The following is a 69,647-nucleotide window of genomic DNA, read 5'->3' as shown; positions in this document are numbered from 1 at the left end:
ATGTAGTAAAAACCTAGGTATCATTTTCGATCAACACCTTACTATGGACAAATATGTATCCTGAATCGTCAAGTCGTGTCATTTTCGGATATGCAACACTGGGCACGACGCTCCACACAAAAAACCTGCAAATTTTGTTAACGCGATAATCACTATCAGACTGGACTATGGAAATTGCCTCCTATATGGAATGGCAAAACATACAGTCGATTCCACAACACTGCAGCACGCATTGTTACGAGAAACGTATCACTCCTATCCTAGCAGATCTCCATTGGCTACCTGTGTACTTTCGCCCGCAGTTCAAAATACTGACGTATGTAAACCTATCGCTCCACGGGCTAGCTCCATCTTATATCAAGGATTTTATACATGAATTGAAGCCGACCCCATGACTGCGATCTAAGGCTTCATCACGCTTAGTGTCGCCAAAAATCCTGACAAAGACATATGGAGAACGCCAGCTTAGCTTGGTTTCAGCGCACTTGTGAAATGCTCTTCCTGACGACATTAAACAGACACAGCCCCTGAACATGTTTAAAAGACACTTAAAAATACAGTTTTATAAAATCTTTTTTAGCTTTTTAATTACATTTCATTCTTGTTTTACAGGAGCACATATTCTTTATTTTTTTAAATATAAATTTGACTTCTTTTAACAATTACAGTATTATTTTCATAATGTTATTCATGCATGTATGTCGATTTTTTATTGTTTAACTCCTGTTTTTAAAGTATATTTTGATTTATGCCAATTCATATTATTGTACAGTGCTTTAGAGAAATCTTTTCGATAATTAATGAGAAAAGACAATCAAGCAAACATAAATGTGAATATTGTTATTCCCCGTCCTTGCGCGGAATATTATCTAGTAGTATATAAAAAAATTAATCGTTGGAAAAATTCAATACATACCTTACTGTGCTATTTTCTGTGCTTAATGTAATTTATGTTGAATTAACCATTCACCGTTGATATTATTAATCGATTTCTTTAAAAATTAGTTTTTGTAAACTTCATGCTTTATTAAAAATTTATTTCTTGTCGCTATACTGTTTGTTTTTGCGAAAATTTTGTTAATATGGTTCAGTAATTGCGTATTTTGAAAAAAAATTAATTAAATTTCATTTTTAAATGCCTTATTTAAGGTGCCTTGCAATTTTATTCAATTCAGTGGAAAAGTAATTATTAGCAAAAGACAACATGATAAATATTAATATGTAATTTTCGACAAATTATTCACAAAAATGATCAAAAGCCTCAGGAATTTGTGAATTAAGCGGTTCACTAGTCCGATTCTTTATCCGTTGAGCTATGACGTTATTCAATCAGTTTGATTGTTACAAAAAACCTAAACAAAATAGTTTAAATCAACATATTGTGAAATAATGTCTTAAATATGTATAATCCTTGTGTCCATACTTTAAGTAGTCATGTTGTATATTTGATTTGATAAAATGAAATATATCAGAAAGGACACTTGGTGTAATGAGCTACGTTGAATAAACCCAATTAACCATTTAACCCCTCACCTTCACAGACAATGTTGTATTTCCATTGTCCGTTTGACTGACAGATCAGCCGCCCTGAACCAGACTGAGAGTATCCGTCAGAACACGAGGCGTGTATCCTCCTGTGTATACCAATGGCGTCCTCACGTCGTGTTGTATTCAGGTCTATTCCTTTTAGATCGGGTATTCCACAGTCTTATGATAAAGACACGTTTAAAAGCCAGTAAGTGTTAACTTTAGATAATTCAAATCAATATCCTTGGTAAAAACGTATACCTAACGAAGATCAAAAGTATAATCGTATTCCATATGCTGCTTGATTACATATCGACGCTAGGACTATTAAAGGATAGATTATAAGAGGACTTAAAAGAATTTACGACAATGTTATCCATAAGTCCAGTTTGCTGTGTTTAATATACATGTACCCATTTATATTGAAGAAATCTTGTTTATTCATGTTAATCAAGTATTCAGCTAAATATAAACTACGCTTTAAAAAAAATGACATATATTAAGCTTTTATGCTATTCATATAAATATTAATGTGTACGTTAAATAGAGAAAATTGGTGATATTACCGGACAAAACACATTCAAAGAATTTATCCTCAGAATATCTCTTGTGTTTACATGTCTCGTTGAGTTGACAGTTCGAGTTTGAACAAGCTCCAGCAAGACCCTACAATAAATGATATTCATTAACGTAATATATAATATGTAATAATTAGCTTATTGTAATATTATATAAATAGTGCCTGTTTGGGAGGGTAACAGTTGAAATTGACACCCCGAGAAAACCATTGTCAACCGACGCGAAGCGGAGGTTGACAATGGTTTTCGAGGGGTGTCAATTTCAACTGTTATCCTCCCAAACAGGCACTATTTATTTTGTTATACTGAATGTCTTTTTTAAAATTTTTAAGAAAATTTTACTGCTTTTATATAGGAATAACGTGAATTCTACAGCGAACCGTACGCGCATAATTTTCGCGCATGTAACATTTTTTAATGTTACCCGTTGCCAAGTGCGTTGCTAACGCTGAGGGTAATAGTAAATATTATTAACTGCGTCTTAACCAATCAGATTTCAGTATTTAACATGAAAGTATAACAATTAAACATATTAAAGGTCTGATTGCAATCTCAAGGTGCCAAACTACTTGCTTTTGTTTTAGAATGTGTATGTTACAGTGTTTCATAGGTTTTAGAGTGATTGTACTTGATAAATGTTTTTCTAACACGTGTCATTTCTTGTAGGATCGTCGATGTCAGTAGATGCGCCCTCGGTCTGAATTTCCCTATCACTATTGATAACATTTATAAAAATTGCTCAGCCCTCAAAGTTTAAGTCCACGTAATCATAACGTAAAAAAGTGATCCTTGTGAAATAAGAACAATTTTTTGAAATATATCTCTTTTCTGGAAAAAAGTTTTTTGACGGCTGTTCTCATTCTGTTAAGCCCATTTAGACTAGCAGCCACTATGACCGTTACAGGAGCACGTTAAATAACAGTATCAGTTTTATAACGAGTAAGTGAATGCTGTTTACGGCCTGGAAAAAAAATTTATGTGTAACACCGATGTAATGAAACAGCCACCTTGTATAAGTATTATGGTATGTGACCTGTACACAATAAATAATTCTATTTTTATATTTTAACGCTTATATTATAAAATATCTCTTGTCTATGTGACATTTACTGCCCCCAAAGTCTGAAATTCTCAAACAATTTAGTTTATGCATTTGTTACATTAAAAGTTTAAAATTTATTAATTTAAACTTAACTATAAGGGGAGTAAACTGTTAAAATTAAGCTTAAATTGATAAATTTTAAATTTTTAATGTAACAGTTAAAAATAACATGATTCAGCAATTCATTAATGTAATATATAAAGTTTATTGTAATATTTAAAAGTATTAAAGGTCTGATTCCTATCTAAAGGTGCCAAACTACTTGCTTTTGTTTTAGAATGTGTATGTTACAGTGTTTTATAGGTTTTAGAGTGATTGTACTTAATAAATGTTTTTCTAACACGTGTCATTTCTTGTAGGATCGTCGATGTCAGTAGATGCGCCCTCGGTTTGAATTTTCATAACACTTTTGATAATATTTATAAAAAAATTTCAGCCCTCAAAGTTTATGTCCACGTAATCATAACGTAAAAACGTGATCCTTGTGAAATAAAAACAATTTTTTAAAATGTATCTCTTTTCTGAATTTGGAAAAAAAAGTTTTTTGACGGCTGTTCTCATTCTGTTAAGCCCATTTAGACTAGCAGCCCCTAAGACCGTTACAGGAGCACGTTAAATAAATAGTTTATGCATTTGTTACATTAAAAGTTTAAAATTTTTCAATTTAAACTTAACTATAAGGGGGGTAAACTGTTATAGTAAAGTTTAAATTGATAAATTTTAAATTTTTAATGTAACAGTTATAAGTCACATAATCAGCAATTCATGATATTTCACTGTTCGATTAATTGAAAAATGTTGTTATTTGAAATAGAAATTTGTGCGTTTATGACCTATAATTACGTATCAATATTTTATAATTGAAATTAGTTAAATTAATTTATTTCGTTTAGTGCGATGAAATATCTCATACATTCTTTTAACTAAAAATGGTATTCTTACATAAATCTTATTTAGACTAATTTTCACTCCCAAGGTTTTCTCGCACATCTTATGTCACATATAACGTGTCATTTTACATCAAAGAATTTTTTCGGTTTCTTTGGAAATAAATTCTTTGGCCCATTAGCTTAACACTTCGAAATTCCACGTAGATAAACTTATTTATTTTGTTTCGGCTTCAAGTTAATCCTGTGTTTGTTACAGGTCTGCTTTGCGGAAATGGAGTAATTGTTGTAACACCTGTTTGGCTTAGCTTACAGTGTCAAGCATCAAAGAAATTTTGCCGAAATTGGGCGTCAACCTGATTGGTCAATTTTAAGTCCGTAGAGTGACCGCGTTGGTAAGTGATTTTTACGAAATCACTTTCCAGCTTGCAGCTCGTCGAAATAAACATATTAATTTCTACGGATTTTGATTCCTCAGGTAAGCTTGTAATTACTGTTTTATTCTTTTTATTATTTAAGCTAAATTTCATATAAGGTTTTTATTACTTATTTTTGAATATAGGATATTTTTAAAATAGTTTTTTAAATACCTTAATCCAATTAATTAGATAGTTTTTAAATTTCTTTCATTACTTCAATGTTAAATTGTTATTCGTTAAAAAAAACTGTCCGCCTTAATTAAATAACTTTGTAATCTTTTTAATCTACACTTTAAATTATGCTTATTGCGTATTAATTTCTATTCTAAAATTTATTCCTTAAAGATTTAACTTTTCGTCTATTTAAACGTTACCGCGCCTTGCTAAATAGAACTCTTCTGCGCGAGGAGATAAATAAGTTATCATAAACAAAAACGAAAATAGAAACTTTTCCCGCTAAATTTACAAGACAAGTTTAAGTCATTATTTAATCATATTTTTCGATACTTTATTATTAATCGACAATGTTCACACTTAGGGATCATGTTTTAGGTAAGCGCTATGCTCGATATTGTTTTGATTTCTTTTTATGTCTATTGTTTATATAATTATCTGTTTTAATTGTGTTCCGGAACTATTGTTATCTCTTTGATTTTTATAACATGCTATTATTATTTGTGTATTTCATTCATAATCTTGGACTTTCCAACTTGCGACTCGTCGAAATAAACATCTTTTAATTAATTTCTAAGGATTTTGATTCCTCAGGTATTGTGAACGTGAGTACATCACATAGCCACAACTCTGCTGAGCTATTCCCTAAACATCACGACGGTGAAAACCAGAGTGTGATACATTTATCAATTTTTAAAATGATTGAATATTTTTTCTGCTTGAGTAAAATCAGTATAAAGAAATTGTTCTACAACTTATTTTTATCATATCAAGCATTTTTTTTTTCGATTTAAAATGGTTTTAAACAATATTTTTTTTTACTGAATAATGTTTTTCATGGCAGAGATAATCATTATGTGAAAACTCTTGGACATAGCAGAAAAAACTTTTCTTTATCTTTGGTAATTACATTAAACAATATAAATGGAAAAAGTCATTTATTTCGAAAGGTAATATCGGCTTGGTTGTCAATTATTTTTAGTTAATTAACTGGTTAAGGTTTAATGATTTTGATGTAGAATCTTCACAAATCGCTACAACTATGACTTCTAAATATGTGGAACGAATGTTCACTAGGTACAAGGAAGTTATCATGTTGGGGAAGAATATATTTAATAAACTAAATTTGATGAGACCATTTATCCAGACTGGCTGGTAATTAATAAATAAAATAGTCTAACTGATGGTAAATCACAACTCTAAAATGTTTACCTTAGGCCAGTGCTCCTTTTCACTGTACACCCATCCAGCACTGTCCATGTAGTTGGTCTCTGCTGTCGTCTTATTTTCGTAATTGGTCTCACAGAAATTAGCCCCTTTGAAATAATTGACAGATTTACACCGTGGTGTTACTAGACATTCTATCACACAGTCCAGGAAACTGAGATCTGTGAAGGATTGGATTAGTTTCCTGTCCAGTCTGTGTCCTCGCTGAAGTTGAGAGAAGCCCGGCTTTAGGCTTCCATAACACGGCACAAGAAAACTGTATATAAACCACGGATATCTGAAGATTAGCATTGTACTGTAGGAGAAAATTTCAGGAGAAATAAAACTCCTTTAAAATCGGGACCCGTTAGAATTTAAATGGAGTATATATTTAACAGTCAGGATGTTTTGACTAATGAGCAATAAAAAGCATTATAACCATAAAAAATATTTGATAATTAATTTGAAAACATAAAAGAACTACGTTACATGTACTTGCAATAGTTATAGTCGGTCAACCATATCGGTGAGTTAAAGGCAATTAAAGAAATGCGTCAATAAAGCATACATAATACATAGAGATCACTGATGCAGCAATACAGTTTCTTTTAGATCAGTAATACAGCTACATTAAAAGGTATAGAGCATCAGTTTCTCAAATGGATTTAACATTGTATTTAACTGAGGTTTACCGTTATGTATTTAGTGAATTGCATGTGTCACATTCATATTTATGTTCAGAAAACTAAGTAAGTAGCTAACATTTATTACTTATTAGGTTAGTTACTGACCGACTGCAGAAATATATCTGGTTGATCAATATCATAGACGGTGACGCTTCACCTAGTATGTGTTTTTTTCCCCAGTATTCAAGTGAGACACTTATTCACAAAAAGCGATGACCTACGCAAATCCGAAAAATTAGGTGGCCTTACATCTCGTCGAGATATTACCGAATGAGACTGTTAAGTTGGTGAGAAAATATTTGACATTAAAATGTGGCTGGATTTTACGATTTCTTTTTTATCACCGGGGCCAAGCCCGTTTTAACATTAATTTCAATGTAATCAGAAATAAAGAAAGGAGTCGAACTCTGACCCAGATAAAAAAAACCTACCAGATCGCTTCAAAAGCCTAATAAATCAATTATTTTTTAACACCGTAATTACAGTTGAAACCCAAGTAAATTAGTGCGCCCAGTAAACAAATAAGATAATTCAGTGCGCCCAGTAAAACAAATAAGATAATTCAGTGCGCCCAGACTTACAGATTTATATAAAGATGATGATTTCTAGTTAAAAAACTGAATTAAAGTAATAACTGAAATCCATCATTTTTTGGATAATGATGAAAAACTGTCATAACTTTTTTAAAGTTTATTTTAACATATAAATTGACCTCTGATAAATGAATATCACTGTACTTCATCTTTTTTTTTAATCAAAATTGTAAGTCTGAAGTTAGCAGAAATGACAATAATCAGTTACTTTTTAATATGATGGATTTCAATCACACACTGATTGGTAAAATCGCCGTCCCTGGCACTTCCCTATAAGCGTGTTTTACTGTATACTGATGAGTTCTTTTTACTTTGGATTTTTTTCCTTATATATACATTTTAACTTGATTTTGTCTTGGTTTAAATGCAATGTACAAACCTTTGGATTTTAGAGTTGTTTATCTGTTATATTGGACATGGATCTAATTGGAATTGATTATTGTTTTGGCGGGGACCATCACCACTGACGGTGTTTGTTCTTGAAGAATTGTTGGTGCGAAGATATGCCAATGGTGGGATCTTGTTTTGCCCTGATTCTTCATTCAAGACGACTATGTCAGTAAATGAGAAGCACTTGCAGACTATTAGACAAGAAATGAATTCATTTTGTTGAAGTTTGCGACTTTGCAGGATGGAACTGTGAAAATAGGACAGAACGCTGGTGAGTAGATTTTTCATTCACTGAGATTCAATTAGTATGAACCGTATTTGAATTTTTATATTTTTATGTTGGTCTATTCTTTTTGGTAATCAAAGGTGTATTGTTAATTTTAAGTTGTTTGGTTTTGTGATTATGTTTTATTCAATTACATTGTTTTGTTGGTTTAAGATTTCAAATCTCACATTAAGACTGTCATATCATGGTTTTGAAAAGCACTTTTGTGGTTCGCTGAAATTCAATACAGGTTTACAAAATTTACAAAACAGAAGTGTTTGGTATGAAATATGTTCTGTAAATTTGTTTGGGAGGAAACAAATAGCCATTTTTACAGGAATAACCCTAAGATCGTAACGGTTGGTTCGCCAGCTTTGTTCCAGATCGAATCGATAATTTTGTGGATTATAGATCGGTTCGGTGTGGAGTTTCCTCTCAATTATACTTTGAACACTGTACATCTCAATTTGTCCTTTTTCCAAAATCTTCGGAACAATACGAATTATGTTGTCATGTGATACTTTTAATAAGGCTTTAGCTAGCACAGCATTCTATTTTGATAAGTGCATCCATCACTGTACACGGTGACTTCTTCGATTCTCTCATCAAGATTATCTACATGTACATAACCAGTTACACATGAGGCAAATGCATTTGCTGTTAAATCTCCCTCCGCTTCATGCCAAAGGTAACATGCCACATCTTTTGACAAATCAAATACTGTAAAATAAGGACAACCCAATTTCGTCTTGTACTACTCAGAGCTTGCTTTCAACGCTGTTGCAGCCGGGAAGATGACAAAAACAACATGTGGATAACCATCTCACGTGTTCTGAAAAAACATTGATATGAGCATTGGAACAAGACCAAGGTAGATATTAAAGACTTTCTACCGGTTTCAAAAAATGACGATTCAGTTCAGGAATTCTAGAAATGATCCTAGCAAGTGTCCGTTTCAAAGATAAGCGAGCAGGCAGAGATTATGAGAGGAAAGTGATCTTGTGACCCAATAAGAACCTGTAGTGTCAGCAATATTGATAAACAGTTAGGATGTCTATTGGAAAAGAATTGAAAAGAGCTGTATCCAGAGAACGAAAAGGAACACTGCCAGCGCAGATTTTTTTCGATTGCCTTTTTCTCGCACTGATGTTCCAAAAGATCATTATATTTTCTGATAAAACATAACTAGCATATCTTTTCCTCATCATGTTTGTTTATAAGCATAACAAATGCAGCCGGTTAAAATATGTTATACTACACTTACATATTCACAGGTAACTAACAAATCGCGCTTCACCAAAAGTCAACTAAGTTTGGAAAGAAAACATAAAATCATTCTATAAAGTTAATTTCGATGGGAAGAAAATGTTGAAAACCAACACAATTTACGTCATTATTACGTGATAAAAAGTCGTTATTACGAGATAAAAAGTTGTTATTACGACTTTTCAAAGTCGTTATTAAGAGATAAAACGTCGATATTACGCGATATTGCTTTTTATATATCGTTATATACGGAAGCCCATTTAAGACCTACTCAACAAATAAACACAGTAAATGATGCATGTAAATACAAACAGAAATATCAGATTTTCCAATCCATTAAACACCAATTGAAAACAATCGAACAAAGAAAAACCATGAAATATTATTGCCAAATAATATGTTTTATGTCATGACTCTAGTTCTATTTTTAGAAATTCTAATTTAAGTTCCGTTTTTTATGGTTATTTTAGCTAATTTGTCCATCCTGTACCTATTAATAAATGCCTGTACTGAAATGAGAGTATTTCGATCACTTTTGTTTTTACTGAAGTGTGAGAAGGACGTGTTTTCGTAACCTAAGATATTGATCGCTTTGTAAAGTTAAATTCCCGGCCATGTGCTTTCCGATAGTTTGAGAAGTATTGGACGCGGGAGAATTTGCTTTGGAACGTTGTTATTTAGTTAAAGTAAGTGTTAAAATAGGTGTGCAGTGTAAGTTTTTACCATCAGCGCCCGGGGTATGTACTGATAATTTGTAAACAGTCAAAATGGCGGATCGAACGCCAGTGTGCAAAACAATTGGAACGATTTATTTTACAAAACCCTGTGTATGAAAACTTGGGTCTCGATGAAAAAAAAAATGAGTGTGTGTTTTCGGGGCCAAGCGGTTTGTCTATTTACGGACTTGCTAACTCGTCCAGATTGTGCGCGTTTTCGACAGTTCCTACTTTATTTGTTCTTGTTGTTGTAGGGGGTAACGATGCGACAACTTGACCAGCACAGGTCATTGTACAAGACATTTTTTCATTTGCGAACTATTTGATACATGGATATGGTGCAAAATCCGTGATCATCATTTGTTAACTGTTGCGCCGCGACCCTCGGAAATCACCGGTTGGATATAACGAGGAGGCCATCAGTATAAACAAACACTTAGAATATTTGACAAGTTTGGAGGAGCATGTCCATTTCTGGAAATATAAAGGATTTTGGACTAATTTTGCATACCTTTGACGCAATGGAGTTCACCTTGGTGTAGATTAGGATGGATGTTATCCAGCACCCATGGTCAAATACTTGATATAGATAGCTAGAAGTAATCAACATGATCAGTTTGATGTAAAATAATTAAAGAAGTACTGTATTTTTACAAAATATAGAATATTTTGAATCTGTACACCATAATTTCTTCATTATAAACCGTCAACAAATTTAAATTTGAAATAAATTTGGGGAAAGCCGTTCGTAAACTCCTTGTCTAGTTTTATATTGTTAAGGTAATGATTAAATGTTAATGTATCTTCTTCTTCTTCTTCTTCTTCAGAATACTGTGTAGGGCTCTTCAAAGAGCATTAACACTTAAACAAAGAAAGAGTGGTAAAAAAAATAATTTAATGCGACTGAAAAAATTTGAATGTCATTATAACTTGCTATTGAGGTTGCATTATAACGTAACCTTGTTTATAAATCAAGCCGTCTTCCTAGCTACTATTATGCAACATCAGTAGATCGAGGTCAGTTAATGGAGCATCTTCTTATGATCGAAGTCAGTTCATCAAGGTCAACTGCATAACTGAATGAATCTTTCGATCGATATTCTTACGCGTGAGACAAAATGTGCATTCTTGAATTAACAGGTCGAACTGTATTTAATGTATGTTTGCATTTCATATGGTAAATGAATTGAAATAAAACTGAGTAAAATGTTATATAAATATTAAACCAAATCTTCAAGTTTTTATAAAAACTACTTATGCAAGCGGAATGTGTGCGCACGTGGAAGCATTTGCTGGATGCCTCTTATAGACACAACAGTGTTCGGCCGAAGCCGATCAGAAAAACTCAAGGCCAGTAAATTAAAATTAGTCTGTGAAAGAAAAATTTAAAAAGATTGTTGAGAAAATTTTTAATGAGTATAACTTGAGTGATTTCTAAGCAAATGAGTATGCATACCTAACATGGTAAATTTTTGTTTACATAAGCATAAGGAAAACATTTTGGAAATATTCTATGAAGAAATTTTAAGAATATTCGATTCAATCTGTACAGTTAATGTACAGTGATTTTATAATGCACACTTTCATTTTTCCGCTAGTATATTTCTGCTGAATTGAAATTCTAGTTACAGAGTTCCGGGACACAGTGCTGGTCAGTGCCCTGTACAGTGGGGTACAGTGGAAGTCAGTAGGACTGTACAGTGGGATACAGTGCTGTTCAGTAGAAATGTACAGTGGGGTACAGTGGAAGTCAGTGAAATGTACAATGTCAGTCAATATTTGGGAATATCAGTGGATTTTGAATTCAGTGGTGAATGCAGTTGTCCTCGATGAACTGACCTCAATCATAAGAAGATGCTCCATGAATTGACCTCGATCTATTGATGTTGCATAATAGTAGCTAGGAAGACTGCTTGAGTTATAAACAAGGTTACGTTATAATGCGACCTCAATAGCAAGTTACGATGACATTCAAAGCTTTTCAGTCGCATTAAATTATTTTAATACAACTCTTTCTTTGTATACGTGTTGAAGATACATTAACATTTAATAATTACGTTAAAAATATAAAACTAGACAAGGAGTTTACGAACGGCTTTCTCCAAATTTATTTCAAAATTAATTTTTTTGTTAAAATACAGTCCTTTTTTAATTATTTTATATCAAACTGACCTTGTTGATTGCTTCTAGCTAGCAATATATTATTATTGCCTATCATTCCTTTAAAAGGAAAACTAGTTATACTATTCTCTCTTTCGACGTAAAATACATTTAGCAAGTATTTCAACATGTAATTCAATCCTTCGGTCAAGTTAGTTTTGCATACGTTTGTAATCAGTCTTTATCAAACACCTATTGTATCTTGACACATAATTTCAATCATATTAGCAGGAGAGACGCATTAAATGGTTCCCCGTTCAAAAGTACACAGTTATCCCCGAAGTTTTCATTTAAATGAGAATACGATACACATTCACATCTGGTACATTGTATACACGTTCCGAAGGAATTCAATTTATTTAGACGCCTTAAAATTTCTAATACATTCAATTAAATCAATTATGTACCGTAATTAAGAAAATATGGAATGTGTTAAATCGAAACTCCTTTGAACAAGGTAACAAAAATATCTGTGTCTCGCATATATAAATCGTACATAGAAGAATTGGATTACATAAATATCAACTTGTATGTTAAATAACTTTGTTTAGTATTTTGTTATGTATTATCTTCATTTCTTTCACTTAATTTTCTTTAACTTATGATATAAGAATATTCGTTATTTAGACAAATTAAATGTGTTTGAACCCTTTAAGATATTGTTTACTCGTTAAAAATAGAACAGCGCATGGCTACTGTACATGTCGCCTTTCGATAAAACACAAGCATATTGTGGTACAAATTACAGCAATACGTTTCCTTAAAGACCGGTGTTGACCTAGTTGAATATCCACACGGACGGCAATTAAGCATATAAGGAAGCAGGCCCCTCCTCCAAACCACAGGGGCTTGTGTAGAAAAATAAAACATCGTTAAAAAAGTGGGTACCTCGGAGGAAAAATAACAAGGAAGGACGCCATATTGGATACCACCTCACTTCATCAGCTAAGTTCTCATTTAAATTGTTTAACTAGACATATGCGCCCATTTGTATTCCTTCGTAAGTAATATTTCTTTGAGATATAATCTTCGCTTTAGTTCTTTTTTACACCAACATTGACAAACTTGTTGATTTCTCGCGTAAACATTCAAAATCGACAACTCCCTGGCTTCTGCAAAAGCGAAAGTGTGGCACGTGAGATCTCTGTCATACGACTGGTTATGGAAAAAGCCAGGGAGTTGTCGATTTCGGATGTTTACGCGAGAAAAAGATAAAATTTGTTGATGTAGACGTAAATAGAATTAAACTGGAGTTGAGATCTTAAAGAAGAATCATTTATGAAGGAATACGAATCGGCGCATGTGTTTAGTTTTACAATTTAAATGAGAAATTAGCTGATGAAGCGAAGCGGTATCCAAGATGGCGTCCTCCCCTTTTTTTTTTTTTCCTCCGAGGTACCCACTTTTTAAACGATGTTTATTTTCTACACAAGCCCGTGTGTTCAAACTGATAACACTGCAGAGTGAATCTATTAATAGATAGCTGCATACCAGAAGCACGTGTTGATCAGAGAACTACATAATTTTAATGGTCATTTAGAAATGAAACGGTGTGCATAGTTCCTTTCCATGATTTTCATCTTTAGGTAATAAGTATCTACACATGCATGTACTTCTAAATTGATCACTGCCAATACAAGCATCCCATTTGTTGTTTTGTTTTTTGTATCTAGAGCTTTGTAAAATATCTATCATAGTAAGCATCATTTCTTCACATACATATAATTATTTAGAAAATACTTTAAAGTTAAAAAAAAAACACCAAGAAATTCACTGGTCAGAATAACTCTTATCAACAACAGTGTGGGTTAGGTGCTTATTTAGAAATACTTTAAACTTAAAAAAAAAACCAAGAAATTCACTGGTCAGAATAACTCTTATCAACAACAGTGTGGGTTAGGTGCAAGAGGCTAATGCACAACTAGTCCTGACTCAGTGGGGAATCCCTCCCGCCAAATGTCAATAAATCAGCCTCCAAATCTGCAAATGTGAAAGAGGTTCCAGGGAGGAAAAACTATATTTACCTGATGCTTTTGCATGTGGGCCTGAACTTTAATTATCAGAAATATTTGAAAAAAATATTCACATACAATTTATTAAATCAGATGTTAAGGTTACAAACTGTAGTTCACTGTAGTAGATTACAAGCTCAAGTTTCCTTTTGGTTTACCTCTGCCCTAATAAAATTCCCTCCAAAACATTCTTGTAATCCAAATTATGGCGGAAAAGATCAAACAGGGTGAATTGGAAGGAAGAGAAATTGTAAAGTTTTTCAACTCATAAATTGGGATGTAGAAGAATTATCGACTAGTGATCTAAGATAGTGCAAAATGAGACAGATGAAGACTGATGATTTACAGGGGAGTTTGTGGAACGTTAATTCTGCACGATTCTGTCAGAACAGCAATAACATAGGAATGTCCCCATTGTTTATGCAGACCCATTAGAAGCTGTCCGATATGGTGGAAATCAAATTTTGGGAAGAAATAAGACTTTACTGAAGGTACAAACTTTTTACAATATGGTTTTACAGAGCTGTATTCTAGACCCAAAAAACATCTGTCGGAAAGTTGGATTTTTCACTAGAATAATAATATCAGCATGATCAGTGCATAGGATTGCTTTTAAAATTTCTCAACTAATGTGATGACCTATATGTTTATAATTTAAAACTGCTAGAACCTGTGACCTGGGAGGCCCCATGCGTAAACAGATATGGGAACTTGATACTGTCATTGTTAAGCTGCAGGACTGACTCTCCAGCTCTACACAAGTGTGTGTTCTTTCTCTTTGTTTATGATTACCAGTGATGATAGAGTAATAAATCAATTAAGAAGGATTACTTAGTGTTATTCAGTTTTGAGGTAAGATCTAGACAAGCTTTCCCGCCATTTACTGTGCGTCTCTAGCAATAGGTATTTCCGGTAGGAATGTAAACAAAAAGCCGATTTCTCATCTGTCAATCAAATCTGAGGAATTTTGAATTTCTGGATCACTTCAAAATTTTGAATATGAATTTCTAAAGTAGTAATGCATCAATAATAATTATTTTACTATCTAGAGATGCCTTTCAGTTTACTTTAGTTGCATGACAAAATTTAAAATATTGTTTTTTCTGATTAAAGTGTAAATTCAGAAAATTATCCTCTGAAGTGAAAGGTGGCAAGAAAATTTGAAATTTCCTTTATTTTCCTCATTGGCTGCTATTTATACCCCAGACCCGGTCTTTGAAAAATAAGTTTGCTTTTGAGTGTTTAATGGTTTAAAATCGTTCGTTTTATCGTTATCTTTGGGTATCGTGAAAATTTAGTACGTTAGTGACCGTCCGTGTATCGTGCGTGATCGTTCGTGTATCAGAATCGTGCGTGTCGTTAGTCAACAATAACGTTGCTACCACTGTATATACAAATGTTCCCATAGCATTCAACTTGGTTGATTCTTCTCTGTATAAACTTCTGAGATTGAAACTGGACGTACTGCGAAATTTGCATGTGTTTTTATAAACAAGCTTTTTACTCTTCCAAAAAATGCATCAAAATGATTACTAGTATACGTATATATATATATATGGTTGTGTATGTGCATACATATGTGTGTAACTATAAAAATTATCACATGTATATGGGAGGGAGAGAAAGACTTCCTTAAAAAAACTGATCTTTATATCTGCATGCAGTTGTTTTCTTTCGTGGTTTCGGAGCATCTTTTAAGTTCCCTTACACTTCTTTTTAGTTCTTTAAATTCTTGTACTGCAGTATTACATATGACAAAAATAAACAGTAACGGTTGTGAAATTTACGACTTTATAGCTGATAACTTTACAGCTTTGAATTAAAAATAATTAAAAGAAATATTTTAATCCAAAGAAGACACGGAACAGTTCATAATTTATTAATTAATTGGCATTTTTTGCTTAAGAATGTCTTGGGGGATTAGCGCATCACTCCTCTAGACTACAAGAGTGGTTAGCAGATGCCTCATCCCGTAACTGACCGTGCTTTGAGCATATATTTTTTTTCTTAACCAATTTGAAAATTTGATGTTTTGCAGATGTAGATGTAGACAGTTTGTTGCCGGCTGGAATGGCGTCTCACCGACCCCAGAGTACAAGGAGTTGTACATGCCGTCGCACTGCACGTCTATAGACTACGGTGACTCTAGTCCAAATCTTTGTTTCTGGTATTTTGGAGGGACTTACAGGTTGGGGCAGGAGTGTTAGTGAAAAGCAGTATTTTCGTCATCCCATCATTACCAAGGCGTGTTTGGCTCAGCCCGACCTGAAGGGATTAATTTAGAGAAGCTGGTTTAGAGGTGCACTGGTCTCTACTTCTGTAAGGAAGTTGTGTCTCTTAGACGTGAATGGACACACGCCGTACTTGATCCCCATCCTTGTGGCAAGCCCTCGCCTTTCCTCGGTGGCTAGGTTCTAGGTCAGGAATCCATTGCAGCCTGTATTCTGCTCTTGATGGCTCCGAAAGGCTTGGTTTCACAATGCACCGGTCTTCCCCAAGTGCAGTAATCTATAAGAATCTGCTTTGCAATATTTATAACCCCGCAAACGAAGTTTAGGGGGGTATATTGGTTTCACCTTGTCCGTCTGTCTGTCCGTCCGTCTGTCTGTAGACGCAACTTTGTCCCCCCTATAGAATTTTTTATTACTGCATGGAACAGTTTGAAAATTTGTACATATGTTGAACACTATCTGAAGATGTGCACCTGCAATTTTTTTTAGGGTCAGACAAGATTTAATGATTTTATGACAATTTTCATTTTCCTTATTCTATATATTGTACACTAATGTTGAAAAGTAAGGGAGGTAATCCTTACAGATTTTATTAATTAATTAATAGTATTAAAACACTCTAAAATATATTTATATAAAACATCCAGATTGAGGTTTTTTGTCTTTATGTCTTAATTAATAAAAAAAAAAATTTTATAAGTAGTCCATCAACTGACATTACAAAGTTTTTGTTTGTCAATGATAAATTCTTTGGAGCTAATGAGAACATCAAAGACAAGTGTGGCTGAATTAATTTGTCCCAAGGGAGCCATTATCTGAGCCATGGTTCAGATGGAGCATGTGTTTAGGGGAAATTGATAATCTGAAAAATGGGTGATGGTTTTGGGACTTTTTAAAAACTGTTTTATGTAAACCAAAAGGTTCTATTATTATAAGGAAATAAATATCATTATTAATAAAGAAGTTAAACTATTTTAAGAAGTTGTTTAAATTTATTAGTCAAGTAAATTGATGAAGTGACCCTACTGAGCATTAATTTAAATGAAATTCAAAATTACAGATATGATTGTAGTGTTTTGGCAATTTTAAAATTGTTTGTAATATTAAATTATTTTTTTTTTTACATATTTTTACATAGTATGGTAATAATGGTAATGTTTTGGGAGTTTATTAAATTTAACAAGCTTATCAAAGAAAATCATAGTCCTATGGGATCAATTTTCTGATATGGAGTTCCATTTTGCCATAAGAGAAAGTGAGGAAAATTTGAAACAACTAATTGCATCTGTCAAGACTGTTATTAGAAAGATATTGAAAGTTTTATCAACAGAAGAGCATTGCTTGGCTACTGGTATTTCCATTTACTGCAAAGGGAGGGGTTATTGTCATTTTGTTGGTATTTCTTTAAATCAATTAAAATTTACAAAAAAAAATATCATCAGATACATAAAACTGTAAATGTATTACTGTTATAGATATGTATTTACCGTAAAATTCTGACAATTTTGATTTTAATTTTTCTTTAACTAATTTTTTTTACAATTCTAGAATTTTTTTTTTGTATGTGTTCCAAACCTTTATTATTCAATTTAATTATTTGTCTTATTCGAAATTAGCCTTGCGGGGGTATTAGTCCCATTAGGGCAGTTCTAGTTAGAGGTTGTTTAAATTTATCTGTCAAGTAAATTGATGAGGTGACCCTATTAGGCATTAATTTAAATGAAATTCAAAATTACTGATATGATTGTAGTGTTTTGGCAATTTTAAAATTGTTTGTAATATTAAATTTTTTTTTTTACATATTTTTACATAGTATGGTAATTATGGTAATGTTTTGGGAGTTTATTAAATTTAACAAGTTCATCAAAGAAAATCATAGTTCTATGGGATCAATTTTCTGATATGGAGTTCCATTGTGCCATAGGAGAAAGTGAGGAAAATTTGAAACAACTAATTGCATCTGTCAAGACTCTTATTAGAAAGATATTGAAAGTTTTATCAACAGAAGAGCATTGCTTGGCTACCGGTATTTCTATCCACTGCAAAGGGAGGGGTTATTGTCATTTTGTTGGTTTTTCTTTAAATCAATGAAATTTAAAAAATATATCATCAAATACATACATTTGTAAATGTATTACTGTTATAGATATGTATTTACAGTGAAATTCTGACAATTTTGATTTTAATTTTTCTTTGTTAACTAATTTTTTTTTTTTTTTACAATTCTAGAAAAAAAAATTTGTATGTGTTCCAAACCTTTATTATTAAATTCAATTATTTGTCCCATTTGAAATTAGCCTAGCGGGGGTATTAGTCCCATTAGGACAGTTCTAATTGTAACTGATGTCTACATAGTGTGTAACTGTATGTGTTGTGAAGATGGCGAAAATTTTTTTTAGAGTAACCCCCCAAAATTAGATTTAAATTTTGTAAATTCTTGAAAAAAATATTATTTTACATAAACTGCTTTGAAACAAATTTTTCTGATACATATGAGGTGAATGATTTTTAAATAATGTTTAATCACTCTAGATTACATGTAGTGACCGGTAGCCACTTGTAAAAAAAAATTGGACATGATTTATGTAGCAAAAGATGGGGCTCAGAGATAAGGGATGATTTGTTCATCAGCTTTCCAAATAGTAAATAATTCATAAGAATACAAATTTTTAGTACAAACCAACACATTCATTTAAATGCATAATGTATTTTTATATCTATATACCAATATTTATAATAATAGTATAATGATCAGAACTAATCTATATTATATTAATTTATAATAGGTACTAGAACACATGTTATATGTGTTGGCTTTATATATTTAAACCTGTGGTCATTGGCTACTATTTATAGCGGATAACCTGTAAAACAGGTATTCAAGCACGATTGTCACTCATTCGGAGCCTTTTCTTTGACACATTTACACAATCCCCACCCACCAAATTATTAAGTGACATTTAAAATCGAAGGACTGTGCACTATAAAATGTAAATTGTTTTATTTCAGAAAGAAGTTTGAAGAATCTTTATATGTATTTGTACGTGTAAATAAATGCAGCAAATAAGCGCTTCCTTCACTAATCATGTGTTTGTTATTATTGTAAATAATTTATGTTCGGTTGAGTGGAACGAAGAAGAACATAAGTGTACTACCTTGGTTATGAATTGTGCAAAATTTATTTTAAAACATTTTTTATTACCAGCTGTTAATTACCTTTTGAAGGTTGGTATAGAATTTTCAATTCTAAAACGTTACATAATTATGGAAATTTTTGGCATAGATTTAAATTTTTTTAAATAATTTTCTTTAGAATGAACTTTAAATTTTTGGTTATTTTTTTCTGAATGAACTGATTACCCTTGAATTGGTCATTTTTTTGTAAAAAAAATCAATAATCATGCAGCGTTTTAAAAACAGAACTACAAAGAAATGACAAATTTCAATATAGTGAAGGGGGGGGGGATGATCTGATATATCATGGAAGAGTTTACTTGAGAAGCAGATTTGATTGGATAAAAGAAGGAAAGAGTGTGAAGTTAAAAACCGTCGTAAGCAAAGACAAAGATGCATTTTAGGTGAGTTCATTGTCACGACAGCCGTCGTTTGTCCAATTAGTCAAACAACTAGAGCAGAGCTCGTGGCAAAGCCACGAGTAGGTCTTCCGTTGTTGCTGCGGGTTAAAAATATATGTGATATGGTGTCAAAAATTATATTTACATTTTCCAGTGTCTTTGCCTGTGATAACACTACGTATCAATTTTGTACTATAAAACCCATAATACAAGTGACGTCAAATTGAGGCGCCAGCGGGGTTTGCTTATTTATATTTAAATATTTAATCGCACAATGGCTAAAAATTATATAAATATAAGTAATAAGGAATCATTCTTTGAATATTATGAGGTGATAATTTCGGTCGGGGCTTGATCAATTCTATCATAAAGCCCTTCGGGCTTTATTGGATGTGATTTTGGCCCGACCAAAATATCACCTCATAATACTCAAAGAATGATTCCTTATTCCTTATATAATGACTAAACTTTCAATTCCGCTTTTGATATATATATAAACGTGTCGTGATTGAAAACCTGTATATAAAATGTGTTTTGAACAAGACAGGAAGATGTTTTTGGAAAACTATTTGTCGAACACAATCTGTGTAATCGTTTCAAAAATTATATAAAAAGTGAGATGTTTAATGGCGAGTTAAATTTTCAAAAGGTAGCAAGCATTGTTATAAACAGTATGTACTCATGATTCATGTCAGGAATTGCAGTTTTTTTAAAAACCTAACCCGCCTACAAAACACGTAACCTTTTCTCTAAGATAACTTGTTTATTTAAATCTTTTTTTGAAGACTATTTGCAAGTTTAAAATTGTTACGTGCTGACAAAATTTAGTAATTTGTCAAAATTGATGGCATCATTGAGATTTTCTACAGGGAAATGTGTGTCGTGTCGTCTGATATTATTTAATGATACGAATAGATTTGGACATTCAAAATAATATATAATCAGCTAAAAAAAGATGAGCGGGAGAATTTATGCAAAAGCGAGCATCTAAATTTTACACCAGATGGTGCTGTTTCATAGAGACACCGCTATGTAATGTGAATTAAATAACCTTATTTACAGAAATGAATGTTACTTCTCTTGACGATGTAATAATATGCAAAATCCTTATTTTTATGTCAGTGGGTTGACTAATTAAATTTAAAAAAAAACTTCAATTGCGCTTGCGTAAATTGGAATTCTGGGAAGGAATTAGACAGTCCGTGTTAGAGAAATTCGAAGAGGTTATGAAACTGGTCAGTTTTTATATCAAACTGTGCATTGATGTATTAAAAGACTATCATTGGTATCGTCTGTAGCCATGGTCCGGAATCCGTATGTGCAGTCATACATTGTATGTACATCGATACACCTATACCTCCTCACCTACAGCCATACAAATGAGGATGCAACCTTCATATACACAAGCATATTAGTATTATAGATCTGGAAACTATTTATCTTGTATTTTAATATATTGGGTATTCGTTGTTCACATAAAAGCCACCTATATTCCACTGGCTGTAACTAACCTTGTAAGTAAATTAAGTTGCATTACAACCTCATTGTAAACAACTTCAATTAAAATTTGTTTTTTTTAATCAATTTCCATACAGATAACAATAAATAAAATTCCCAATAACGCACATCTATCTCACTTAAGTGTAACTTTGAGAAGTGCATATATTTTTGGGAGGCAGATATGTCGCTATATTATAGTCTGAAAGTCAAGTGAATTATCATAGTCTTTCAAAGAAATAAGAAATCCGTCGACAGTTGCAGTACTTTGATGATTTCTATGGTGATCGACTGCATTGCTTAATGTAGTCGTATTTCCCAAGAACAAAATTTTCTTTGTCTTCAAACTTTTAATTATAATATATTATGAATTATTATGTTCATAACCATAAAAGTTTAGCGTGTTCAACAGGTTAATTTATTAGCCACATTTTTAGGTTACTATTTCACATATTTAATGTGAAGATGATTGACTTCGAATAATAGTCTTATTGTTTATAAAAGCACCCTTCCAACTGTTAGTCAATTACATATGTTCTGAGTTGTGTGCGCTGAAGCGACACAAGATCGTCGGTCGCACGTGGCGATTGAATTAACACAGACTGACCGAATAAACACACGGGTGGGAAAATTAAACACGTTGAGGAGAAAATGTTACACATAAGAAGAAGTCACCAAAAATGATTTTCGACAGAACTGGATATTTTTTCGCCAATTTAAAAAAATCCAGCGCGAGCACTTGTCAGAGGGGCGGGAGGAGGGTGGAACGCAGCACTGAGTTCGCTTCCACACTGAAACGAACAACCATGTAGAAAAACTACAGAGTGATTAATATGTGACCGATATAATCTAATCTTAAGTTGTTTAAAACTCATGTGAATATTCTTTTAAATAATCATCAAATGCCTCAATTCAGGACATTCTTTTATCGTGCTAGCACCTACCGCAAACATGTAACATGGAACTTTGATTATAATTTGATTTGATTTTTTGAACTAACTTGTACGCTATCGTATAATTAAATCAATGCTTAATCAACTGTATAAGTAAAATAAATTCATTTAATTTTGTCATAAATCTATATAATAGTTGAAAACATAATAAAATATAGTTATGTCCGTGCAAGATATGAAACATGAACGCGTGATAAGGTACATGTAGAAGAACACGAGCCGACCACAGATCACTTGTCCACTCGCGCTGGATCTCCTCGGCCTTGTGCGAGGGATGATCATCATTTAATTTGGGGGGGGGGGGGGGGGGGGGGGGTTAAATTTTTTTAGATATACAAACCAACCATTAATTTATGTCTGACTATGTTTCCAATTTGGAGTAATATCTTTCATTAATATTCATTTACACTCAAATGTTTAATTAAATAAATACAAGATGGACAAATTTTTATAATATAAAATTAAAACAGTTCTTGTATTTACGGCTATATAAACTCAAAGTTCATCTTCATCTAAGTGTGCGTCGCGGTGTGCGAATCTTGTGTATTAGATAACCGCTTACCGCTAGTAGTGCAGCCGTGGCCGTGGACGAAGTATAGATTACGTAAAGGTACAACGCACAGACACGCACAGCTCAGAACCCAGGGATATTTGAAAAGTTTGCAGTATAATGACCATATTCTATCAAGTAGAAGTTCGTTATTTTAAATTTAAAACCCACAATTGATCTATGTCTTATATTGCTTTAGATTGAGAATGACATTGCTTTTATTAATTAACTGAACGATTTCTTAATTGATACCCAATCTTTTAGTCCATAAACTTTTATGTGTAATCAAAACTAAAACAATTTTTGAGTTCGCGACTAAATAAACTCATTTATGAGAGACGCAACTCTCGTGTATTAGATAACCGCTGACCGCTAGGTAGCCCAGCCGCGACCATGGTGACCGATTTTCTCGGCCGCGGTTTCGTTAACTTGGCCAAATTGCCGCGAGTACTGGTCAACACGTACTACTTTTTACCCTCATATTATGCAATACCCGAACACAAAAACAGTTTTATGAGATTAATAAAGTCACAAACAACATTTTTTGCAGCGACGCCCATATCGAAAAATTTACCGTTTAAGAGTTATGAAGCAAAGACTTTTAAGGGATCTAGACCCCTCATTTTAGGGGCTAGCCCCTTTTTTATGGTATCAAATGAAAGCTCTTAATATTCTGCACAACTTTTATTCTATATGTGTCTAGAAAACATTTACAACTAAAAAGTTATTGAGCAAAGATATAAGCAAAATTTAACATTTTTTGAAACATAAATTTCGATGTAATTTTTTAAGCAGTATACGTGTGTTAATCAAACATGTAAAACTAGGAGGACAACGTTCAAGATGTCTACATTAAAGATTTGTAAATTAAAACTACTTGCTACGGATCTACTCTGAGCCTTTGCAGGTACACGAAACCCACTAAAAAAATATTCAAAGGGGAATAACTCAAAACCGGAAGTAGCGATTTCACCACATTTTTTGCTATAGTAAGCTATTATCATTTACAATAAACCCTGCAAATTTGAATAAAATCTAATGATAAACAAGCGAGATATAACAGTTTAAAGAAACGTCTAGAAGAAAAAGAAGAAGAAAAATAATAATGAAGAATTTCCAACAGAATCAGTACAAGGTCTTCCGTTGGAAACGGAAGACCTTAATAAAAAACACCAATAAGTAGTTACAATATTTATTTAGATACATTAAATCAATAACAATCGTTCCTCCGCTAAATCTTGACATGGTTTGTCAAGTTTGGGGTTTGCAGCGTAAGGCTTGATTCGTTGTTTTGATTTAGATTTTTTTCCGTCTATTAAAACGTCTTGCCATTTTAATAGGGGAGTTCACTGACGAGTTCGTAATAATATTAAAGCTGTAGCATAAGTTCCGTCTATCACACGTTTTAACGTTGTAATAGAGGACTGTCGGTGATTAAGTGAAACAACCCGTCTAAGTACCAGAGTGTTATAAGTTAGAGGGTTTTGAAAGTTTTACCAATACACGAATCTACACAAATTTTATATTATAAAATGGAGTGTCACGTGATCAATGACACTCCTTCCAAGTGTGACATTAAATGAATTATTCAACAAAAAAAGGATATACAAAAAAAGTTACGTTGCAATATATTTAATAAAATAAACTATACAGAACAATTCTCAATCTCACTTTATGCACTGTAAATATCCAATAGTTAATACGGTTTGTTGCGCTGTGTCTGGTAACGATGGCCTTTGTAATTCACCGAGTAATGGCGGCACTGATAGTTTTGTCTGCGGTCATGTCCGGGTTTTCCTTGGGATGACCGGTAACTGTCCTGTTCCCGTGGTTTGTCAGTTGTAGTTGGAATGGAGTGTAATCTGTCTGCAAATCTTTCAGATGCTTAGTGTTTGTATTCAAAATAATCTCGTCAAAGTTTTTTTGTTCACAGTTGAAGTTAAAGGACGTATTCCTAATCCGTTTTAGAGCTGATACTCTTAGATTGTGAATAACTCCCTCCTTCTCTCTAATTTCGTTATCAATGAATTTCACTACTGCCTGGGCAGTTTTCCTTGTTTTATTTTCAGCTATTTGTTTGAAGAGGACTTCAAACTTTTCATTGTCTTCTTTTCCAAGGTTTAATGTACATGTTAACCTTGCCAAAAACCACGAGGGGTATTGTCCAGTGCGTAAACAATGGTTTACGCATTCTTTTCGTTTTGAGAGAATTAAACGCTTCTTCAACGCTTCCTGGATTTCGTTAAACTCCTGTGGAGGATTGCAATGCGAATTAACGCTTGTATCCTCCGGCAAACTATCGTAAACAATGAAATTCTGATAAAATATCTCAGCTGTAGTTTTCGCTGTCATATTTTTAACCGGGTTTTCCAACGTAAAAATCCGGCTATTAAAATAGTGAAAATGGCGGTCGGGCGGGCTGGCGGCTGCCAAAAGGGTACCCTCATTGTACGGATAACTCCTCCTACAGTTCTCAAGATAGGAAGTTGTTCTTTTGCAGATCAATTGTACATATATCAGAGGTGTGCATATTGCTAGGATTTTGATTTCCGATAATTTATCGAAAAAATACCAGCTTTTGAACTTAGTCATTTTTTGGCAAAATATTGCATATAGGGTACCCTCATCGTACGGATAACTCCTCCTACAGGTCTCAAGATAGGAAGTTGTTCTTTTGCAGATGAATTGTACATATATCAGAGGTGTGCATATTGCTAGGATTTTGATTTCCGATAATTTATCGAAAAAATACCAGCTTTTGAACTTAGTCATTTTTTGGCAAAATATTGCATATAGGGTACCCTCATCGTACGGATAACTCCTCCTACAGGTCTCAAGATAGGAAGTTGTTCTTTTGCAGATCAATTGTACATATATCAGAGGTGTGCATATTGCTAGGATTTTGATTTCCGATAATTTATCGAAAAAATACCAGCTTTTGAACTTAGTCATTTTTTGGCAAAATATTGCATATAGGGTACCCTCATTGTACGGATAACTCCTCCTACAGTTCTCAAGATAGGAAGTCGTTCTTTTGCAGATCAATTGTACATATATCAGAGGTGTGCATATTGCTAGGATTTTGATTTCCGATAATTTATGAAAAAAATACCAGCTTTTGAACTTAGTCATTTTTAGGCAAAATATTGCATATAGGGTACCCTCATTGTACGGATAACTCCTCCTACAGTTCTCAAGGTAGGAAGTTGTTCTTTTGCAGATCAATTGTACATATATCAGAGGTGTGCATATTGCTAGGATTTTGATTTCCGATAATTTATCGAAAAAAATGCTAGCTTTTGAACTAAGTCATTTTTTGGCAAAATGTTGCATATACATGTAGGGTACTCCATTTCACTGGATAAGGGTTGACATGGATTATGGATACAGTTTACATAAAAGAAAACCCGGTTTGCTGTCACATTAACAGCTTTTCACTTGTTTGTAGGTATTGCAATCGAAAACCTAGAAAAATGATCAGTTATGACCAATACATATTCGTAACCACCCTTTGAGCGTTCAAGAGTTGAAAAATCAAGACATACATGTTCTAATGGTTGCGACGTATTGATATTAACAAGAGGAGCATTTATTTTGGTTGGAGTTTTCCTCCTGATACATCTACCACAATGACAAATATGGTTTTCAATGTCACGGTTCATTCCATACCAATTAAGTCTATCTTTGGCAAGTGAAAGAGTTCTATCTCTACCTTGATGACCCATTTTATCATGAATATGATGTAAGACTAGACCTATAAGAGATGATGGTAAAACAAGTTGATGTACAATACCTGTTTCTGTTCCTATGTCTCTCAATAATTTGTCATCAATAATTCTGAGTTTGTCAAAACACTGAAACAATGCTCTACTGTAAGGAGTTGGTGGTATTTCATTCTTGGTGGTATTTCATCCTTATGTGGTTTGTATTTGTTATAAACTTGATCAAACCAATATGATATGTCTGGATCTTTAATTTGTTTTTGAATAAGATCAATACTTTGAAAGCTTTCATTATGTAATGCACTGATGTTCATTTTGATAGCATCTTCAGTGACAGGTAAAGTTCCAATAAATGGACATATGTTTGATGCATTACATATTGCAGTGACAGAATTTCTCCAGTCTGTGTAATTTCACTAATCTTGTTACATAGTTGCAAATTCTTCTCCTTTGATGATACAGTAGTCACATCTTGTTTCGGTAGTATATATATACCTGGTAAACGAGACAGTGCATCTGCATCTGCATTTGTTTTACCTGGTCTATACCTAAGATCAAAATTGTAAGCTGACAAAGCTGCAAGCCATCTATGGCCAGTTGCATCTTATTGTGCAGTTGTAAGTACATAAGTGTTACTACTATCTTAATTTAATCATAATGATTTACTTTTTATACATTTCTAAGCACATTTGATAACATAGAAAAATATTAAATTTAGAGATGATTGGTGAAAATGTTTGGGACACTGATAACATATAACAAGAATGCTTAATTTAGAGACAATTAAATGTTTGAGACATTAATAATTATTTACCAGTACATTGAATATTACTGATAATGTTCTGTTTTTTTTAAAGCAATATGAGTTGCATGATAGCCTTATTTTAGTGGGAGAAGCCTTAATTGAAGCAAAATTGAATTATTGTTGTCCTGTACGAAAATTGAACAGCTATATATTCCTTAGAAGAGAAATCTTCTTTCTGACAAAATATTTTTTTTTTCAAATCTTATTTATCATAAAAGTTTAAGTTACATGCAGACTAGCAGGTTTTTGCAGCAAAATAAAATTCTAAAAAATACAGCTCTTATTGCTTTAAATAAAATAAGTCAGTGCTGTTTCTGGAATATACAACATGTAGATTAAAATAAATTATTGACTGATTGAAAAATATTATGGTAATATACAAATAAGCCACTTTTTTACATTTGTCTTTCAAGACCTTATAAAAGTCTGAAAATTTTAAAGAATTGAAAAATAAAATTGTAACTAGATGCAGGTGAATGAATTAAGCAAAAATATATTTGCAGTATACATTAGTCTATAAAAGCATTCAAACAGATTTTTTTAAAAAGAAAAAGAATTTCCAGATGATATATATATATATATATATATATATATATATATATATATATATATATATATATATTTTGGTGTGGAATAAGAGTTGGTGTATGGTGTTAGTACTATTTAAAGTATATACATTTGAATGAATTTAAAAAAACATTATATTGTATTACTGACCCGACCTTTTTTGGTTAAAAAACTATTAAAAACAACTAGTAAAAAATGATATAACATTAAATAAATTGATTGCTAAATTTTAATTGTAAATGAAATCATTTTTTTTATTTTAATTAATAACCAAATTTTTTGGTTGTAGATTCTAAAGAAATGGCGTCCAATATTTCTAAAGACCTTCCTTTATACAAGAAATCATTTCGGAGATCGATGTTGAGTTGAAGGCTGCTTGTTATGACATATAAATCGGACAGATGAAGAACGCTCTGAGTATTATTGAAAAAGTGAGAAGAAAACGCATGGTGTTGCAGAAAAAATCTGATATTTTTCACAAAGAAATAACAAAGGAAAAAGTGAAAATTACAAGACATGGTGGCCAGCCTAAGAAAAGAAAAATATAAACTTCAGGAAGAGCTTTCTACTGTGAGCAACGAACTGCAAGATTTGCAAGAGTTTGAGTCAATGGTATCAGTACTTGATACAAGCCAGCCAGCATCTAACGACGAGGATGAAGTTATGGTCAGCCAACCAAGTGAAAGTGTATAGAACATGACAACAGATATAACAAAAAGCTATTTTGGACGTATTTGGTGTATTTTACTTGTGCTATACATGTATGTAATTCAGTCATTCTTCCTTTAACGGGACATGTGTCTGCTTTGACTGCATCTTTTCATGTTTTATAAGGGAAACAAACTAGATTAAATTGGAAAGTTGTGCTGTAATTGTTTTACGAATCATTAAAGGGGCATGGTCACGATTTTGGTCAAGAATTATTTTTTCAATATTTTTGTTTAAAATGCTTTAGGAAGGCATTTTAAGAGTAAAAATCAACAAGCATCAAGCATTCCATGGAAAGTGGAAAAATTATTTTTTGAAAAGCTGCTTGTATATTATTGAATTTAATCTACTTCACACAAAATCCCTGATAAACAATGATTTTTGTCATACTATGGGACTGGTATCCAAGGAAATTTATTTCCTTAGTTACGGGTGCACAAATCTTTGAAAATAAAACAATGATTTTAGCTAAACATCTACGTAAATTATTCCTTTACATGATATTATATAGTATTTTGCTTTTTGTATTTATTATAAGATTGAGTTTTCCCATTTTTAGGAAAAAACAAAATTTTAAAATATTTCATTGTAATTGTTGCCATGACAACAGGAGGAGAACATGCATTTAGACGCTTATCAATTTTCAAAAATTGCACATCTTTATCACTTTATATGCAAAATCTACAACCACTGCTGGAAAAATGAATTATGTATTTCTCTTAGTGATCATCTGTACTATAAATATGCAAAATAAAATCCATAGGCAACTTTGAGGGGGGAAAGTTGTACAAGGTTTAAAAGTATATCAAATTTGCATTTTAAGCTTTTACAAAGGGGTAAAGGTAACATAAAAACCAAGTATTATTAAATTGAATAGATCTTATTGTACCTTATTTTTAAAATATTCCCTGGTTCAAGAATCACAAAAAGTCAAATTTTCTATTTTATAAAGTTTTTTTTTAAAATGACATTTTAAAGATCAATCATTTTCATCTAAAATTAGAAAACATGGACACACGGATGTAAGGGCAAATATAAGGTAAAATACTTATTTCATTTATAAATGAGGTATTTTACTCCTCAATGTGGTTGAATCATAAATTTAGTGAAAATCTGCATACAAAACAATCATTTAAAATATTTAATGATGTACCAAGAAAAAACAAGGGAAGGAGGTCAGGTTTTACCCTCTGAGTTCATTTTATTTGACCTTTTTGTACTTAAAGTGCAATTCTCAACATAATGAAAAATGACTTAGATATTCTTGACAAAAAATGTGAACAATAACATCATATACCAATATTGTTTTTCATTATATAAGTACTATAATGATGGTCAGAATGAATATATAAAATAAATATATATATAATATATATTTTGTTTAAGTTGCATCTTTCCTGACCTTTTTGTACTTAAAATTAGCCAACTTTTAATAATAAGTGTGATTTGAAATAAAAGCTTTCTAAATGTTTAGATTTCTTATGATTTCAATGCAGTTTTCTGTATATTTTTGTTTCCCACTTCATAAATAAGATATGATATATAAATGTTTAGAAAGAGGGCTTTAAATGTAAAATTCTTACAAAAATATTCGAGGTTTTTTCTTTTTATTTGAAACAGTTTACACTAAAAGTCTATCACCTATAAAGCTCTCTGAAGGGCGCGTAATTATTTAAAATGACCTCAGCTTAGAAGAAAGATATGCTCTTCATCTCTATATGTAATACTGAATCTCCAGTCTACTCTAACATGTCTAAGAGATTTCAAGTTGTTCTGATAAAATCAAACACAAATAAGATTATTGGGGGGGGGGGGGGGGTGGAAGTCCATCATAATTCATTTTTCAATATGTATATTTAAGAAAAAACATTGCTGCATGAAAAAGTATGTGCAGAGATGTTATTTAAAAAGTGAAGGTCAGAAAAAGAAATCAAGGAGGTAACTTATTCCTCAGAAGGCGAAATATCCAATTTAGATGTTCATCTGATTATCATATTATTTTATAGTTGAACACAGTCACCAATAGTTTCTTTCTTTCACTGATATCAGCCCGAATCATATTTGGATGTAACTATAACAAATAAATGACAATAATTATTTCAGTTAAATTGGTCATATCCGCCCCCTCCCAGCACCCATGCATGCAGGAATTTCACATAAGAAAAATTGTCTCAACAATATATGTATATGCTTACTTTGAGAATTGATCTTCTAAGCCACTTTTAAAATGTGTTCTGTCTATCTCCCTACTCGATCAGTAATTAAACTTTTTGTCATTAAGATGGGGAAATATTTTTTCTTCAAAATCTAATAATCAATTATTTTACATAAAATTGAATTGGTCTGCAAAAATTCAGAGAAATATTTTGACAGTCAGCTGATATAGATAGTACAGTAGCCTTAATATCAATATGTGAATTGTTGGTTTATATTCTTATGCATGAATTTATTTCCTATTTAGTCTTGGTTTTGTCAATGTCATCAGGTCAGTTCAAATAGCTTGACATAAACCTGTATTACTGCTTTTACTGCAGAACTTGCTGAATGCTCTATCTAACATGGATTTTATTCTTTATTTAACAGTGTAAAGTAAACACAAATAAAACAATCTTATGAATATCAACTTTAATTTTTACCATCATTAATTGTAATAATTTTCACTGAAAATAATTCAACAACTCAAATGATCAAGTGGTAATAAATCATTATGCATCAGCATTGACATATGAACACATCTTATTTTCAAAAATAGACAGAGTATAAGTCAGGCACACATTTACTTTGAAATAGTTCAGAAAATACTTGTTTGTACCATTGTATTTAACCCAAATATCCCTATATATAATTATATATAATTTTGAATTCTATTTGATAAGATTTTCAGTTTTAGTTGAAAGCCAGCTCTTCTTTTCTGTGGAACAAAGTGGTTAACATAGCTGTTTATCTTCAAGGATGAAAGAAATTCTGCTAAAGAAAATCATCCCTTGTCAACTATAGTATTTGTTGGTCTGGGTTTTTTTTCAATTGCACTTTCACCCTCTTCTTTTGCGAAATTTAAATATTTCAAGCATTGTCTCTGTCATCTGTCTGGTATGAATATTTTAATTTTTGTGTAGACATGGTAGATTTTAGTGTCCATCCTCATTTAAGTTGATTCATTTGGCTTGCATGTGACACATTTCTGTTTACAACTCACTAAGTTATCTGTAATAAAACAAAGAACCTGTTATAACTCATACACCTTTCCATCCCCTATTTAATTAAACTGTCTTGAAAACTCATACAGTAAAATATTTTACTGTTATAAGTCATTTAATATATGTGTTAAATCTTGACTTTTTCTAGCAATATGGTACAAATAGTTGATTTTATGTGAATACAACATTAATTACCAACATATAGAATAATAAGAAGACTGATCAATTATTCACACAAGATACATTTAAACATGGATTTGTATACATGTAGCTACCATATAGTCTATACATGTATGTTAATACATTTTTCATTAAAAGTTTATTGTCCTTGATGCACAAACACTATGTACAATTAGCAATCACGTATACATTTTCTTTGTCATGTTTAAACTTTTATTTATAATGTTGTGTGCATTGACATGTTAATCCGAATTTTCACGAAGATCTACAGCATCCACTATTTCTCCCGTTAAAGAAATGTTTGCCAGTAGAAAATAAGAAACTAGTAAAAGTTGTCACTTACCATGATAATGAACTAAATAAACACTTCTATAATCCAGAAACTAAAATCCATAGTCGTCTCACTTCAGCTCCGTAGAAATATTGGATGTAAACAATGTAAACAAAATACCGTTTTTACCTCCTTTCTTAAGAGAGTCATATCAAAGGGAGGTAATTAGAGTAAAACTTGCACGTTTCCAGGTGTATAAAATCAGTATTTATTTATAAACGGGTGACTTGCCTAAAGATTTTTTAATTGATTCTTCTAGAACAAATGTCATAATATAAATATGTAGTGTTAGTTAACCTTGACATGGTTGTAGAATTTTATAAAAGTGCACTGAATTGACTGGTGTTTGCATGCAAAATTAACAAGATAAAACGGGTATAAATATCAAAGGATGAAGTAAATGTAAATTCTTAATGATGTTTAAATTACAGCAAAGTGTTTTGTAGTATAAAAAATTATTGATAGAGTTTTAAGATGATTTAACATAATATTGTATTTGTATATACAAACATTTTCATGTTAAAATGAAGTACAAATCAGTCAGTCTAAAAGCACGTGGTTTCCATAGAAACAGCACGAATAAAAAAAAATTACCCAAATATTTTTAATACAATCTTCATTCTGATTATCTTTATATGTGTTTTAATCATTATTGTTTTTATGTCACTTTCCATATTTTTCACAAAATACTCGATGCTTGCTGATTTTTACTCTTAAATAGGCAACCAAATTTGAGTGTCATATAATGAGTTATAAGCGAATTACAAAACTTACAATTCTTCGCTATGTAAACAAAGCGTTTGTTTACATTTCGAATGTTGAAGTGAAAATTCCAGTTTAGACCTAAAATAAATGTGTTTATCGTTAGGAACTGTTTCTTTATGCTTAAAATGAATAATAAGATACACAAACTGGCATTAAAAGATTTTTTACTGGTATATTGAACCTATGAAAACAAAAACTGGGCACGAGCCTTGTTTTCATGACGAAGAATTGTGAACTCAACGACTGGCACCCAAATTTCATTTCATCATTAGAAATGCATTCTTAAAGCATTGCAAATAATAACAACAGAAAAATAAAATTTGATTAAAATCGTGACCATGCCCTTTTAAGATGTGAAACATATTTCTTATTTTTGTTTTATTTCATGAAATATAGCAAAAAGTATTGCCCTGTCCACATTTTATCATTTATTCTATGGAGTCATTAATAAACTTGTGCTTGTTTAAGCCATTATATGTGAAGTATAATGGACGATACTAATTTTTACATGTGTTTCATTCATGATTGTTAATACTTGAGGGAGATATGTATTATTCTTTGTTACATGTACAGGTACCAATCATTGGATTTGAATAAAATAGATAATACTATTTTGTACATTATCTTCTCTCTCTCTCTATTACGCTATTCGATGAATTCTCCGATAATACCGGACGCTGAACTCTATACAGACTTTTCTGTGTAAAGAGACTGTTTTGTGTAAAGAGACTCTTTTGTGTATAGAGACTGTTTTGTGTAAAGAGACTCTTTTGTGTATCAAGACTGTGCTTAAAAAGTTGCAGTGTATTGAGCAACTTTTTCCCGATGTGGTGGAGGTGTGTAACAAAATAGCCCTTGTTACATGTAATTATATAATCGAACACTGGTGATTGGACTTTATATTTTACGTATCCTATAGCTTTGACTATACTGATTGGACGTTACATATTATTCTTTGAACTATTGTGAATTGACTTACCATTTTATTTCAGAATCAGTATAGAATGCTTTCGTAAAGTAAATACCTTTATTTAATGTATATTCCATGTAAATTAAATCACGATAATGCTGTGTCCATCAAAGATATTGCTTTAAAGGAAGGTCAGAGAGAGAGCCACTAGCTACCATGTTTACATATTTATGGGGTGTATTGTTTTGAGGTGATGATCCTTTAATGACCGTAATTAAATCCTTGCTGGTCAGTATGTCTCCATTTTGGACATTATGTTCCCGATTTATACACAAATATCCTGAGGGGGTAAAGTTTGATATAAACTAAATAATAACATATATCATTCGGCTAATCGAAGTCAATTAGCCCTTTGATCGGCTCAGGTAGATGACAGTAATTGGTCACGATACAGTGACCCTCCCACTAGTAAATATCTGTCGTAACCTTGATTGACCCTAAGTACACTGATTAAGGGCGGGTTCTTGACTGACCAGCCTTACGCCATCTTGGAGCATCATAGTAACAAGGTGGTGGCGCCCTCTTAAGGGGCTTTTCAACACCCAATGAACACTTGTATTACTTTGATAGTTGTTTTCCCCAAATAGTATAAAACTACTAACTTCTCGCAAGTTAGATGAATTCCGACGCTCTTTCGAACTCTTAACATCTCTCTCTGACTTCCCCGAATTGGGACTGTGTATTTAGTTTGCTTTTTGTCGAATAAAACCACTATACGATCACTTAAGACTTTTACTTAACGTGTACACTACTTACGTAAGATACGCGTGGTAGTGTTATATTTCGCATCTAAAGTGTCATTTGTCAATGGCATAGACATAAGCCCCTTTATCGACAAAATATTAGAAATAATTATTCTAGGAATTTTTAACCCTCAAATAACCACCCAAACCTCATGTTTACCCCTTTTTATAAAATTTGACCGGGTCTTTCCTGCGAAACCATCCCATGCCAACACCCAAAATAAACAAAACAAGAAAGCGTATTAGTTTGTTGATATGAAAGTCAAGATCTCTTTCAATATTTAAAGAAAAAACGCGCAAGACACAAAATTGATTAATCTTGTGTTTCCTTTGTCAACACTAAGCATGGGATCCAAATTGATTTTAAGCAGCAATGACTTCCTTGAAATCGCGAGAATATACACTTCCGGGCAGTCAAAGTCGTCATGGCGTTGTCCATAGCGTACATGGCAACTTATGTCAACGGTCAAAACACGTTAACAAAGCAGAGTGAGGCAGCAGTAGAGAGTGGCCGGGTGTTAAAATTTGTGTTTGATAGAGAATATCGTGTAATCAAGTCATCGGTGCAGGCCTCCATGAGAGATACATCATACAAAGTTCAAGTGAGTGCACTTCACATGTACCCTCCCCGATCATGCCATTTTGCAGTTCAGATGTTTATTAGTTCGTTGAATTTTATTAAGTGTGTAATTAATATGAACCTTATCAGAGACGTATGATACGGCACTTTTATTTACTGTAGTAAAAGACGAAATTCAGGTAAACTCTAACCTAAACAGCTTAAGTGCAGCAAACACACATTTACATGTAGCCATTTTGCCATTTTAGCCCATTTAGGCCTAGTATAAATATATAGATCAATAATGAACAAATAGAAAGAACATTATTATAGATAGTATCCTTATGCTTAATTTCTAGTGAACTTCAGCATGGTAAACAATACATTCTCAGTAAAAGGCACTTAATATGTATTCAGCAGGAAAAGTAAAATATTCCTGGAGCACTATATAATAATTTTATAAATACAAATATTGTCACTATGAGCAGAATTTTCTTGAGGAGAGTGAAAATGGGAATGTGAAAGACAGTACTTGTCAGAGTCCAATTGGAGAATTTAAATGTCACCATGTTGCAGCAACACTTCTGTTTGGGTAAGTTTAGATAAAAATACTTTACAGTCAAAACTGTGTAAAAAAATGAAAAAAAATAAGGAATCATTATGCAGCTGTCTTTAATGTTTATCCAAAACATGTTTAGTATTCAAGTATAAAGATAATAGCATTTTATATTGCATGTAATTATTAATTTCACTAAAAAAAAAATTTAAGTCTTACCAAAGACACTAAATAAAAAATATCTTTAGGTATAAGAAAGCAAGAAAAACAGACATCAAATGTAGCTGGATAAAACAACCTAAATCAGCACCACCCAAGAGAACAGTGACACTGCATCCATCAAATCAGCCTAACTACAGGTACCTGCATTCAATTTATATTGTTGATCGTAGAATAGATATTTGCCAAAGCTACTTGAGTTTGATTTATGTACACAATATTCGATGCAAGTTACTATTTTAAGTTATGAAAATGTTTTTAAAAAATAACAACAAAAAATTCATGTCTGTTTGCATCATAATCACTGATTAAAGAAACAGAAAATTGTTTAAGTTTGCATAATTTCCCCATAAAACAGAGCACGCAAAAGAGTTGTAGCAGATGAGGATAGATTATTTTTACGAAAACTACTTGGGCAGTTGGGGCGGTTGACAGGTTGTTTCCATCATTCTGAAATGTAGTTCATGGTTGATCATGAGCTTTCTTGTTGGTGTTTTTTTTTTTATTGTTTTTGATTTACCCTGTTGTTTTGTCTACATTGATAATTTGGAACATTAATATAAGATACACAATCAAGAACTTATATTTGAAGGACGAGAAAATGTGAAAGGTTTTTACAGATGACAGAAAGATCCCTTTTAATCAGAAAAAGCTTGTTTGAGCTTTCGGATCAGACTAGCTAAAAATATTTACAGGGGAAGGGGGCCGGGGTACCACTGCTTTAAAAATGAAAAAAAAATCCTAGTTACCTCTTAATGTATCATTGCATACTATAAAATCACTAATTTTGTAGGGTCATTTTTTTTTTAAATTAGGAGGGAATATAAGGGTAAAAGAGGCTTAATTGAAGATTAAATGTTGAAAAAAGTGCAGAATTGTTAAAGCTTATGTTTTAGTAAGGACATAATTTCATAGTTTCTTCATGCCATGAATCAAATGAAAATTAATTCTCATTAAAATAAGGTGATTTCAAAGAAGTTCATTAATAGAATTTTTCAGTTTATTTTGTCATTATTTCATATATGTAGTATTATTGATTATTCTAATTTCTAATTTTTAAGATGACTTGTTTTTTCCAATAGAATAATATATTAATATATTCATTGTTATATTTCAATCATCAATTGCTTAAATTGTGAGCAAGATTTACAATTACTATTGTGGTATTAATATATACCTATTAACTTAGAAAAACAAGTTCTGTTCATATGGAACTGAAGTGCAATGCTGCATGATTTAAAATTGTATTCATCTTAAATTCTTATTACATTTGTACATTATAAAATACATCTTTAAATGTCATATTTGTAAAGCTCTGCACTGGATTCTAAGTAAGGAACCTGAGGTTGGGGCACTACCAGTACCCGTGGTAGAGGACCTTCTCATGTGTCAGGAGTATCTTCAAGCAACAGAGCCACTAACATGGCTGAAGCAACAACTTATTGTATCACTTGAAAAAGTGATACAGACAGCCTTCCAGACAACTGGACAGAGGGAAAATGCAGTTTGGGCAGCAATAAGGAAACTAAGGTTTACCGCATCTAATTTTGGAAAAATTATAGCAGCTGCAAATCGAAATAGGTACATACATTTATATTTAAGGAACAAAGTTATTTTGCACATTTACAGAGGAGGAAGGCATGGTTAAAAGCAATACTTTGATGAATTATAGGAAACAATTAGTTATCCAACAGGTGCATGGCCTAATATTAACTAACCTTGAATCATATTAGCTTACCTGAGCTGAAAGCCCCATGGGCCTCTTGTTGTATATATTGTGTCATTTTATTATAAAAATTTTAGAGTAATGGCACACAAGGGTCAATAAAAAAATACGAAGACTTTTGTCATAGCTATGTTACTTAACGTCATATCATTACTAAATTTGGTAGACATATTTTAGCAGTATTTTCAGACAATTTGCACGAAAAAAAGTTAATAAATTTCTTTATTTCTAAGAATTATTTAGAATTTAATCCTGCAAAAATGAGGACACGGCGCACGGTCAAAATGTGTGTTATGTCAACAATAAACCATATAATGTTGAAAGTATTATCTCTATAAATTTGGCTTAAAACCAAATTATATTGAAACTTCAAATTTAGTATAGTCATGATATTCTATGTACCAAATAATGATGGAATATATTGTTTTGTCGAACAGATATTAGCAACTAAAGTCAGATAGTCCTCTTTAGAATTGACTAAAAACATCGACGTCGCCAGACGTCACGACGCAACGAAAAGTACAAATAAAATGGATTTAACTCAGGAAAAAGCCGATACAAGCTGTGAAATTGCTCAATGGTGCAAAAAATAAGTCAACAATTATTTGCAAGTTTGTGTTTAACTGTAATAAATGTTGTGGGGGTGGTGGTCATTGTATTTTGAATATAAAACAGTCCGAAAGAGAGTAGAATATCTGTAAATATTTGGTCATAAAAGAAGTAACGTCAACCGACGTTCAGGGTTATCCTTTATGTAAACTAAGATATACACGGTTAAAAAATGAAAATATTGAAGAACTAACTAATGATTCTCGAGCAAATGTGTGCAAATAATATGTTAAGTGGTTCAGTGCCATTTTAAATTGTAAGAAGAAAGGCACAAGAGACAAAGCAAGACATAAAGATGGGGTATATCTATAAATTGTGCGTGTTTAATTTTGACGTCATGTTTTGAACGTTACCGTGCGCTGTGGTGACAAAACATGTTGTTTTTAAAAAGGGGTAGCAAAAATACCCTTTCATCAAATGGACTAAAACTTCGCATATCAATAACATAAGTGTTCGTGCACAAATTAATCTGTTAAGTATGACTTTCGTGAAAAATATATGATAGACAGCCGAATTGTCTTCGAATTTTTTGATTGACCCTCGTACAATGATATAATTGAAATAAAGAGTAAAACACATAAAATCAAATGAACTATATTTAATGGCTTTTTTCATCAGGTTGACGGCATCTCTGAGGAAAAGGCTACTGAGTGCCTACAACTTACAGAAGAGGGACCGCTTCAGTGGGGTATAACACATGAGAGTGTTGCATTGACAGAGTATTGCTAAGAAGGAGATGTCTCAGTACTACCAACAGGTAACTTAATATTAAGAAATTACAGGTTTTGTGTTTCACTGATCCAAGGCCAATGCTTTTTACAAGTTACTTGTAGTTTTATATACAGTACAGTTTAAAATTTAACCTCCAAAAATGTGCACTCAATTTTATTCTACTGAATGTTTCATTATGCCCCTCCCCTGCCAACCGAGTTTAAAGGGGGATATTATTTTCAATATGTCTGTATATGTATTTGTTGTCATGATTTTGTTTGGACATATATTTTGAGGCGATTGCAATGGATGGATTTCTACTCTTATTATTCAGTCTTATAAATTTTTTGACATGCATTTGAACAATGTTTTTTAAAGAGTTTTAAATAATTGGCCTATATTTACATTCTTCCACCATAATCAGATAATCTCAATGTGTTTTTTTTTTAATTTTAAAAAAGGCAGACAAAAATAGTTCTTCATTTAAAGATTGTATGATTTCTTAGGTATATGGCTTCATGAGACGGGAATTTTAGGGGCTTTACCTGATGGTTTTGTACAAGGAACTTTCAAAGACAGTTTGAATGTGTACCATCAACAAGCTCAGTCAAAGGATATGACAGTTGCCGCTGCATGTACTACAATCACGGATTTCTACATAGGTAAGTCTGAGATTCATGGTCATGTATACTGATGAACTCTTGTTGGTTTAACATGTAACATATTTTGAATATATATTATGAGTGTGTGTATGAAGTTTACTCTGCAATTTTTGATTTAATACCTTTATTTTACCAGAGATAGTTTGCACATTTTGAAAGAATATCAAATGAATAATACATGTTCTATCAAATTATAATTTTGTGGCATCTTATCAATTTATAATTCACTGTTTCAGTCACTGATAAAGATGTGAGTTTCTGAAGAAAACGCATGACTACTGGCATCAGATTCAAGGACAACTTAATTTGTCAGGAACTCAATGCTGTGACCTTGTCATATGGACTCTAGTAGATTTGAAAATTGTCAGGATATTGAAAGATGACACATGGGCTCAAAACATTTCAACAATGTTAGATTTTTATTTTTCAAAATTCCTGCCATCTTTGTCGGAATGATCAATTGATGACATACATGTGATACATATATATTATATTGATTCACCTGTATTTATAAGTTACAGTAGTTTGTTTACAGTAAAACATATCATCATATGATCACAGTCAACACATTTTGCAGTATTGTAATACATGTATAATTTATTTTTACCATATAATGATTCTTTACTATAAAAAAAAAACCCAACCCTAACTACATGTAATTGCACAAACATCTGATAATGAAGTGAAAAGGGCTGAAAATCACAACATTAATCTTCTTTTTGTATATTTTCTTATACATCATAAACTATTTTGAAAGCTTTGGCATATAAAAACACAGACTAGTAGATCAAAATCTCTTTACAATTCTTATTGATAGTCATCAAGTTATCAAGAAAAGAAAGAAATATTATTGTCATAATACAGCTATATAATTAACATACATGAAATGGTTGAAATTGCATAAAATAATGAATTCTTGATATGTACATTATATGTATTTTACTGTATCACTCATGTTAATTAAAACATTTCTGACTCATTCTCTTCTATCTCATATTTGCCTGCTATCTCTTTAAGGAGAGGCGCCTGAAGGTTAACTAAACAGCAGCACAATTGAAATATTTTTGTTGTCAAATGTCTGTACTGAGAAGGAACATGTCTGAGAATGTCATAGTTTTTAATTCTTTCGTTCGCTCTCTCTATGTGTATTCTACTACGTCCAATTTTATAACACAGTTTTGACTCTTCTCTGGTAAAATGAGATTTACTTGACAGGAAAGGAGGGATCTTCAATGATACCCCTGTAGGAAGTTTGTCATAAATATTTAATCCTTTATCCGCTAGAACAAGATCTGCCAACAGAGTTTAAAGGGGGATATTATTTTCAATATGTCTGTACGTGTATTTGTTGTCATGATTTTGTTTGGACATATATTTTGAGGCGATTGCAATGGATGGATTTCTACTCTTATTATTCAGTCTTATAAATTTATTGACATGCATTTGAACAATGTTTTTCAAAGAGTTTTAAATAATTGGCCTATATTTACATTCTTCCACCCTAATCAGATAATCTCGATGTGTTTTTTTTTAATTTCAAAAAAGGCAGTCAAAAATAGTTCTTCATTTAAAGATTGTATGATTTCTTAGGTATATGGCTTCATGAGACAGGAATTTTAGGGGCTTCACCTGATGGTTTTGTACAATGAACTTTCAAAGACAGTTTGAATGTGTACCATCAACAAGCTCAGTGTAGGATTTCACCTGATATAGTAGAAATCAATTGCCCTTTCTCAGCAAAGGATATGACAGTTGCCGCTGCATGTACTACATGTACAATCAAGGATTTCTACATAGGTAAGTCTAAAATTTATGGTCATGTATACTGATGAACTCTTGTTGGTTTAACATGTAACATATTTTGAATATATATTATGAGTGTGTGTATGAAGTTTATTCTGCAATCTTTGATTTAATACCTTTATTTTACCAGAGATAGTTTGCACATTTTGAAAGAATATCAAATAAATAATACATGTTCTATCAAATTATAATTTTGTGGCATCTTATCAATTTATAATTCACTGTTTCAGTCACTGATAAAGATGGGTGTTTGACTCTGAAGAAAACGCATGACTACTTGCATCAGATTCAAGGACAGCTTCATTTGTCAGGAACTCATTGCTGTGACCTTGTCATATGGACTGTAGTAGATTTGAAAATTGTCAGGATATTGAAAGATGACACATGGGCTCAAAACATTTCAACAATGTTAGATTTTTATTTTTCAAAATTCCTGCCATCTTTGTCGGAATGATCAATTGATGACATATACATGATATATGTACAAGTGATACATATATATTATATTGATTCACCTGTATTTATAAGTTACAGTAGTTTGTTTACAGTAAAACATATCATCATATGATCACAGTCAACACATTTTGCAGTATTGTAATACATGTATAATTTATTTTTACCATATAATGATCCTTTACTATAAAAAAAAAACTCAACCCTAACTACATGTAATTGCACAAACATCTGATAATGAAGTGAAATGGGCTGAAAATCACAACATTAATCTTCTTTTTGTATATTTTCTTATACATCATAAACTATTTTGAAAGCTTTGGCATATAAAAACACAGACTAGTAGATCAAAATCTTTTTTACAATTCTTATTGATAGTCATCAAGTTATCAAGAAAAGAAAGAAATATTATTGTCATAATACATCTATATAATTAGCATACCGGTACATGAAATGGTTGAAAGTGCATAAAATAATGAATTCTTGATATGTACATTATATGTATTTTACTGTATCACTCATGTTAATTGAAACATTTCTGACTCATTCTCTTCTATCTCATATTTGTCTGCTATCTCTTTAAGGAGAGGCGCCTGAAGGTTAACTAAACAGCAGCACAATTGAAATATTTTTGTTGTCAAATGTCTGTACTGAGAAGGAACATGTCTGAGAATTTCATAGTTTTTAATTCTTTCGTTCGCTCTCTGTACGTGTATTCTACTACGTCCAATTTTATAACACAGTGTTGCCTCTTCTCTGGTAAAATGAGATTTACTTGACAGGAAAGGAGGGATGTTCAATGATACCCCTGTAGGAAGTTTGTCATAAATATTAAATCATTATTAAAGTATTTTTGTATATCTTACTCAATTTACCCCTACTTTTCAAGCAAAACTTCAACCGAGTTTTAAATCATTTTCATTTCCTTAAAGTTACACAGACAATTTTGTAAATTTAATTAACAATATTGCGATATATGGTAATAGTTCGACAAGCAAGAACAAAGTACTTTTGTAATAACATCAATTCATTGTTAATAACAATAATTCCTGTTAAATCTAAGTTTGAATTCAAATTTATCAAGTCCTTGTCTTGTACATTCTTGTTTTTAAGTCAAATGCAACAGTGTTTAAGTACATGTAGTTGATTTCATTCAGTTTATCTTGTTTTTACAGACACGCCAAAGAAAGTACACCGAGTAACAAACTATAGAAGAAAACTTAAACTTGAACAGCCGGAAAAATATGAAGAATATTTGAAAAAGCAGAAGGAGAGATGCAAGAAAGGAAGAGACAACTTAAAAAAACAGCTATCAAAGAAAAAACCATCAAGAGAAGCTTTACAGAAAACACAACACCAGCTTCAACAGCAGAGAAAGCGGCAAGCTAAATACATGAAAACAAGATTTTTAAACATTTCTGAAGAGAACCACGTGAAATCTAAGAAAGGTACAGTTGCCACAAGAAACAAGATGCAATCCAAAAGAGAGTACAACAGAGACAAACAAAGAATTTGCAGAAGTAAGATGACATCTCAGAAAAAGAATTCGATAAAGAAAAAAGACAGAAAGAAAACGTGCAAAGAGGCAGTCTGTAAGAAATAATATTGAAAGTCCAGAGTTAGAAAATAAACAAACATGTACAGTAGCAGTACAGACTTCAAATTTAGGTGAAACAAACCTTATTGACGAACTGCGAAAAACACCTAAAGGAAAATCTGCTATTATTGGTGCAGCAAGAAGCTTAGTACAAAAAGGATATTGCAAGAAATTTCTTGCTGGAAGATGCAAACTAAACAGAAGAACTTTATCAGCAAGGTCGAAGTTACAAAAGAAAACACGCATTAATGTGAAAAAATACGGTCATTTTACATTAGAACAGATATCTCGAGAGTTGTTCCTCAACGTAGGTATGCTACCAAAGATGGCCCAGGACATTTACTGCTGATATCTGTGAAAGAAGCATATAACAAATACAAAAAGGAAAACGCACAGGAAACCGTATGTTTCAGTAGGTTTGCTTTTTTACGACCAAGAAATGTTCGATTACTAAATAAAACACACAGAGAGTATTGCATGTGTGGGTACTGCCTTAATGTTAGGAACAAGTTGTTGAGTTTAGAGCATGCCAAAAAGTCATCTGGCCCAAAAAGTGTTAATGAAGCCAACGTGTTAGAAACGCTTTTGTGCCCAAAACCATCCAGTCAGAAGTTCTTTGCTCCACAATGCATTGAAGGAAAATGTTCTAAATGCAGTGACTGTAGTAAAACCTTAGAAGAAAGATACAATGATATACCCGAAGACAAAGAGCTGACATGGAATCGATGGGAAAGATTTGAAGGCAAAGCAGTATTGGTAGCAAAAACTGGTAGAAAACAAGAGTTGATCCTTGAACTGGTAGAAACTGATATCTTGCATCCAGCACAAGGAACAACATTCTTTAAACATCTACACACAGCCCAGTGGCAGCAAACCCAATTCTCTCTAATAAAGGACAATCTGCCTGAGAATTGGATTCTTCAGGTGATGGATTTTGCTAAAAATAGAGGCATTAACTACCAAGAAGAAATCAAAGCAGCTTTCTTTGCAAATTCCCAAATAACAATGCATCCTATTGTAAACTATTATCAAAAGGGATCGAGATGGCCTGGTCAAAGATGTCTGTATTAGACTATCTGAGGATGCCATGACTACCATGCTGTAGACTTCTACAAATCCTTAGTGGATAATCACATCAAGGATCAGCTGAATGCAGCACCTTTGAAACAAGTTATTTTCTCTGATGGATGTTCTGCCCAGTACAAGTCCAAGGGACCTTTTGCAGACTTGTCTCTTAAAGAAATACAAATATCCAGAAATTTTTTTGGTTCTGAACATGGAAAAAAGTGCATGTGACGCTGAGATAGGTGTTTTGAATAGAGCTGTGGATCGAGCAATAATAGGGAAGAAAGTTGTTATTAATAACACAAAGATCTCTTTGAATTCAGTCAAGAAAAGTTGATTTTAGATGAACCTTACACAAAACGGTACTTTTTCTATGTGAAAGCAGATGACATTTCGAGAAATCGACCAGAGACAAATGTCAAAACGATCCCAAATACAAGAAAACTGCACAATATTGAAAACACAACTGAACCATACTTGATCAAAGTAAGGAACCTATCTTGTTTTTGTGTTAACTGTGTGAAAGGAATATTTGAAAATTGCCTGAATTCTGATTATGTATCTGCTTACCAGTCAAAGAAGATTACTTTGTTGAAAATGAAACAAGATGCAAATAAAGGAAAAGAGACTGTAACAAACGAGAATAAAGAGCCAAGAAAGGAACACATAGAGACAATGTTGACAAAAAAAGCGAAACTGTTGATGCAAAGAAAGTAGTGCTGAAACGAATACCATAAATCAGTATTCGAATATTCGTGAGTACTATTCGATTCGTATTCGAATATTCGTAGACGTTATTGACAATGTATTAAGCATATATGATAGTTTGTATTACGAAGTGGGTGTATGTGTAGACTGCTTAAACATGTCAGTTCGAAGTTGACACTTAATGCATGAGTATCCATTGAATTGGGTGCGCATTTAATTTTTAATCAAATAATAATATACTGATTTTTTAAAAAATTTCCATCAACTACAATCAAAAGATTTATTACTTCTTTAATAATATACTGCAGTCCTGACTCCTGTATGAGACCAATACGTAACTTCATAAGTCAGTCCAAATATTTCCGCCATGTTTGATATAGTATTAAACCGAAAACTGATAACGCTCATAACTCCGGAAATGTTGTTTATTTAAAAAAACAAAACAAATTATATCGAGGTATCTTTTAAAAAAACTTTCGATGTACCTTTCGATATTAACTCTCCGTAGCTCACACTCGTTCAAACAGTTAAGCAATTTTTTTCTTCAGCGTCTGACATGAATTGAAAAATCTAGAATGTTTGTCTCCGTTCGATGTAAACCCTGCTTTTACTTTCAAGGTAAACAAGCATGGCGGAAGAGTCTATTACTGGGTTAAGTAATAGACTCTACCAAGCATGGCAGTCATAGATGGCTTTATTTTTACTTTCGTTCCGAGTAAAATGAAATAACACGATGCTGCATAGTTTACAGTGCTTGATATGGGTGTTTAACATGTGATCGAATATTCGAATGCTAAATATACATTGAATATTAGAAATTTACTATTCATTCGCAAATATTCGAACATTCGTTTCAGCACTAAAAGAAAGCAATTAAATGCTGATAAGGATGGTAAAGAAAACAGAGAAACAGAACTGGGAGACTGCAAGAAAACTAAGAAGACCCAAACGGAAATCAAAGCATCAAAGTTAAAAAGGAAAAGGTCTGGAAGGGTTGTCAAGAAAAAAGAAAAAAATCCAAAGGTTAGTTTATCTAATCAGGAAATCAGACGAGGTCCTCTGGAGGATGTGAAGGAGGGAAACAAAAAACAGATAAATGTGTGCAAGGACAGTGAAGGAGCATCTGAATTTCAGCGTATTTGTCTATAATGGCATGCCAGAGTTGTGAAGATCTAGAAATTGTAGCAGATCAATTACAGCTATCACCCATTTCAGAAAAAACTCCTGACGTGACGATAACTACACACAAGAGAACTGTTGATAAGGCATCGATGTCACTTGTACGAAACGATGATGGCCTGAAGAATCTTTTCCCATGTCTAATATATGGAGATGGAAACTGCCTTCCTAGATGTGGTAGCCTTTTTGCATATGGAACGGAGAATAAACATTTAGATATTCGAGCAAGAATTGTGTTACACTTTGTGAAATATAAGGAAATTTATCTGAATGCAGACTTTATTAGAAATGACAGACTGAAATCCACAAATGATGCGCGTATATTTGCAATGTTCTCTGAATTCTTCAGTGGAGAGAACTTAACAGACCTAGCAGTACAAAGAATCTTTGAAAAAGAAGTCTTTTCTATCCGAAAATATGGCACTTACATGGGAGCATGGCAGATGGCAGCTCTTGCCAACGTTTTAAACAGACCAGTAAGATCTGTTTATCCTTTGTATGGAGGGCAAACTGTTAGGAAAGAATTAAATAGAACATTTTTCCCTTTTACAAGTGAAAAGCAACAGGATCAGGGGACTGTCTACATATTGTGGACAAATTTGTTAGTGATTCAATACCGGAAATCCAATGGAAACCAAACCATTTCGTAGTGTTTATATAGGCTATATAATTATATCTAACTGTGAAAACTCCATTCGTGTTTACTTCCCTAAAATATATGAGAGAGAGAGAGAGAGAGGATGTACACGTATGCAAATATCTCATGCCTTTATGATGAGATTAATTTTCAAGCAGTGCCGTCGGAGGCAAATTGGAAACGGGGAGGGGGGGGGGGGGGGTGCTAGACTAATCATCAGGAATCTTTACAAGCAAAACAGAAAAAAAACACCGCTAATTCCCAGAACCATGAAATTTCTAATCCTGGCGGCTAGGTCTATAACGTTGCAAAAAAGTGGCGGGGGGGGGGGGGGGGGAGAGAGATGGCTAAGCCCCCCCCCCCCCCCCCCCCCCCCCCGGTTTCGACGCTTATGTCAATTTTTACTTTTTTTTCTTTTAAATGTTGATTTTATTTATTGATATCAAAAATTTGAGTTAGTGCATATTATACAAAAGATGGCAATGATGATTGAATAAAAAAACTCACCCACAACTCATCCATGGTCAATTGTCTCCACGGGTCCATACTCTTCCCCACTGTCTAAATCTACAACCTTCCGATCATTTAATATCACGAATATACTCTCATTTTCCTCTAAGAAACTCCAAGACATTTTTACGCTACTATATAGTATTGCACCAAATTGAAGGGGTGTCGTTTGGCTGGTGATGCAAGCACCGTGATTATGACGTCATATTAAGTAAGGGAGATCAGTACAGAACGTTGCAGTGTAATATTTACACGTAGTCTGTATAATATATATATATATATATATATATATATATATATATATATATATATATATATATATGCGTGTGTCAATTATTATTTTTATTTTTTGTTCTTTTAAACAGATCAACATTAAGATGTTTTCTATAACATTTTGACTATAATAAAAATTAATTTATAAATATAAGTAAATTAAAAATATAATTTAATCAGTGATTATTTAATCGCTCGTTTTTTTTATTGGATGTCCGACGCACAAAAAATTATATTGGTGTGGCCTGATGCATTGAATCATTATTTTATGAAAGATGTAGCGGTGTATGCTTTCAAGTTTAGTCACGCGCGTCAGAATAAATGTGTAATGTAAATATAACAAATTGAATGTTAATATAATCTCTCTCTCTCTCTCTCTCTCTCTCTCTCTCTCTCTCTCTCTCTGTGTGCACACCTCATTTACAATTATAGCACATGACCTCAATTATAATTTCTGAATGAATAGAAATCATATGGTTTGTTCCAAAATAACGTCAGCAGCTCGGTCTTTAAGAATAAATGCCAGAGGCCCTGCCGATATCCAATTTTTTTTTTACAAGTAGAAAATGTTAATCATGGTTAAAAAAAGGGGTAGGATACTCAATAATTGTAATGGTCACCGTTTTTTATACGATCTTGAGTGAACTTCTTGTTTGGGTATGCATATTTATTCTCTGCTATAAATATTTAAGATTGTGTCAGGTTTTTTTAGTTTTGTAGAACAAAATTAGCAACTGCCTCCAGTAGAATCAATACTCATCAACATGTAATTGCTGATTATTGGTATTTGAACACTCGTGTTTAAGATAAACACGTTTTGAACATCAGAATAGAATGCGTATACATGTATATGTTTATAAATCAAACGCAGATGTTTTACATTTATACGTAATGTGATTTTTTTATACACTTCTGTTTAAAATCCAATAAAATATTTAACACCATTTTTTTTACATTGTTATATCTTTTTTTATGATAAACTTTACTATATTATATGGAGCGGTAACATTTCCGCCCCCGATTGAAACACTCCTGATATAATTTATGAAATATTACTAAACAATTTTACAAACAGTACATGGAGTGATCACATTTCCGCCCCCCAAAAGAAACACTCCTGATATAATTTATGAAATATTACTACACAAAATAATATGTACATGGAGTGGTCACCTTTCCGCCCCCGATAGAAACACTCCTGATATAATTTATGAAATATTACTACACAATGTAATATGTACATGGAATGGTCAAATTTCCGCCCTCGATAGAAACACTCCTGATATAATTAATGAATTATTTCTACACAATATAATATGTACATGGAGTGGTCAAATTTCCGCCCCCGATAGAAACACTTCTGATATTTATGAAATATTAATATACAATAATATGTATACAACTACGGATGATACATGAACATGTATTAATAATGTTCATACGACTCTAGTTCGTCTCTTATCTTTTTGGGAATATGTCCTGAAGGTGTAAGTTTAAAAGCTGAGGACCATATCTGTTGTTTGTTCATTTTCTCTGTCTATGCCTCTTGCTTTCCTCGGGTTCCTTGAATTCTTCTCTTGCATGGAGTCCAGGCGGTAGTTCTTGAACCTCTATACCAATGTACTGTGAATTGGTCTCCAGCCACATTGATTACTTGACACAGCTGGGGCCACTCGCCGGCATATTTCGGTATGTCCACCAGGACAAAGTCGTCATTACTGACAGCCCTGGGTTTTGAAGCGGAACTGCCTTTGCCGATATAACATATGTTAACAAAACATTTTTTTTTTAGAAAAATCTAAAATGAATTTTAGCAATTATCATGAATAATAAATAAATATGAGGTTCTTAACAAATAAACTCACTGGCGGTATGGGGGTTTCTTCTTGTAAATGAAATGTGACGGGATCCCCTAACTCTTCTTCACTTGCATGTGAGTGTTTCTCTGTAATGTAAGATCAGTTTTTAAATTTATTTGTTTTTCAAATGAAAACAAAAAAGGCAAGTAAAATAGGTTTTCAATTACAAGTGTAAATCTAATTTGCAGCACAAAGGACTAAATCCATGTTTAGCCAAAATCGGCCTAACGTCAAAAGCAATTAAAATTGTATTAAAAATATTCTAAAACATTTTTTCATTCGTTATGTAACTTTTTTTTTTGTGTTTAAGGATTCAGAAATTATATTTCTGATGTTTATTTGAAGACACTATAATAGCGAAAAACGCGTGCTTTTTATAGCGTCAAGCATGACGTTACGTCTTTAAAAGAGCCTTCAAGTAAATTACATATTAACTATATTGTTATCTATGAAATTGAATGTATTTGTCATTAAATTGAAGTTAAAGATAAGTTCATTATCAGAATTTAATCGAGAAAGAAACGGAATTGAATTTTTTTTTACCCGAATGGCACACCTTAGTTTCCGTAAAGTCGGCCATTGTGACACGATTTCGCACGGTGACAAACAGGATTGTACAGCGACAAATGCAAAGGATTTTATCGACGCATTTGTAAAGTAAGTGTTATAAAACATCTCGATATTCTCTCTGTAACGTAAGGAAATATAAAATAAGAAATATTTGAATTGTTTTTATAAAAAGAGTTAGATCAACGATCGAGTCACATGTAATGTACAACACACTGCATAGCCGCATGGTATGGTGTGTTGGCAGCGTTTCCATTTCATTGCGGGAAAAAGTTCACTTCACTATAGATTGGTTTATTATTGTTTAATTGCTATTTAAAGTATTATTTATTAACACATATCATGCATTTTTTCATCAGCTGATCTGAGACACTCACACATTTACCCAATTCCAAGAATGTACAAGGATATACATTAAATCCAACTTGAATGCAAAACAAAGAAGAGCTACATGTATTAAAAAAAACAACGACAGCAATAACTATACTCTATTTGTAACATATTTTAAGCTCTAGTGACTACATAGCATATATGTAACTACCATTTTCAACCCAAACAATGACTCATATATTTCAAAAATATATAAAAGAATAATTACATGTAACATATTTAACACAGAAATTAAAATAGCAAATAATGGGTAACAAATATGGTAATCATAAAGTAAATGATTCTTTGTTATGGCACATTGTCAATTAGTTTAAAAATGAGATGACAAAATGATTCAATATTAAACGAACATGATAACAGAACACATCATGCAAAATGCACTGACATTAGTCTATACAGAGGGGATACCCCTATCTAGTGCAAACAATGTTTTCAAGTTATACAAACATATATATATATACCAGTAATCAGGGTACAATTTATCTGCAGTGAAGATTTTGTAATTGACAAGAAAGTTGCATAATAAAAACTAGGTAGTGTGCTTCCATCATGATTTAGATAGATTGTATATACTTATCGACAACAATAAACATCTTATTTAAATTAATACACAAAAATATCTTTTGACACTGTATTAGAATTTTCTACTAGTATATATGTAAAAAAAAATTATGATATAATTCTCGCTTAAGTCATAATATGTTACAATTGACAAATTGTTGATTACAAAACATTTGTGTGATAATAATGCAACCAGATCTGTATTGTGTTTAAATGAATCAGATAAATGAATATTTCATATTATAAATCAAAAATGTTCATATTTTCAGGATACCAACAGAGTCTGATTAATCACTAGAAGAAGAAAAATGAACTCAGTTACTCCTCTACCTCACTGTCATCACTGTCCTCAGATTCGTCAATGACAGCTGCATCAGTGACAAACTCGGACCAGTCTTGAATAGACGAAATAGCCTCCCTGTTGTGTCTCCCAACAGCGAGAAACCAGATAACGGCGGCGACATGGGAACATACTTCCACAACACGGGCACCCGCTCGACATCTGCAATACCATGCAGTGATATCAGACTCGGAAAACTGGATCCAGAGCAGATACTGTCGGGAAGAAACATGACGACTCTGTAGCTTGACCCTGATAAGCCCATGGAACTCACTGTGAACCAAGATATCCACATCCCCCTCCAAATACTCCTGAATATAACTTGGACACAACTTCAGTTGATAAACTCCACAGGTCAGATTTCGTATGTCATCTTCGCTGATGTTGGGGAATTCCAAAGAATCAGTAGCCACTTCCCACTTTACAGACTTCTTATCCAGACAGTTTTCTTCAACAAATGTCTTTAAAGAGTTAACTTTTGTTGACAAATACCTCATTTTGCATGCAAGGGCCATGTCTTCATCTTCACTTCCTGTCGACAGAGGCTTGCAGTAACGGTTGGAGAGGGCACACACGATGCGCACATAGTCACCGATAAATGGCACTTGATTGGTTGGAAGAACATGAGCAAGGTACTTCCATCGCTTTATCCTTGCATTGGCTGCCTCAACAACCCAACGAATCTGAAAAGTTAAGAACAAGCACCACTCATAAAAAAGGTAAAAGTGCCTTATTTAAAATTAACAGTGGGTATATTTCTTTACTAAAAGAAAAAAAATTTAAATGATGAAAATCATAAAATCAATGATTTGGAACAGCATTTGTTTATATTTCAGATGAAGACAGATGTAGAATAATTGTATAATGTAATTGTATTGAAGTTTTTCTGACATCATGATTGATGATTGAATTTATGTTGTAGGTCTGGTAATCAAAATATGAAAACAACTAACCTTGGTGACCAGACGAGAGGCATTGGCATCTAAGGTTGTCATCTGCTTCTGCCCTCTGCTCATCAGGCGAGGCATTTCGGCCCTTATTCCCAGCTCCTCGAGCATATCGACTGAATCTCGGAAGCCTCTGTCTACAACAAAAACATCATCTTCATGGAACCAGCCCTTCAGATCTTCTACATTGGTATGAAGCATATGGTTGAGGATAGTGGCATCATTATTCCTAGCTAGGTAGGGTCCAAGAACTGTTAGAAAGTATCCGTCTGTGGATGTGACAACCATGGGTTTAACAAGGGGCCTGCCTTTATGTAAACTATATGATTTCCGTTGAAACTGGAAGTTGTTACTTTTCTGAATATATATATAAGTTCCATCCAAAACAGCAATAGCTTTCTTATTTGTAAAATCACCAAAAAGTTCCTGTGCCAGAGGTCTTGTATGATTTTCTATAATTTCTTCTCTTGTTGTATGTTGTAGTCCAAGATGATGTGGTACAAATGACTTCATGAGTGCTGTACGGACTGATTTTACTGCTCTACAGAGGGAAGACTTTGAAATTCCAAAAATCGTGGCCAGAAGTTGATTTGACATTCCTGATCTCAGTTTCAGAAGAAAGATTCCAAGTGACATCCTTGTGCCCCGGTTTTGTGTGTTTCGAATATCACTGGAAATAAAGGAATGGAGGTCTTCAAAGTTTTCTTTAGAGATACCAGTCAGTGCCATATAATCACTGTTGCTCATGGTAGACAGTTCAAAAGAAAATCTGCTTGTTGAGGTCTGGAGGGCATAATTTCGTATTTTTTGGATCAGTTCCAGCACTGACGACTTGTTTACAAATGAAGACTCGAATGTCTGTATTTTGGTCAAAACACCAGGTCTAAACTCTCCTTCATCAATGTGGGATGGACAACATCTGCTTCCAGGTGGGATGATGATTTCATGGTGAAGAAAGGCTGAAAATCTAGCTGCTGAAGACACGACAACAAGTTTAGGACCCGGTCGCTTGCAGATTAAGCAGTAAGCATGTGAAGAAGGTGTTCTCTGGAGAGGCAAAGATATAGATGGTGGACTGCACATTCCTGGTTGTAGAGGCTGACACACAGGAAGGGAACTAGACTTCTGCTGGCATGTTTTCTGGTTTCCATGGTAGCGATGTCTGCACTTGTTGCACAAAATGTCATTTGAGTTTGCCTCAACAAGAAAGTTCTTTCTGAGGAAGCGACGGATTGCTGTTGACTCACATTTTTTTCTGTCATTTGGCCTTGTTCTTTTTTTGCAAAGGATGCATGGGAAAATCTTTTTACTCTCTGTTTTCATTTGATCTTCATTCATTTTTATGTTCTGAAAATACAACCAAAAATGTAGTGATACACAACTTTAATGTTCACTAAAAAATAAAGATATCATTTTATATGTATTGTGAATATTTATGTTTACAACTACTAAGCAAATACTTGCAATGTTTCAAGTATAAATTAACTTTATAGAAAAACTCAAATTGACAAACTGTAGAATTACAGTACCCCCCCCCCCCCCCCAATGTATTTAATGGAACTGTCAGTCTAATATTTTTTGGAGCTGCAGACCTTCAGTTGTGTTACAAGTGTTGTTTTTGACATGTGATCAATATATTATCATTTACACATATTTTTCTAGATTAACTTTAATTAATTGCTATAATATAATGATAAACTATAATTGCCAAATTATGATGAAAATGGGTTTTTTAGGGGGGGGGGGGGGCTATAGAAAAAAAGTGTATATTGAAAAAAGGTGTACTCAATAATTTTTCTATCCAATATTTAAAGAAAAAAATAAAGCGCGCCGAGCGGTGATCGATCCCGGATCGTCGGATTTGCAGTCGACCTTTACACCAATCAGACTACGGTAGATGTGGGAATGATATGCTGTACATAACACTAAAAAAAACTTTAAAACAAAACACTTGGCCGTTATTCCTTCTATTAAGAAAATAATTATGGTTTATACAGGTTGATTTATTTACCAAATATATAGAAATATATATATTTTCCATTAGACTATATTGCGTCCTTCATTTTTTATTTCTAAATATAGACGACTAACGTTCACTCTTTGCCTACATGATATCTGCTATACTGGCTCGCCAGTATGCATTTTAGTATCGGCTATCGAATATTGATTGTTTTTAGACCAAATCTTCAGATTAATAATCATTCTTGTATGTTTTTAATTACATGCCTATATAAAAACAGTCTTTAAGGCTGAGTAACGTATACACGGATTGAACAATCTTCTCATCTGTCAAATAGTATCATGCAGACGAACGTTGCGAACAATATTATTTATTCAAGAAAAAATCAACAGAAATCTACGTATTCAATCAAATTCTTATACATACCTTCAGAGTTCTTCTTTCTTCATTTTCTATAGGTTTTGTTGATCTTTCGTTCGTGTATTTTCAAGATTAATCACGCAAAGTAAAAGTCGCTGTTTGTTTACGTATGCAAATAAGCATGTATGGAATGTCGTGCATGCGCAAAATTTGGTGTTAAAATTGAACACATATACGTTTCATTAACAACACACTGTACCTTTTTATTTTTCAGATTAGATGACAATTACACAATGTGTTTGATTCTTGTGGTTTTTATATTTTTAAAACAAAAAGGTGTGAAAAAACGTGCAATACTGTCAAAAAATAAGTAAATCCGGATTGCTCCTCTTCTTGTTTACATTTTAATTTTCATCAACAGCACACCCTCTGATCCAAAAACTTTCACTTTGAATATCTTTTTTTATTGATACAATTTCATAATTTAAAAACAGTTTTTAGATCAGAGGGTGTGCTGTTGTTGAAAAACACCACCAAAGAACGAAAATGCTGTGATTTAACCCCAAAACCGATCCGGAACCGGTTTTGTCATTTACATATTTTTGCAAGCAGACGTTTTGGCGGGGAAATTCTGGCATGTCAAAATAGTATCAGGTCTAGACTAACACATAACACCAATTTTATTTCATTTTGACCTAGTTTAATTTTTGACATATCACAGGGCCATTTATAGCTAAACATGGATTTTGTCCTTTAAACTAAATATATCTAATATCAATGTAAAATTTCAGCTTACTTCGTTTTTCTGCAGCAAGGTCCTCTAAGGCCAGCATTTTTTTATTTTTAGATTTACGAAATATTTTTTAAAAAGTTTCGGTAGGAGGAGGAAAAAAAAATAAAAATAAAAGATTGAAAAATCTCTGTCGGGAAAAAAAATAAAAATAAAACAGATTTGTTTCCGTTATTTTTTTATTTTGTTTTTTGCTTTTTTAAACAATTTCTGGTCACAACTGGGTGGCCCATTTGCAAACAGGTTTTGCAAATGGGTCTTACAATCCCATGCTTCCTCTTTAAGGATTCTATTTCTGGGGATGTGGTTGGTTCAATATCCCCACAATGAAAGCATATTCCATCAAATAGCTGTGTTTTTCCTGCAAAAGATTGTCAATTTTAAAACCACAATTTTTAATGCACATGATGCATGTTTCTTATAATATCTAGCTTGGTTTTCAAAAATTGTTGTTTGTCACTGGATTTTAGTAATGATTAACAGTGTTCATTTTCAAATAATTTCAAAAAGATACATTTTATACCTGCATAGTATGTTGTCTCTATTGGCGCCTGGCAATTAATCCCTTCTCGCACTACAATCTTATCCTGAAATTCTCCACCAGGGAACAGCGGACTTCCACAGATGTACAGTAGTTCTTCCTGAAGTCTAATAAGAGCCCTCTCCTCAGCAGCGCTAAGCTTTCTGGAGGAATATACAACTCTACGCTTGCCACACTCGCAACAAACAACAAAATCTCTGACTTTGGCTACAAAAAAATAAAAATACTTAAAGAATATGTCTTAATCAAATACCTCTGCTTATAACTTAATAATTATAATTGCATGCACATCAATAAAGAAATAATTTACATAAATCAATTTCTTAATCTCCTTGACAGTTCAATGCAAAAGTTAACATAAAAGTTTAATATCTGCGTTTTAGATAATTTTATTTTTGTAAATTTTTTTTTTTAATAATGTCAAATACTCACTCGCAACCAAGAGATTTTTCAGTTGTTTGTCTCGCTCAGTTGTTGTCACCTTTTCCTGCAGACTAGGACGATCTTTATCTGTAGTCGGTGTACCATATGTCTCTTCAAAAGACTTAAACACACCATCTTCTTTCAAGACAGGATCAGGTATGAAATTGAGATCTTTCAGCATCTCCTGGGAAAGGCGTGGGGGGTTCAAAGTGCAGTATGCACAGTCAGCTTCTGTACACTTCTTAATCTGTAAATATACAAAAGATGTCTCAATTTGGTACAGTTACAAATGAAAATGAAACTTTTGAAAACAATGCTTAGCAAACTGTAACAGAATTGTTAAAACTCATTTAATAAACACAAATCACTTGTATGAAATATGATACCTGGTAGCTGTAGTGCCTTGATTGTGCATGTTTCGCTAGGAATGCATCTATCTTTTCTGATTTCAACATCCTCAAATTGGAGACGTGTTCAGGTTTCACTTCATCATCAATCAGTAGAAAGATGTTGTAGAGATCAACCATCATGTCTTCCTGTGCAGCATCATGAACGACAACACTTTCCCCCTTCCATTTCAGCCTGGAGAATCTTTCTTTCAAAATTTCAATTGGTACTGACATAGCTTCCTTGTATTCCTTCTTTAAACATGCATTTTTAGTTGCAGCATTTCTTAGTTTTGACAAAGAGGTAAATGATTTTGTCTGCATTTCAAGTCCAGGAATCATTCGTCCACGCTGAAGAGCAACATTTTGCAGAGCTATATTTAGAGTAGACATGCATCGCTCAGCTGGATTGTAGTAACTTGCTGATGGAGCTGTTCTGATGCAAGCAAAAAAGTCCAAGTCCAATGCAATAAATTCAAGAAGACAACACAACTGCACAGATCTGTACGTGGTTCTATGATCAGGACCGCCATCAGTTATTCTCAATAGAATAGGTTTTTCCATGGCAACATCATTGTGTGAAAAATACTTTCGCACTATGGAAATTGTTTCAGTGCTGTGTCTCAAAGGAGATGATGGTTCGAACACCTTTTCTTTTACAGTAACATGTACTGTTCCATTGTAAAAGCTGTCTTTGGAATTTTCTGGAACATCAACAACAAAACAAACACTTGGAACAATTCCAGCCACATGGAAATCATGATCAAGGGCCAAGTTTTGCCTAGGATCTGAAACTAGTCCTCCATGATGTGCTCTGACACCAGTTGACACTGCTTGCCCTGGTTCACCAATTGGAACAATAGCTTTGTCATCCAGGCTCTGTAAAACAACATGGTCTCTCCATTTGCAGGCAAAATCTTTTAATAAGTAAAACTGATGTTTTCCATAAGGTAGGTCAGCATGCTGGACTCTCAGAAGTCTTTGTTGAACCGCAAACTTTACGTTGAATTTTCCTGTATAATTTTGGGCAGAATTGTGCATCGGATTTGAAGGACAGAAGTTTAATCTAATCCAAGAAGTCGAAGGTGCTGGGGTTCCGGTTCCTTCAGGTAAGCGTTTGATAATCTGGTTTCGCAAGTCTTCTACAGACATAGCAAAGGGCATATACTGGGTGTCTGTATGCCTCCTTTCATGAACCACCGACTTTTCATCCAAGAATTTCCCTAGTTCACTCCAGAATGGCTCAAGTCTGGGATCACAAGTCTTTCCATTATTCTTACGAAGATCAAAGATCAACTCTGTGTCGTCTAGTTCCAGTAAAATTTTACTAGTACGCAGGTCAATTTGTGCCGTTTGCTTATTTTCAGGTGTGTACTCATAGTCTGTAAGAAATTGATACATGTTTCTCAAAATTGATTTACTTCCCCCTGAATGCTTATGGTATTTGAGAATAAAGTCTTTCTGCATTTGTCTTGTAGCATATTTAGGTATACTTTCTCTTATTTTGTTCACAATCCCAATTTCCATAGATGTCGACTGCTGAGTGTCCTCTTCATTTACTTTCCACACTAAATTCACATTTCCCAGATAGTTACCATATCTGTAGGTAAACAATGAAATGTCAAAAGATAAGTACAAGTTATCATACCACTTCCTTCGCTCAGTTTTGTCCTCTGGTTCGAAGTCGATCAAGTCTTTTGCCGTGTAAGTTGCAACATTCTTCAAAAAATCATCAAGTTTCTTGTATTCATCCTTCACATCCTTCACCTTTCCAACTTTTTTGAGACTCCAGTTGTCTTTAAAACTTCTAACAGGCTCTGATTTTCTTAGATTCTGTGCAGTTCTCTCCTTCATTCCAGACATATATGACAAGTATTTCTGCAGGCCTGTTACAAGATCCTTGACAGCTGTGTAGAATGATGCAAAATCCTTGCATAAGATCCATGGAATAAGCAAAAGCTCTGCAAGGTTTTCTGTCTTTTCCTTTAGTTCAGAGGTCACCAACTGTAAAATATATTTTACGAAATTTTTAATGTAAAGTTTAATCATCATTTTATTATAGTCAATGAATTTTTTCTGTCTTTTTTCACATTTCAATAGTCATTGCATTTTCATTTAAAAAAGAACCAATACACATTTATTTGAGTTTTTTTCTCTATCATTACACTGTACACATTCATAAACGCAAACAAACTTTTAATAATATTTTAAATGAAGTATCATTGTTATACTAATAATACAATAATATGGATTATAATTACAGTATCATGAATTATAGAATAACATGTGGATGGACTATGCAAGCTTACTTTAATTAAGTCATATATCCTCAAAACTGTTACGTACCTGTGGAGCTTTTTGATGTTGTTTCTTTATGTTTCTGTATCCAGCAAGTTCCTTAAACATGGCAGGGATGTTAACACTACGATCCTTCAGTTTGTCAATGAATGGGTCTAAAAACCACATGGTGTTTGTTATTGTGTTAACAACATCCCTGCCAATGTTTTCTATTTGGTGAGAAGAGAATCCAACTTTTCTTTTCTTTAATGACTCAATGACATTATTAAACAGTCTGTCTTTTTCCGTGTTTTCCTCCCTGTTTTAATAAATGAACAATCAACATAAAACATGTACATTTTCTACTTTCGGTTTAAAGGGAAAATAAAAATAAACAGCTCGTACATAAATCCATTCTCTTACGATCAATGTACCGGTACTACATACATTCGACCATACGTGCTTGTTTTTTATAAGCACGTTACATTAATACAATTTAATTTATCAATCAAAGTTTTATGCATATATTGCGATTTTAATTAACCAAGTACTAAATGAAAATGATTAAATAACGTACCTTAGAGGAGGGTATTTGTCATAGCGTCTCCTTGCATCCATCAAGATTTGGAAAGCATTAACAGGATTTTTTGCATCTGATCTCTCATTCCCTTTCTTTACTAAATTCACGATAATGCTTTTGAAGTTGAATTGTTTTAAAACCTCTATTGGCGTGTTTAAGGATGTTTGAAATGTGGCAGAGTCCTCTGTTAGTCCGCTGACAACGTGATCTATCATCATGCAGTCAATTGAATCTGTGTCCGGGACAGTACTAATCAAGTTGCCAACTGTATCCTCTTCCTTAGCTTCACGAATTGTGTTAAATGTGTATTTGTTTTCGATGCATCGAAAGTTTAACTTAAAAAATGATTGCACATGTCCAGTGCTGGCAGCAGCCATTTTACATAAAAATGTTACGTAATTATTGATGCTGCTTTTGATCGGAGGAACTCGGACCTTTTCCTTCACAACGTTTTTAATGATCGGAAACACCTCGGTCCATTTTCTTAAACGTGATATGCATTAAAATACGATATTTTTATTCTTACATAGAAAAAAAAATTCAAATCGGCGGAAAAAATAAAAATAAAAGCTAGCTTTAGGTCTTTTATTTTTTTTCCCATTTTTTAAAAAACACAGTCGGCGGGTTTGTAAATCGAAATTTCAAAAAATGCTGGCCTAATGGCCATGATGGATTGGTGTCTAGAATAACAAAAAGTTCACTTGTAAAAAAGTAATCATAATTTTAATTCTTATTTAATTTTGATTGCAATTGGCAGTATAATTACCATTGGCATCATATTTTCGGAAAAAGCAATTCCACCATTCTTGTCCTCCTCCTTTGCGAAACTCTTGTACTGGTCTTGACATCGTTTTCAAGTCTGTCGATATTGTCATGTTTTTCGTCAAAGGAGGGGACAACGATGTCAGGTTCACCCTCCACATCAGATTTAAGGATGTATTCAGTAGTCTCATTCCATTTCTAAAACATGTTAAATTACAATTATGAAAAAGTCTTATATTCTAGGGAATAAAAGGATTATGGATAATCCCAAAATTTAATATTATTTATCTTTAATTTTCAAAACCTCTCCACCTCCCACCCAGTTAAAACGTTAAGAGTGACATATTTAATGAATTGTCACCTTGTCCGTGGACCATTCTTTCCAAAAGAGTCTAGCCTTGCCAGACTCGTCCGATGTTATCTTAAAGACATGGCGTCGAGAGTGATTCTTTATTGTATTAATGTGTGGGGTCAGCCATTCTGTGATGTTGTACACATCAGAGGTTCGGATGCTGGTTGGTCTGGGGGAGAAAAATTTGAGGCGAGTGTTGACTTGAAGAAAGTTGGTGACGACGGAGCCTGGTAAATAAACCCTTCGATTCTACACTATCTAAAATTGCTTTCACTAAAGTTACAGCTTTTATAGGCTATTGGCTTTAGAAGATTTAAAGTTTTTTTCTATATAATCCTATGTAAACAAATTGCACCCCCCCCCCCCCCCCCCCGTTGAATTTACCCCACCTGAGGAAGATGTTGAAATTGTGAAAAGGTTAAAGACGGACATACAGACAGACGAACGACGGACAAAATGTGATCAGAAAAGCTCACTTGAGCTTTCAGCTCAGGTGAGCTAAAAATTAATGCCAATGCTATTTTTTTCTTCTGTTTTTCTAAAGTATAATTACAGTCTAATATCATATAAAATGAAATTATGAAAGAATTTTTTATCATACATTTATTTACATGTGTAATGTTCGTGTATGATAATGATGCTCGTCTTACTTTTGTAATCGAAGATGTTTTTCTCTTTTTTCAATCAGAATTGCTCTCTTTGCAGGATCTCGTGTTTCTCCTAGTTTGGTCTTTATTAAAGTACTTGTGTCGCATTTCGAAAATATGTTGTGCTAAAACATAATATACAGCATTTTTAACTATTGATATTTTTGTCTTTCTGGGTCGTCTGTTAAAATTTTGATATTTTCAGTCTTTGCTGGCACTACTAATATATTGTATTTTTTATATAAAAATCTTTATCTTTTCCATTTAATAGAAAGCTTTTTCAATCTAATGAAAGATTGTTTGCATGTACATGTAATCTTGATTAGAGAAGTTAATATGAGTTTATGTTATGCTATGCTGTATACCTTGGGAATGGCTATATATGAAGCCTCTTCCCTCCACAATCTCAAGAAATGAGAATATGAAATAGGTTCAGGAAAATCCACTTGAGATTCTGATACCATTCTTTCATACACATGTAATTTGGTTGAACATGGGGGCAAATGTATCTGACAAGTGTTTGGTAATTTCTCCCCGAAGCTGGTTGCGTAATATTTCAACCACTCGACAGCCGACTTTGATTTTATCATCCTTTGTCTCTCCTTCCTGTTGATTATTAATCTTTGTTTATCTGGAAAAGCGTTATGTAAATTAATGTTTGTGTAAGTGACGAGTGAAAGTTATTTATTTCGATTATTACTTGAATTTATTTGGGAGTCACAAGCATGATGGAAGCATTGTTCTATTTCAATAAAGTAGGTAGAGAAATATTTTTCAAAATTTATAATTCATATTTGGGGTCCGAAATTTTCAGGGGCATCTACTAGTGGTATTTCACTACCACTGTGAAAATATAGTGATGCAGTTATCAATGGTTTTGTGAATCGGGCTTATATGCGATTGAATAGTGAACTGCGTTCTAGAATGCAGTTTGCAATTCAAAATTTAAAATTCATATTTGGGGCTCGAAATTTTCAGGGGCATTTACTGGTGGTATACCACCGCCACCATGAAAATTTGGTGAGGTGGTCTTCTCTGGTTTTTGAAATTTTGGCCTTTCGCAATTAAATAGTGAACTGTGTTCTAGAAAGCAGTTCGCAATTCAAAAGAAGATGGGGGATAAGATAGCGAACATTCTGTCAATTCGATTCTGTCGTGAAAAAACAATTTTGAATTTATTTTTTCCAAATTAAATCCATTCAAATAAAAGTGCAATTCCTAACTATATTCAGTTTTAAATATATAAAACCCTAGATTTATAAGATTAGTTTATGTCAGGTGCTCTAACCACTGAGCCATTTCAGACACAAGAGAGTAGGTTGTTTAAATACTATGTGTGACTTTGGCCACGAATTTACGGACTTGTATTATTTTTTCAAAACGTTCAATTGTTGGAATACACGAATTATATTTTAAAGTATAGTGGGTCATCTCTCCACGTTTCTGTTGATTGAAATCTGTTTGTTTTCCATTAGACTTTATTTAGACTATGAGAAAAATATGGAGCATAAACCCACTCTATGAAAGAAAATGCCCTGGAGTTCTAAGAAATGACACTATTTGCAGGTTTTGATACGTATACGTCTGTTTGAGTCAACATATTCCAAGTATTGAACATATTTTTAGGTTACAAATCAATTATATGTTAAATATATATATATATTGTTTTAAATAATTTTTAAAAACAAAAATCAGATTTATTGATATTTTAATTTTCAGTAACTTGCCCGACCGTGTATGGGCACTTTATAAGCCTTATCCACCCATCTTCTTTAGAATTCATATTTGGGGCCCGAAATTTTCAGGGGCATCTACTAGTGGTTTTTCACTACCATTGTAAAAATATGGTGATGCCCTTTTCAATGGTTTTTGTGAATCAGGCTTATATGCAATTGAATAGTGATAAGCCCGAATCTCAAAAACCATTAATACATGTAACTGCATCACCATATTTTCACAGTGGTAGTGAAATACCACTAGTAGATGCCCCTGAAAATTTCGGACCCCAAATATGAATTCTAAATTTTGAATTGCGAACTGCGTTCATGACTTTGTCGTAAGTGTTTTTGTAAATCGCAGTCATGTTATACAAATTTAGCAAAATGTTTCTATCCAATTAAATGCTGCGTTACAACCAGAATTAAATTATTAACTAATATGTGTAAACATGAAACACAACATATTAATTTTTGAATTGGTGATGCTGTGAAATTTTTTTGATAGATATGATTACATCCGGAGCAGGAATGGGGTAATCATAATCAGTAATCGTAATCAGCTGTAATCGATTACAGGTTGCTGAGTAATCATGAGTAATCAGTAATCATCCATTTTTCTGATTACAAGTAATCGTAATTTAATCGATTACTCTGTGAAAAAGTCCTGTAATCATGATTAATTTTTGATTACTTTTATGATTACAATGGCAAAATTCAATAGGTTGAAATCATTATCCATTGGATCTTATATTTAGTGAATAAGGTTCAGTCTTAAAGTTGGCCAGTATTCCTTTATTGCCCTTGGGCATGTTTAAATTCATGTCCAGTCATGATACAATGAGTTTGCTATTCAACAGTCCTTGCTTTTAGGCGCATTAGAAAACAGTTCACATACTGTGCTTATTTAATTGGGAAAATTATTGAAAGGGTCACTTTTAGTTGGACTTTGTTTAGAGAAAGATGTCTGCTGTACAACATTTTGAGTTTTCTGATGATCAACCATCATCGGGTATTGTGAAAGCCAAATGTAGATACTGTTCTGCATACATATCGGGGAATGCAAAAACTACTTCAAATAGTAAATAATGCAACAAATTACATTTCTACATTGATACCAGAATAAAGAGTCCTGTCAAAAAATGCACTGGTTTTTTTTAAATGAAACACTTAAACTATGAAAAAAAACTGAAAAACAAATAATGTAATCTAAAGTAATCACAAGTAATCATGATTACAACGAGGAAAAGTAATCTAATGTAATCAATTACTTTTAAAAATGGATGTAATTAGCCTGTAATCGATTACTTTTAAAACCCAAAGTAATTGTAATTTAATCGGTTACTTTTGAAAGTAATCAACCCCATCCCTGATCCGGAGCTGTGTATATGGGACCATGTATGTCCTCGAATATCTAATACACTGTAAGACGCCAATAAAAACAACAACAACAAAACACCAACCATTAAGGGAGATCAATTTAATTAAAAAACATGCATTTCATAAAAAACAACTTTTTTATACGTACTCAAAAACATATTTCGGACTGCGTAAAATGTTGAAGAGGGAATGCCAATGATTTGTCTAAAAGCAGTGCAGCATATCCTCAATTCTAAGCTTCCTTTTGGCTCCCCCTTTCTTTGCATCAGTTTCTGTTTTCATAGCTGAAGAATCCAACACAAGCTTGTCTGCTCCTTGTTGTATTAGGCTTTCAAATAATGCTTTGTATGTGCCATAATCAGGGAGTCGAGTATAAAACAACATTTTGTCATTATTGCCCTTAATATCGTCAATGGTTATCCCTGGGAGTTCACAGTTCGAGAAGTTGTCCAAAGAGGATGGCAGAATATCCTTGCTAGCTTTGCTATCAGTAGGATCGATATCTAAATTTCGATGTTGGGGGGATGGTCCTTGCACTATTTGATGTACAGAATAACTGAAAAAATAAGATTATTAATGTTAAAATTTACAATTCAATTTTGTCCAATAGTAGCAAACACTTGATTTTGTGTAAACTTTTCAACTACCATAGTCAAAGGATCATATTTTTGACATTCTCAGAATAATTGCATATATAGTTATGCTCATTATCTGACTTTTATAATAAATAATAAATATAAGTAAATAACACTGTTAAAATGTTCATTCAGGTTATAATGGTTACAAATATGTGTACTTGATTTTTTAAATAGAATATTTTTTTATATACATGATAAAGTATAACATGTTATTATGATACAAAGTGTTACAGTACTCACTTGTGGTCATTAACATCTACTGCCTGGGCTGGGCTTTCTATGTCCATCTTATTACTGTTCGTTGACAGTCTTACTTTAACTGATTTCACTATCTTGTGAGGAAGGAAAAGGGTTGGAACTTGATTGTTCCAAGTCCTACCATTTCCTTCAGGGAAGTGGTCAGAACACACCTGAATTCAATGAAAAAGTTCATAATCAATAAGCATTCGGAGAGAGAGAGAGAGGGGGGGAGACTCGGAAGTGGGTCTGATTTGTTGAAGAAAGTGCGTTTTTTATAACTTGTAAGGTGGCGGCGATTTGTACGTGCCTCCAATGAAAAAGTTCATCATCAATAAGCTTTCGGGGAGAGAGAGAGAGAGAGAGAGAGAGAGAGAGAGAGAGAGAGAGAGAGAGGGGGGGGAGGCAAGGGAAAGGGTCCTGATTTGTTGAAGAAAGTGCGTTTTTTATAACATGTAAGGTGGCGGCGATGTAAGGTGGCGTAAGTGTTTACGGCTTATAGCTCTAAGCCACGCAGTGCGAAGGTGTTGTTTCTTTGGTAATTCATGCAGTTTTACCGGTTTACCAAATCTACCAATACGCCCAGAGACATTGTGACAGTCTTTAACGGCACTGTAATTTTTCCCCATGTTATTGTTTATAACCGGAAGTGAACAATACCTGCACTCACAAAGGATAACTCTTGCATGATTTGACTATCGAAAATCGGGAATTCTAAACTTAGACGTAGTCTTCAAAAATTTTGGAAGATTCATATAAAGAAGTAATCTTAGAGAAAAGAATATGTGTTTTGTAGGCGGGTTCGGTGTTTAAAAAAATACAATTCCTGTCCTGAATCATGAGTACATACTGTTTTAACGAAAATTTAACTCGCCAATAAACATCTCATTGTTTAAAGAATTATTGAAACGATTACAGAAACTGTTGTCGATAAATAGTTTTCCTAAAACATTTTCTTCATGTCTTTTGCAAAACACGTTTTATACACTGGCTTTCAATCACAACACGTTTTTATAACAAAAGCAGAACTGAATGTTTAGTCATTATAATCGTTTGACACCATATCACATATATGTTCAACATCCAGCAAAAACGGAAGACTTACTCGTCGTTTTGCCACGAGCTGTGCTCTAGTTGCTTATTACTAATTTCAGAGTTCAAATCAAAGTGAGACCAAAAAACTAGCCAAAGAGAGTTTCAGGAGTTGATATATGAGACGAGTGAAGAAATAGCAAGCTTCTTTAATAGCACAAAAGGGGGTAATGTTTTATTGAAGCTTAAAAGATACATTAACGAATGTTGCTCATTATTTCTCATATTAATAATTATACATTCTTGTTATTTCACGAACATGACGTCTGTGTTTAGTATATGGTTTGTGCAGAGTTCTTTCCGCTATTTATGCTTGTTTTATTTAGCATTGATGTATTTATTTACGTAATACGGACTCATTCTTTGAACATGACTATTATGAGGTGATTATAATTAAAAAGAAAATACAATGTCTAATGGATAAGGGTGAATCAAAGTGGCTAAAATGAAGCGTCACATTTAGAACTTTAGTACAAAAGATCTTGGAGAGACATCTACCCAGAATAGACGCTTCTATCCATTAGATAAGGGCATCAGATTTGTGATGGATTCCTATAAAAATCAAACAAGGTTAGGTCATGTATATTCAGAATTGTATATAATTCAGAAAATTTATATAAAACTTTAATTTATATGTATTCAATGAAATGTATATTTAATTGGTTTGCATAATTAGAAAACATGCATGAAAGATTGGAAATACTAAATTCTATTGTAGATTTTCCAAGTATGATAAAGAAAATCTTGAGTTGTTGTTAAAGGAATATAAGTCTGTGACTGATAAAGGCCGTTTCTATCTTGATATCTCTGAGTATATGTCTGGTTTTTTTTGGTGTTTTTTTTTGTAAACTTTTGTTTTAATCTTCAAAAGACTTGTAGACCATTTTGATGTCACAGAAGTTAAAGTTGATGCCATACTGCTCTTAAAAATTAATCCACTCAATTTACAGAGAATTTTCCATTATGGACATGAACTTTGTCATCAATAGCTACTGTAGATTGAAAGGTTTATGCGTTTATGGACACTTGATATTGTCTAATCATAGTTTTTAGAAACCTTACTCGATAGAAGCAATCCTACTCCTGGAATTTTGTACGGCCTATAAATTTGGTGGGTGCACCAATGTGTCTTGATTTTTTATGTTTTGTTTTAGGCTGAATCTTCTTTATAGAATAGGTAAATCCAAGGTCATCCATTTGATTTTTTTCAGACAGGGAGTACAGACCTGCAGCTACAATTTTTAGGGGATAAAGTAAAAATCACATTTAATTTCATGAATAAACTTAACAATGAAATCCACGAAAATTGGTATTCAGGAAACATTCAAAAAACCACTGTGACTGCTAGTATTTATATAATTCTAATATTTCTTAATTTTAAAAACCAAAATATTACAATCTAAATCAATTTTAACCTGACTTAATAAGGATTTGGACGTTTCTTTTTTTCGCCTAATGATTGTTGATTGGTTTGGTGGTGGAATATTGCATGCAGCTAAACAAAGTGGGTTGGTCCCATTCCAGAGTGAATCAAGGCTAAAAGAAGAAGAGCTAGTGAAATATTTTATTACTGATTTTTATGAGAACAAATATATTTTTAAAAATGGTCCTTAAAGCTGACATGAGTTCATAAATACGCATTATTTCCCTTTTATCACCAACTACTGCCATATTAGTTGTCGATTTCTATTGTTCTGCTCATCGCTACACACCCCCTATATAAGGCCGAAAGCACTATTCATGCTTCACCGCATTCAGGAATTTCGTACACCCGAACACGTTACCTTGGACTAAAAGACATGGAGAAACGCGTTTTGAAGAAAAATATGACAACCACTGCACTGGCAAGATATATCCAATAAACGGTGAAAGAAGACAGACAGAAATCCAGCTAGGCACAGATGCTTCAAAACTTCGCTGATAATTGTAGACCGTTTTCCTGTGTATATTATAACATCGCACATGCGCAAACTACACACTGTGTCAGATCGAGCAATGTGAATTATCGCATGGATTTTTAGAAACGGTGCGTTTTTGTTGGAACGGATAGAAACGAAGTTACGCTGTTATTTTCTTCGATTTACGATCATTTATCTACTGTGTTGGATGTAGTACCGCCGGGTTTTTTCAAGAAGATGCAGACGCTACGCATTCTGTATGAACAACAGTAGTATAAGGCCCCTAGATAGGGGGGTCAACTGAGGTCAAATCCAAAATGGCGTCTAATATTATTTAGGTCAAATCCAAAATGGCGTCTGAATAAAGGTAAACAAAGGCAGTATAAAGTGAAAACGAAATTTATTGAATGAAAACATGCAATTAGAACAAGAAAATAATGATAAACGGTTAAAGTTAAAGTTATTAAACGTATTTACATTGAAGAAATAATCCTTTTCTTTCACGGATTTCGGTTTTTAATCGAGGTCGGGTTCCTCCACGAACATGTTTTGATTGTTGATTCTCTTCATTCGTCCCGGTATTTTTTGTTCGATTTTCATTTCCGCGTCCCAGTCTTCTTTTTTAGGTTTTTTGGTTGGTTTTTTTCTCTCTTTTTTGATTTTCTTGGGTGGTTCATTATCTTCAATATCGGAAGTTTGAATGACTTCTTCGATTTTTGGGCAGTCCTTGGTCCAATGGCCTGTTTCTCCGCAAGTATAGCAAGCGCTTCTTTTTTGTGCTGTTGTTTTCTTTTTCTGTTTTTCGTGTGGGCATTTATTAGCCCAGTGTCCTTCTTCCCCGCAATTGAAGCATTCGTTGGATTTAGTTGGTGCTGGTTTTACGTTTTCTTTTTCAGGACAGTT

The 69,647-nt window shown here is 32.9% G+C and overlaps 3 protein-coding genes and 3 long non-coding RNA genes across 7 annotated transcripts in view; 2 read left to right on the top strand and 4 right to left on the bottom strand.

The window, feature by feature from the left end:
- LOC117685103 (uncharacterized) overlaps nucleotides 1-6,352 on the bottom strand; it is an 8,337-nt gene extending 1,985 nt beyond the window's left edge. Inside the window, exons 1-3 of the mRNA XM_066079842.1 lie at nucleotides 5,900-6,352; nucleotides 2,094-2,193; nucleotides 1,534-1,707 (exon numbers count right to left, since the gene is read on the bottom strand). Of these exons, the coding sequence (XP_065935914.1) occupies nucleotides 1,534-1,707; nucleotides 2,094-2,193; nucleotides 5,900-6,205 (580 nt within the window). The 5' untranslated portion in view covers nucleotides 6,206-6,352. The remainder of the gene's footprint in view (nucleotides 1-1,533; nucleotides 1,708-2,093; nucleotides 2,194-5,899) is intronic.
- Nucleotides 6,353-31,136: 24,784 nt separating this feature from the next.
- LOC117688810 (uncharacterized) lies at nucleotides 31,137-32,983 on the bottom strand. The gene is made up of 2 exons (XR_010710837.1): nucleotides 32,310-32,983; nucleotides 31,137-31,793 (listed from the first exon to the last, which is right to left on the bottom strand). It is a non-coding gene; the product is annotated as an uncharacterized lncRNA (long non-coding RNA).
- Nucleotides 32,984-36,219: 3,236 nt separating this feature from the next.
- Nucleotides 36,220-41,583, top strand: LOC117685232 (uncharacterized). Of its 2 annotated transcripts, none has more exons than XR_004598879.2 (4): nucleotides 36,220-36,249; nucleotides 37,423-37,690; nucleotides 39,063-39,201; nucleotides 41,408-41,583. It is a non-coding gene; the product is annotated as an uncharacterized lncRNA (long non-coding RNA). The 2 variants fall into 2 exon arrangements; XR_004598878.2 differs by lacking the exon at nucleotides 41,408-41,583 and adding an exon at nucleotides 39,662-39,763.
- Nucleotides 41,584-50,230: 8,647 nt separating this feature from the next.
- On the top strand, nucleotides 50,231-53,328 carry LOC136272762 (uncharacterized). The gene is made up of 4 exons (XR_010710828.1): nucleotides 50,231-50,558; nucleotides 51,689-52,478; nucleotides 52,682-52,943; nucleotides 53,190-53,328. It is a non-coding gene; the product is annotated as an uncharacterized lncRNA (long non-coding RNA).
- LOC117685222 (uncharacterized) lies at nucleotides 50,747-54,044 on the bottom strand. Its single transcript, XM_034459532.2, has 2 exons — nucleotides 52,713-54,044; nucleotides 50,747-52,442 (listed from the first exon to the last, which is right to left on the bottom strand). The coding sequence occupies exons 1-2, from the start codon at nucleotides 54,042-54,044 to the stop codon at nucleotides 51,738-51,740; spliced, it is 2,037 nt and encodes a 678-aa protein (XP_034315423.1). The 3' UTR covers nucleotides 50,747-51,737.
- Nucleotides 54,045-55,907: 1,863 nt separating this feature from the next.
- LOC117685220 (uncharacterized) lies at nucleotides 55,908-60,260 on the bottom strand. The gene is made up of 6 exons (XM_034459529.2): nucleotides 60,021-60,260; nucleotides 59,513-59,762; nucleotides 57,167-59,170; nucleotides 56,790-57,027; nucleotides 56,340-56,564; nucleotides 55,908-56,177 (listed from the first exon to the last, which is right to left on the bottom strand). The coding sequence occupies exons 1-6, from the start codon at nucleotides 60,239-60,241 to the stop codon at nucleotides 55,996-55,998; spliced, it is 3,120 nt and encodes a 1,039-aa protein (XP_034315420.2). The 5' UTR covers nucleotides 60,242-60,260; the 3' UTR covers nucleotides 55,908-55,995.
- Between the last annotated feature and the right edge of the window lie 9,387 nt (nucleotides 60,261-69,647).

This window comes from Magallana gigas, chromosome 1, assembly GCF_963853765.1.
Source record: "Magallana gigas chromosome 1, xbMagGiga1.1, whole genome shotgun sequence".
Taxonomy (NCBI): domain Eukaryota; kingdom Metazoa; phylum Mollusca; class Bivalvia; order Ostreida; family Ostreidae; genus Magallana; species Magallana gigas.
The sequence above is the reverse complement of the archived record's forward strand: the minus strand, read 5'-3'. Positions and strand labels throughout refer to the sequence as shown.

Coding starts and splice junctions, on each gene's coding strand:
- LOC117685222 (XM_034459532.2), bottom strand. CDS start 54,044: ATGAATGAAGATCAAATGAAAACAGAGAGTAAAAAGATTTTCCCATGC. Junction 52,443..52,712: donor CCTCTCGTCTGGTCACCAAG/GTTAGTTGTTTT, acceptor TTAACTTTTCAG/ATTCGTTGGGTTGTTGAGGC.
- LOC117685220 (XM_034459529.2), bottom strand. CDS start 60,241: ATGATGATAGATCACGTTGTCAGCGGACTAACAGAGGACTCTGCCACA. Junction 56,565..56,789: donor GAAAAATCTCTTGGTTGCGA/GTGAGTATTTGA, acceptor ATTTTTTTGTAG/CCAAAGTCAGAGATTTTGTT. Junction 56,178..56,339: donor AGAGACAACATACTATGCAG/GTATAAAATGTA, acceptor AATCTTTTGCAG/GAAAAACACAGCTATTTGAT.